Source organism: Clarias gariepinus, chromosome 18 (assembly GCF_024256425.1).
Source record: "Clarias gariepinus isolate MV-2021 ecotype Netherlands chromosome 18, CGAR_prim_01v2, whole genome shotgun sequence".
NCBI classification, from domain to species: domain Eukaryota; kingdom Metazoa; phylum Chordata; class Actinopteri; order Siluriformes; family Clariidae; genus Clarias; species Clarias gariepinus.
Window position 1 is genome coordinate 19,461,770 of NC_071117.1, and position 58,316 is coordinate 19,520,085.

The 58,316-nt window shown below is 37.3% G+C and overlaps 2 protein-coding genes across 2 annotated transcripts; one reads left to right on the forward strand and one right to left on the reverse strand.

The window, feature by feature from the left end:
- Positions 1 to 550: 550 nt before the first annotated feature.
- On the forward strand, positions 551 to 32,991 carry arhgap20 (Rho GTPase activating protein 20). The gene is made up of 15 exons (XM_053477440.1): positions 551 to 899; positions 5,491 to 5,576; positions 10,907 to 11,077; positions 12,808 to 12,957; positions 16,257 to 16,298; positions 16,410 to 16,494; positions 16,577 to 16,651; positions 16,982 to 17,048; positions 18,363 to 18,551; positions 18,699 to 18,880; positions 21,920 to 22,084; positions 23,954 to 24,066; positions 24,159 to 24,348; positions 29,850 to 29,955; positions 30,035 to 32,991. The coding sequence occupies exons 1-15, from the start codon at positions 798 to 800 to the stop codon at positions 31,726 to 31,728; spliced, it is 3,417 nt and encodes a 1,138-aa protein (XP_053333415.1). The 5' UTR covers positions 551 to 797; the 3' UTR covers positions 31,729 to 32,991.
- Positions 32,992 to 39,122: 6,131 nt separating this feature from the next.
- Positions 39,123 to 47,821, reverse strand: fdx1 (ferredoxin 1). Its single transcript, XM_053477589.1, has 4 exons — positions 47,270 to 47,821; positions 43,650 to 43,774; positions 43,312 to 43,441; positions 39,123 to 40,080 (listed from the first exon to the last, which is right to left on the reverse strand). The coding sequence occupies exons 1-4, from the start codon at positions 47,422 to 47,424 to the stop codon at positions 39,975 to 39,977; spliced, it is 516 nt and encodes a 171-aa protein (XP_053333564.1). The 5' UTR covers positions 47,425 to 47,821; the 3' UTR covers positions 39,123 to 39,974.
- Between the last annotated feature and the right edge of the window lie 10,495 nt (positions 47,822 to 58,316).

Consider the following 58,316-nt stretch of genomic DNA (forward strand, 5'->3'; position numbering starts at 1 on the left):
CATTGTATTTATTCCCATGTGTACGACCTCCAGTGGTAGGACCTCCAGACTGGAGGTCCTACCACTGGATGTCGTACACATGGGAATAAATACAATGGTCACCATTGGCCTCCCTGGTCCCTAGAAGTGTGTTTTATACACACTTATTCAGACATTACGTGCAATTTTGCAAACGCCAATCAGCCTAATCTGCATTTTTTGGGGGGACTGGGGAGGACACCAGATAATGCAAACTCCATGCACACAGATCCCCAAGTGGAAATTGAACCCCGACCCTGGACCCATTAAGGCCAAAAGTTGGATAAATTGTCCTAATTTGTAAATGTGTGTGTGAGTGAAAAGGTCCTCGTGATGGACAAGTGTAGCATTCAGGTTGTATCCCCAGAACATCAGCATGGTCATGACTACGAGCTGAAAGTGAGCGATCTTTTCCCCCAGCAGTGGAGTGTAATCCGTGGGGTTTAGGACCCGGGGGCGCGGCTCATGTGTACAGATCAAAGCGCTGAGCCGAGCCGAATAAAAACGTATTTCTCGATTCAGGCTGTTAGCTCGCGGCGCAGGGCGCGTGCCCCTTCCCGTGGATATTACCCGTTCTGGATTCTATACTCTATATCCCACGTTTAACGCTCTCCTGACTGACTGACGGACTGACTGACTGCATGATGCAGTCCGACTTGAGCTCATGTGTTCTGTGCGATCCGCGACGTGGACTCGCGTAACTTTGCGCACGACTTTGCAACTTCGTGCACAAGACTTTCCCTTGTCTTGGATCGGTCCGACCACCTGTAACCATCTGAATGGAAAGTATGTCACCGCAGCAGCACGTAAACATCAGCCAGAGCCGCTGTTCATCAGTCACAGAGGAGAGCAGAATGTCTGCGCATCTGGAGAACAAGCGGGTATGAAGCCGAAAAACCTCTGCTTTATTCCACATCGCAAACAAGGATGCTGATGCATGTCTGTCATTTATCCTGGATTATTTCTGGTCTGGTCCTGAGAATACTTTATATATATTATTTTTTATTAGTTTTATTGGTGTTATTATTTGCAGAACATTTATAGATCATAAGGATTGTGGACAGTGTTCTCAGGTCTGATTATGCACCTTCTAGTGCTCATTGCTGAACTACAATCTTGTACAGTATGTACTGTAAATAATTTTTATTATGGGTTGTTGAGAGGAGAAAAAAAAACTTTCTTTATATATATATTTTTTATTACAGTTTGTTCAAGATTGCTGATCTTGCTTCCTGCACAGGAAGGAGCTGTCAAGTTTATTTAGCACTTATATCCAATTAAGAGCATTATTATGAATTATTATAGCACATGGATATTATATTATGATGTACTTTGGTTGGTTATTGGCAGTTTTGCAAAATGTGCAAAATGTTTATTCAGTTGCGCAGAAATCCAGAAATAGTTTTTTTCCTGCTAATAAAATTCCCTCACATGCATCTAGTATTTATTTGAGTAAATACAGCATCATTTAATTGCGCAAAATGTGAAAATGTAATGGGTGGAATATTAGGAATAGAATAGAATAAAATAGAATAAGAACAGAATACAAAAATACTAAAATACTATTCACTTAATGAATAGAATGCTTGATAATACAATATAATGCTGTATAAAATTTCACGTACTCTACCAATACTAATTTGCCACTCTTTTAAATGTAATTTTACAAATTATTTTGTATCCTTTAAGTTTGTATAAGTAAGTCATAAAGAGGTGGAAAAGTCATGCTCCGTGGTCTCAGAGCTGGCGTCTGCACGGCGCTGAAGTTAGCAGTAATTCCATGTTTATGCGGAGTTATTTCAGGGAACCCTCTCCAGCCCGGGATGCCAGTGGTTAGACCATCCTGTTTGTCATCCTCGGTTGGTTTCGTGTGTTTGGATTTCCCTATGTGATTTGTCTCACTTCAAAATACCCTATGTGTAGATTTTTCTTTCTCTCTCTCTCTCTCTCTTTCTGTTTTTCTTGGTAGAGCAGAAGCGTTGCTTTTTAACTTTGGTCAAGTTGTATGGATTAGTTTGTCTGGCTCAAGAAGTACCTGTTCCTCTTTTTGTTTGACAGTTAAGGCAGCATGGTATGAGCAGACCAGAAATGTTGACGGAGGCACTTCAAAATGAACTTAAGAACCTATGTACTGTTTAATGTTGGTATTACATTAGCTTACTGTGTTGACTGTATACTCGTAGTTTCATTGGTTCAGTGTTTATAGCAATCATAAGTATGAGCACTTACAACAACCCTCATATTTTGCTGACTTTTGCCTTATTGTGAGTGTGTGTGTGTGTGTGTGTGTGGCTCAATTTTTTTTCTTCATTTATCATGCTCCTGGTCTTGCAACACTTTCTTAAGACTATATTTGAATTCCGCTTTACTTACATACTTATCCTATGACAGACCACAGAACAGTGTTGTGCCAGATGTGTTTTATTGTGACCAACCCTGCCTTAAGTGACATAGTGGACATACACAAAGGCATTTTTTTTTTAAGCTTGACATGTTAAAGCATGGACAGTGTATCACGTAAACTGCTGCAGGTTTCCTGTGGATAATGGAAATTGTTTGTTTCTTAAATTCAGATGCTGGAATGTGGTACACTTCCTGATATGTTCCAAGGACTTTAGTCCTGACTTTATCTCTTTTTTGAAGACACTATTGGAGGATTTTTTAAAAACCTTTGTTTTTTTTTATTTATTACATTTTAAATTATTATTATTATTATTATTTAGCCAAAGCACAATGTGTGCAGATCAGTTAAGGGTTGTTGCTGAGATTTGAGTAGCTCCTGATATCTACTGTATACAATAGTTTTAAAGTACTAAAGTTTGCAAGAAAGCAGTATCTTAACAATTTCTCACGCATTTTTATGGAGTGGAGCCGTAAAACTTAAAGAGCTGGTTTAATATGCTCATGGGGAGATTGTACTTGTTTTTTTTTTCTTGCAAAGTGCAAACAATAGAAAATTGTTTGGAAATGGTGTTCAAATAATTTTTTGTTGCTCTACAGCATATGAACACAAGGACAATATGCAATTTGTAATTACACAAATAATTACAATAAAAATGCAAAATGTAATTACACCAAATGATCAGGTTGTTTACAAGTAATAACTGTCACAGTTGTATCTTTTTCGGTACAGTTGCAAGTGAAAGAAAGATTGATTTATTTTTATTATATAGCAACACTGCAAAACCCTGGTGTCGGGAATCAAACTCAGAACCTGGAGGTGCGAGGTGACAGTGCTAACACTACGCCACGGTATAACCTACAGTATGGATGCATTTGCTTTCTGATATATAAGTTTGATATATTTGATTATCTGTATGCAGAATGCAGCTGATTTAATCAGTTTAGGGATTAATGAGGTTTTTTGATAAATATATGACTAAGCGGTAATATTTGTGGTAACTAAAGCAAACGAAACTAAAGGAGGGAATTGCACAACTTCTTTTGAAGTATATTTTTTCAGCCATGGTTGCTAAAGCTACAGTATTAGAGCGTGATCATTTAAACTGATTAGAGCTCTTGACTTTACCATAGACTGTTATCTTTTAATCATCATCATCAGCATCATCAGGAGCACGGCTGTCAGTATTTCCTCAGTGAATTGCAGCTTTCTTATCCTGAGTCCATTTGTAGGTATTTTCCGGAAACACTCTAATACGAGATCTGTGCAGGTTGATTCGAACTTTATTACAGGGGGTTACATTTGTTCTGTAAATGAAAAATATGCACATATTTAACACTATGTACATATATAGTAATGTGCACATTTCTTTTTAATAATATATGTGCATATTTTAGTTTGCTTATAAAAAAGAAACCAGACATTGGCAGTGACAATCATGTCATGCTCGCTTCACAGATTCATCCCTAATATATTATGATCATGAGTGAGAAATGCATGTAAAAGATCATCATAAAAATGATTTATTAGTTGTTTAATCTTTTCCTCCTAAATGCTTTTGGAGACTGGAGAAGAAACCGAATGTAGCTCGGCTAAGCATACGTTGTCCGATCTATTTCAGTCAATCAAATTAAATTAGTCAAAAAAAACATACAAGTGAATTTTTTAAGAAAGCCAGCAGACTTAAGACACTTATAAAATGAAAGCAGTAAAACAACATTGTGTGCCTTAAAGCATGGGTTTGGTTAATAGTTAATAGACCTCATTATGATCTTGGCCAAGGTATTATTATAGGTATTACATTTTAGCCCTAATATACCAACAAAGTGCCAGTTTAATGTCAACCATATTCAATGTCAAAAATATTTACATTGGGTGAATAATTTGGTGAATGGTGACTAATAGGTGCAATACCAATAAAAGAGTGTATTCCAGCAATCACACATCAATATACAGTAGCACAAATGCATCCAATATCTCAGTAAATAGCTGATAAATTGTTGGCATCGATGTCTCAGTGGTAGGTTACTCGCCTGCCTTGTGTAAAGCCTGGTTCGATCCCCAGCCACTGGATGCAGATCCGGTCCCAAGCCTGGATGAAAGTAGAAGGGCTGTATCAGGTAGGGCATCCGGTGTAAAACCTGAGCCAAGCTTGTGTACAGATCGGATGATCCACTATGGCGAACCCTTGCCGGGAGCAGCCGAAAGTCCAAAGTTCACTAGAAATCATACTAAAGATTAGATGGGATTCATCTTTGTTTTCTTTAATAAAAGAGGTTTTTTATATATATATATATATATATATATAATTTACAAATATTTAGAAATATACTAAAGTACTAAAGTAACACTGGTTATCAATTATTTACCTTGTATACAGTATAACTAGTGACAAGATCATGGGCATGCAATGCTCATTTAAGCCTGTTGGCAGCAAAGGCTTTTGCCAATGCAGCACAACTCGTCTAAAAAGGCAATGCCAGCCAGGATAGAAAGGTACCAGAACCCCCAGCGCAACACAGCTTGCCGTGTCTGGGGCTTAGCAGGCAAAGAGTTCAGGGTTGTTGATCCGGCCTCCAAATTCCCCAAATCTCAAGCCGACCAGGGATTCATGGAATGTGCCGGACAAACAAAACATCTGATCCACAGAGACTCCACCACAACCCACAGCACCCAAAGGAGCCAGCACTAACATCCTGGTGCCTGTCTCCAGAGGTCTTTTAGAGTCTTGCCGAGAGGGGCCCGGAGCTGCCCATGTTGCACAAGGGCAACCGACACAATATCCGGCAAAATGTTCATCGTTGTGATGTTATGGCTGATTAGTGTTTACTGTATGTGCTAGGCCTCTCAGAAACCCTTTAATGTTTTTTTTTAAGAATTTTTAAGGTCCATTTCATTGTTTATCAGCTGAATAAAGTCCAAAAAAAAAAAAACGCTACTACTGTATTGTCAGTGTAGGAAAGAGCCTACTCAGTTTTTGGCAAACTAATTACAAATATTGTAATTAGTTCGTTACAAATGATCAGTTTATGTGGACCTACTTTGTAACTGTCATTTTTCTGTTTTCCCAGAGGACAAAGGCCCTGTCTTGTCGCAGGCAGTCTGCTCCTTCCTTGGTCATCAGCAAAGCACTTACAAGATCCAGAACAATATCCAGGTATGGAATCTGTGTGGCTTATGCGAAGTTGGCAGCTTAAGTTCAAAGGCTATGTCAATATTTACACAAGGAAAGTCCCTCATGTAGAGAGAGTCGGACTGTGTTTGTGCTCAAGTTGATTTTCTGGGCAGCTCGTTCAGATTGCGAAAATCACTTGCTCATAGTTCATGCCTCTGATGGTGCTAGATTTTTCTTGGGAAGAGGTGTCAGATATGAGATTTACTGTTTTGTAACATAAAAGCCCCGATAAAATTAAATAAATAAATAAATAAATAAATAGAAAAGTATTTAAACTTATTAAATTATTAAATCTACTGCATTTCAAATATTCCTACTTGTAATTATATGAACAATCACTGCAAATTTAGTTCATTTTAACTATTTGTTTTTCCCCCGTTATTATTCTGCATCTTATAAAATAGGCCCTGATCTAGCACATCATACTATTACATGAAATCCAAATACGTGCATAGGATGATGATGTAATACATTATCTTTATACTGTATGATAGGCTTTATATGATAAGCTCAAATGTACACTGCCCAGACAAGAAGAGGTCAGCACCTGCATTTAACCAAGCAAATACTGTAGTTAAGAGCCTCCACCTCGATAATTACTGCACTGATAAAAAATATGTTTCAGTTGCAACAATTTGTTTAACCTTAACTGATAGAGTGAGCAGCTTCTCATTTCTTAAACGACCATGTCAGAAGACATATCCTGGGGTTGTGGCTGTCCAACTCATTATTAACACCTGGAAGGTTCGTGATGTATGATCACCTGAAATCAAATTGTAAAAAAATAATAAAATAAATAAATTAATTAATTAATTAATAATAATAATAATAATAATAATAATAACACAACAGTAGAAAACCTAGCTGTGTTAAATAGTAAAAGTAAAAGTCTCACTTTTCTACAGTGTGGGAAGAACTGAAGGGATTGGGACTAAACAGCTGTGTAGTAGGGAGGAGAATCAGCAGTCACCTCCCGATATGATATTATCACAATACCTCTGTGTAAATTTTATTTAAATTGCGATTCTATCAGTATCACGATTTTATGAATATCCTGATGTTACAATTTTCTCTGATTTTGTTACAATTTTAAACCTTTAAAAGGTGTACTGATGTATTTAATGTAGCTTGATCGTTATAACATGAGTTTTCTCACATAAAAAAAACAAGTGCAGAATTTAAACAATATAAACTAACTTCAAGCACAAGTTGCGACCATACAATTTGTATTATCGTATGAAAAAACTAACTTTTTGACTATAAAAGGAAATATTTTACCAAATTATGTCACTCAGAAGCTTCTGCGCTCAACACAGAATTGTTTCTTTGGCCGGTCACAGCCAATCAAACTGAAAAGCAGCCAGTTCTGGTCACTGGCCGATATCTGAATCACCACACAGAAGACTTGTTATTCGTTACAAAAAACGCTCATCAGTAAGGCTAATCTGAAAAAAGGCTTGAAGAATGAAAGAATGGACTGTGGAGCATTCGAAAAAGGTCATGTGATCAGATAAGTCCAGATTTACCCTGTTCCAGAGTGATGGGAGCATCAGGGTAAGAAGGGAGGCGCATGAAGTGCCCCATCGTGCCAAGTGCCTTCCGTACAAGTCTGTGGGGGCGGTGTTATGAGGTGGGGTTGCTTCTGTTGGTCAGAACTAGGTTCAGCAGCATTATCTGCCCAAAAAATGAGGTCAGCTGACGATCTGAATGGACTAAGTGACTGTACTGTACTGTTTTCCCATCACCGGATTTTTTTCCCATGATGGCACGGCATATTCCATGATGATTCATCGGGCTCAAATTGTGAAAAAGCGGTTCTGGGAGCATGAGACATCGTTTTCACATATGGATTGGCCACCACAGAGTCCAGACCTTAACTCCATTAAGAATATATGGGATGTGCTGGAGAAGACTTGGAGAGTCTTGGTGAATGCGACTCTGGCCAGAAAAAAAATGCTGCGAAATTGCATAATCTTATTTAAAGCAAAAGGCGATCCAACTAAATATTAGAATGTATTTTTTGGCTGAACAGTGTACATGTGTAAAAAATTTTAATGGGTTAGAATATGTGTTAAAGTTAAATAAGAATTCTAAGTGATTTATAATATAATATAATATAATATAATATAATATAATATAATATAATATAATATAATATAATATATAATTTGCGTATAGAGTATACAGTGTTTGTTTTTATCTCTTTGTTTTGCATGACCTGGCAGATCAGGTAAATTCCATGAACTCTAGCCCACCCATATCCCTGGTAAACTAGTTTTGCAGGAACCTATTTTTTTTTTTTATCAGGCTATTATATTTTTAATGCAGTAATACGATTATGTGGCATGGCGGTGCAATGGGTAACATTGCTACTTTACAGCTTTAAATTTGCATGTTCTCCCTGTGCATAGGTTTCCTTCCACCTTCTGTTAAACATCCCAATGGGTTGATTGGTTGTGCTAAATTGCACATTACGTCACTCTTAGTATTCCCAGGTTAGCCTCTAGGTTTGTTTAACCTACACAGCATAAAGTAATTACTGATGATGATTCATAATATAATTTTAAATCTTTGCATCAAGAATGCTACATGCATCCTTGAAGCAGGAATATGTTCAATGTTAAATACATTCATACTTTTACCGTTTTGACAGGCTTATATAAAAAAAACGAAGGGGAAAGTTTATTATTATTATTATTATTATTATTATTAATTATAATGATGATGATAATAATAATAATAATAATAATAATAATAATAATAATATTATTACTATTATTATTTTTCCCATTTGGGTTAGGTGGCTTTAAAGATACACAGATCATCCATAACATTTTTAACACCTACCAAATATTGGGTAGGTCACCTCTTTTGCCAACAAAACGGCAATTCAAACATCGAAGTCTTCTGACACAATTTCTACTAGCAGTAACCTTTCCAACAATTTGAGCTACAGTAGCTCTTCCGTTGGATTGGACTACAAGGCCAGCCTCCACTCCACATGTGTATCAATGAGCCATGGCTGCCCATGACCCCGTCTCCAGTTCACCGGTTTTCCCTTCTTTGGACCACTTTTGGTATGTCCTGACCACTGCAGACCAGAAACATCCCACTAAAGCTGAAGTCGACCCAGTCATCTAGCCATCACAATTTGGCCCTTGTCAAAGTAGCTACAATTACAATATCTCGTTACGGTGGCACTTCGAAGTGGGTGGGATATTTTAGGCAGCAAGAGAACATTTATTTCCTGAAATTGATGTGCTGGAAACAGATTTGAGTGACTTTAAAAAGGGCCAAATTGTAATAGCTGGAGGACTGGGTCAGAGTAACTCCGAAACTGTAGATCTTATGGAATCTTCCCAGTCTGTAGTGGTCAGGACCTACCGAAAGTAATCCAAGGAATTAAAAACGGTGAACTGGTGACAGGGTCACGGTTGGCCAAAGCTCACTGATGCACATAGAGAATGAAGGCTCTATAGTGTAGTCCGACCCAGTATGTACTACTTTAGCTCAAATGTCTGCAAAGGTTAATGCTGGTGACAATAGAAAAGTGTCAGAACACACAGTGCATCACTGTTTTGGTGGCAAAATAGTGGACCGACTCAATATTAGGTGAATAGTCATATTATTACAGCTGACCAGTGTATACTGTCATACGTCATAGTGATTAACATAAATGTGTGCAATTCTTTATATATATATACCATTTTATTTATTTATTTCATATAACATTACTTTTTTTTCTTTAATATTTGAGTATCCATTTGTCTTTTATATGGTTAAAAGTTAAAAGTATTTATGTACGACGATAAGGCTTAAATGGGTGTTAAATGGGGGAACACGTTACATGCCTGTGCTCTCATGTCCTAGAATGACTCGATCAGCATTTTCAGCAGTAGTTAAGCTCCTCAGAAGGATAATTCTAGAGGATGTAAGGGCTAAATATAGTCTTTTGGCCTTTATAACCTTGTCAATGCAGCACTGAATGTTTAGTCACTGTTTCTCACAAGCATGACCCTACGTATAAGCTCGGAGTAATGCTCTTAATGGTGATATTAGAGACTTTTTATTGTTGTTTGCTGATTTGCAAGGATATAGGGGAAATTATTACTGTATATATTTTTTTAATTTAGATTAATTATTAAAACAATTCATTTTTTTTTGCTTTTCTCACATACTATAGGTTTAATTCTAGCAACCTTTAGCTCTTCAGTGGTAATTTTCATGAAAGTCTACTCAATAAATTTTTTTAATTCAAAATATTTTTTTGGTAAAAAAAAAAAAAAAAAAAATTGATTTATTTATCTTTTTTTTTTTTGTTTTTTAGTGTGGCATGAGCATGATTACTGACCCCTAATTTAAAGTGACCAGGGGTGAAATCCAGATTTGTAAATGTGCTTACCAGACACAAACATCAGCTGTCTTCTGAAACCCTTATTTAGATTTTTTGCTTCCCGTAAATGAGTGAAGCATCTGTGCAATATTCCTCCAGTTCATGGTACTGAGTTCAGTGGAAGTAAGCTTCTATTTAGGTGGCTTTTTTTTTTTTTTTTAAATAATGAGTCATGTGTCAATATTACTCGTAGGTTGGTCCGGTTAGGACAAAACAAAGCAAGAAAGCAGAAATGTGGTCCTGTCTAGAATTCAGGGCAGGACACAAGTGCAGGTTGGCAGGGTTTTATTAGACTTTAGGAAGAAGACAAAAACATAAACCAAAATCATAGAAAAATGCAGGAAGGTGTCAGCCGCTCATCAAACAGCATGCGCTGGGAATATGAAGAGCGAGATGAGGAAACCAAAACCGGATCAAAAAGCAGGTAAAAAAAAAAAAAAAAGATCACGGTTTAGTTATGACTGATAGTCAACTTATATAGCATATAATGAGTGTAGCGTGGAAGTCCTTTATACTGTATATGGTGAGAGGGGGTAGTTGTGAAATGAGTCAGGTGTGCACAATCAGTATTCATGTGAAATTACAAATAAGAAGGTTTGTGATAGTGTGTTGCTGTATTCTGTATTATTAAAAAATTGCTCAAACCATGTTTCAACAGAAATGGATATGGTGGCATACACCTTCTGTAATAACAGATGCAATTAAAATAAATTATAATAATGTAATCCTGTGAATCCTTTCAACGTGATATCAATATGCACTTCCTTTCAATATGCAATTTAACATAACATTATTTAATTGAAACATACAGTTTATACTTCTGCTATAACTTTTTTACGGTTTGTTGCATATGTGAACCAAAATCTATTTTATTCTGTGGTTGAGTAACGAGTAGTTTCGATTTGTTCTTGTTCCTCAGGGATAACAGTCTTTCTCCAGTCAGCCCAGAGACCTGCCTATTGGTACAGTCGTATCTTAATCCTTCGAGGATGTTTATTGGTCATGTATACGCACAGCTGAAGACTGGTCTGCAGACCCAGGAGAGACACATGTTCCTTTTCACTGACATGCTGCTCATCAGCAAGGCCAAGTAAGACACGTATACAGGGAACATCCCAATATGACCAAAAGTCTTTTTTTTTTTTTCTGAGGGGTGAGAGCCATAAAATAAAATCTTATAAAAAAAAAAAAAATTAATAAAAAAAAAAAAAACGACCATGCCCCTAATGCTTAAACATTGTTATTGGTTAATTTTTCGGATTGATTGTGAGATTGTGGCAGAACTACACAGTATATGAAGAAAAATGCGCTGGAAATACAATATATCTACAGTAATTACAATCTTAATGCATTTGACTTTTTTTGCCCACATTGAACCGTTATTACACTGTACAGTGGGACAACTATAAGAAACTGAAACCATGACATTAAAATAAAAAATAACACGTAAAATAGGAGGAATAGTCCAAAAGGAATACAATTTTAGAAAAAATATCTTTAATTCAAACAGCTCACTTTGCATTAATGTTATAAATAAAACTTAAAAAGTTGCTATTCTTAGTTTTTATTGCTATCCATATCACAAGAAGTAGTCCACTAGAGCAAATGCATTAGCCGAAATACCCTCGTATTGGAGTTACCAATGAGTGCCTAATGCTGGGATGAATTGGGCCATTCCCCCCCTCCCTTTTTTTAATTGTGTCTCATAGGATCGTGTGGCCCACATCCTCCTTCCTTTTTCCGTAGTGCATCGCATAGCCAGAGGGCCCTCCTCAGTAATTACCACCCAAAGCGCCAGTTAACACAATCCGAGGCAAAGCTTGGCATCAAAGCCACTGAAGCCACTGTGAAGTCAGCTGTGGCGAGCTTATCCCTCCGAACGTTCTCGAAATGTCGACCTATCATTATCGCCAGTCTAATGTGGTCTTGACCTATATTTAATATCTCATGCTTAGTCATGTTCACAAGGGATGTTAAAAGGTTTTTTGATTTGACTGTGACCGTAATCACACACACTCTTTCAAGGTAATAAGAAGTTGACAAACAATATTTTAAATCAATTTAAATAATAAAAATAAATTAGTAAACTGTAACAAAGTCATTTTTTATTTATTATTTGTTATTTAACAACATAGTTTCAAACCAATAAGCGAATAATTACTGTAAAAACCAGATAAACCCCCCTTGGGCTTGGTGTTAGTCGCAGTCCATTTTCATTATCAGTCATATTTGCGTCTGTAGCTAAGCAAGGCGTTGCGTTTTGAATGCTGGCGCTGCCTTCTGACTCATATTCTTTGTTATACTAGTCCTGTAATTGCGAACTTGCAAGACTTCACACAAAAGCGACTCATATGAAAAGTTACAGGTGGTTAGGAAAAAAAAAGGCACTGATTTTCGGTAAGATTGGCTCGAATATTTATGTACGGTGTTATGAACTTGGGTGTGCATTAAACATGGAAACTAAAGTAAAAAAAAGATCCACTGAATATAACTGAGCATGTGCATAGGTCACAAGTGTTTATTCGCCACTGTACAGTATCTGAGTGTTAGTTTTGCCCAACAGCCACAGCTAATGTGGTTTCTTGCACATTATACATGCAGATTTTATCAGCCTGTCAGTAGGTGGTTCAGCTACTGTGTTTCGCCCCAAGTGCAGCTGAGTGTGTGAAAATGTGCGCGATGCTGAAAAGCTGTGACTCTGAGCATGATAAAGCAGAAATAAAAATAACCCCAAAACAATGAATGAATGAATGAATGAATATAAACAGTAGCATGTTGCTTTACATACTGTTTTAAACATAGTCGTGTTTTCACGAACAGATCCTCAACCAACTTTAAGATGAAGGCACAGACGCGCGTTTGCGAGATGTGGATCGCAAACTGCATGGAAGAAGTGTGTGAGGGGAGTACGTGCCTTGACAAAAGCTTTGTGATGGGTTGGCCGACTTGCAACTGCGTAGCCACTTTCAGGTATGGTGCACTATACAGTATTCTTTACTCTCTACAGCCTCTAATTCATCACGTATACTGTAATATGGACCGGACTTCAGCCCAGGGTTTCGTTTTAATTAGTGTATTCAGGAAATGATTAGTAATCAAGAATGTGCAACGCTTTAATGGTTTATTCATAGGAAGTGTGATTTTTGGGAACAGATGTGCTTAGAAGTTCAGGGAACCAGAATGAGGTAGTGGATTCTGTGGCTGGTCATGAGCGTAAACAATCATCGTCTGAAAAAACTTCACGGATATGGAAAAAAGAAACTGGACACCACAAATTACCAGCATTAGTGCGTTCATTCTCTTGGCTGATTGAACTGAATTCTTCTCTGTTTGTCTCCTTTGATGATGCATTGTGTCCCGTTACTATTTGCAAAGAAGCATCTCCCACTGACATACTTCACATTGCAGGTTTGATGCTCTTGGGATCATACTGTAAGTGCAGCCAATTTTTCTCCAAAATGTATGACTGGAATCATTTCCAAAAGGATTAGATCTGTTTAGTCTGTTTAGTATCTTGTCCCAGAGGGGAGTGGTGGCTCAGGCGGCTAACTCTCAAGGTTGTTGCCTTGGGGATCTGAGGATCCTGGTTCGAGCCCTGATGTCAGTGGGTTGCCACACCCTGTACTACCCAGTTACACCATGCAGTGCCGGGTTCCAAGCTTTCCCTGAGATTTGTGTCAGGGCAGGGATCCGGTGTAAAACCTGTGCCAAGATGTGTTCAGATTGAATGGTCTGCTGCGGCGACTCCATGACAGGAGCAGCCGAGGGAAAGTTGTTCCAAAATAGGCTTAAGTTAAATTTAGATGCTAAGCTTTGTGTCATTATTTATTTCACAAAAATGAAGTCAGAAAGAAAAAAGAAACCTGTGGGCAAGACTAAATAACCCACAGCTTGTAGCAGCAATAAGTCGAAGTAAGCATTTTCTCTATGACTTAACCTCACATTGTTTTGGTCCATTCTTCTTTACAAAATTGCTTCGGTTCATAATTGCCTTTAGAATACTCTGGTATACAGAGCGGTTCATGGTCGATTTATTGACTGCAAGGTGCCCAGGTCCTGTGGCTGCAAAAACAAGCCTAAATCATCCCACCTCTTCCGCTGTTTTTAACGGCGGGTATGTGGTGTTTCTGCAGAAATGCTGTTTAATGTTCAACAAGCATGGTGGTGGATATTAAGGCCAAGCAACTCCACTTTGGTCTCGTCTGTCCATAGGACATTGTTTCAGACGTCTTGTGGTTTGTTCAGATGCAGTTTTGTGAACCTCAGCCATGCTCCTGTGTCACTTCTTTTTAGACAGAAGTGACTTTCTCCTGGCAACCTTTCCAGGCAAACTGTACTTGTTCAGTCTTTTTCTAATTGTGCTGTTATGGACTTTAACATTTACCATGCTCTGTAAGGCCTGTAGGGTCTGATTTTTTTTTATTTTTTATTATTATTATTTCTCTGAGCATTGCAATTTTTGACCTTGGGGAAATTGTGCTAAGACGTCCATTTCTGGGAAGATTTAAATCTGTATTGAATACTTTCCGCTTGTGAATAATCTTTCTTACTGTAAAAGGTTCAACTCCAAATTGTTTAAAACTAATTTTATAATTCGTTGAAGATTGGTGTTCAGCAACAATTGCTTTATTAAGACCGTTGCTTATGTCTTTCCCTCTTGGCATTATGCTAACGCGCACCTGAATGCTCCAGACCAGCAAACTGCCAATACATGTGCTTTTATAGAGGTCTGCACAGCTGATAATAATCAATTAATCAAGGGCTTATAATTAGCAGCACTTGCTTGCAAATTACTCTCTTAAATCCAGTGAAAGCAGTGAGGGGATTCGTATTGGCTTTATTTTTTATTAAATAAATAAATAATGGCATGGTTTTAATGCCATGCTTGATTAGTTATTTCTTAAGGGTGTTCAAGTCAAACCAGGACTTTTAATTGTGCAGAATAACAGAACTTGGTTATGAGATTTTTTTTTCTATATATATAATCCCCTGCACTTTAATGGCCCGAGCATGTGGAAATGGCTAGGAGCGAGGTCAGGACTGTACAGGGGATGTGGCAACAACTTCCAGACGAATTCCTGTACAAGTGGTGTTTGTCAATAATTGTGTGTACAGTTCCCACAGACAGATGCATCTCTTCCCCAAACCGGGAACAAGTTATTTGTCAATTTTCAAGGATCAGGCGTTCCACGTTGAATGTGCACAGGGAAGAATGCAATGTGCTCCGAGCCACAACAGCCTGAATCGTTACTCATGGACATGTGGACTTCCTTATAAAGTTTGCACTATTCAAATATTTTACTGTGGCTTAGAGTCTCATCACAGTATCAGACTTTTATAAGAAATTTCATTACAAATCTCGGTTTGACTTGAACACCCCTTTATTTACATGTTTATAATGGATACGAGCACTGGAAGTATTAAATAGTGCTATGATTATATGCATTTAAACTATTTCTTGTACTACTGATTTAAGCATTTTGAATGTGCTGTAGGAATAAACAAAATTATATTGAATTGAATAAAGCCAGCAGGGTGACGTAGTGTTTAGTACTGTGGCCTAGCCCCTCCAGAGCCGAGGGTTCGATTCCTGCCCGGGTCGGGTCGGTGTGCATGTTCTCCCTATGCTTGGTGGGTTTTCTCCAGGTACCCCTGGACATGCAGGGTTGGCTTATTGGTTTTCCAAATTGCCCATAGTGTGTGAGTGATTGTGAGCGTGCTTGTGCCCTGGCCGGGGTATACCCCGCTTCAGGTCTCCATGTAGGGTCTCCATGTCTCCTGCTGGATAAGCAGTATAAAGAAAGAATGGGAGTGGGTGACAATTAAATAAAAGGGGTAAAATTATAAGCTATAAGGCTTATGAATTATTAGGATATATTTATTTTATTATGTTAAATAAAATAAATAAGTGTGCCTGCCAAATGCCATAAATGTATAAATGTTAAACATTTCTAATTTGCTTTACCAAGGAAACCCTTACATTTATGGCATTTAACAGACACCCTTATCCAGAGCGACTTACATTTTATATCATACAATACATCTAAATAGTTGAAGGTTAAGGTCCTTGCTCAAGGGCCTACAGTACCAATGGCAACTTGGAGGTTATGGGGTTTCAACCAGGAACCTTTCGAACCATAGTCTAGTGCCCTAACCACTGAGCTACCCTTGACTTCCATAATTTATTATAGGAATTATGACCATTTATAAAAACATGCAAGCACATTTTTTTGTTGTTGCTGAAAATATTTTTATTCTTCCCTTTATAGTTCAGTTGAACTGAAGGAAAGATGGCTTTCCCTTATAAAAAGGTACAACGCACACTTGATTACAAGCGTACACCTTCTCAGTTCAACCATTAACTTTTTTTTTTTTATACATTTCTGTTCTAATGATTGTATCAATGTTCTCATTCCCTACAGTCGAATAAAGGAGGAGAAGGAGAAAGATAATCCGAAAACAATTCCTCTTAAAGTGCACGCCAAGGACATGGGGAACTTTTCGTATGTAAGTTCTTTCACACTCAGACAAATATCATTTTAGTATTTGAGTGCATCGCAAATCACAGTCTGATGCTCTGTTTATTTAGAAAACAATTGCTGTGAGCAATTCCGACAGTGCCAATGAAGTGATCCGTCTCGCACTGCAGCAATTTGGGATCGTGGTAAGTTTCTTTACATACCATCTTTAGAGTCAAGCTCATGCATTTCCCTTGATTTCAATGATTTTATTTAAATATGTAAATAAAGTGATTTGTTCGTAATATTCTGGAATATACCCTATACTGTACGTAAAGCCATCCAGAGAAGTAAAAGCTATGTATGTTCTCTCAACACTCCTGTAACAGTATTTTATTTCATTATATTTAAAATTTGACAGTTTATTTAAAGACAACCCCAAAGACAAGACATGTCCTCATATGGTTCTTTTTATAGATTAGTGGTGGAATATGGTGCACAACCTTTCTCTGAATGTGCTTGTCTTTGGCATACAGGGTTCTGTGAAGGACTTCCAACTGTGGGTGAGTTCCAGAAAGGACAATGCTCCTTACCCTCTTATTGGTGAGTTTGCTATAATCTGCAAAAAAAAAAAACTTTAAACTTTGGAGCCAATTATAAGACAGATTGGCCCAGTCTTTAGCTTTCCATTTTCAGCTGACCAGTCATGGAGACACATTCTTCCATATACTTATGTTTGATGTAAACATTACTGTAAGTAATGCTCTTGGCATGTACAGTATATGTATGGTTTTATGCACTAAATGCTGACACATGCTTGAATGAATTCATTAATGCACGGATGAGCCAGTGTACAGATGTTCCTTTTTAAGTGCCTGGTAAGTGTAGATAAATTAACTACTGCATACATAAATATACTGTATATATTGTAGTATTTCCTTTATTATATCCATAAGGTAAATTGCATTGCTACATCAAGTTCAAATAACCAACCGCAAATATGATGACTGTACAAACAATTGTACAGTAAAATAACAGTGTGGATGGTTGAGTGAGTGCTGTTGTTGTCCTGCATCTTTTCTAAGTCATTGGATTGTTGTAATAGTGACATTTTGACAATGGCGCGATCTGTACTCACATGATCTAGTTAGACTGATATTGGTTTTTGAGCAATCATTTTAATGAAGGGCAAATTTCTTAACAGATACATGACTACAGTGGTACCTCAGTATATGAATTCCATCATTTTCAGAGTTCTTAAGGTGAAATTTTGCATTGCAAAAGGGCGAAAGGAAGGAAATAATGTAAATGCAGATAATTCATTCCAGCCACCCAAGAATATTACCAATATTTCCAATTTGCAAGACTGTAATCATAATTTTGAATATAAAAACCATCAAAACCCTTTAAAAAGACATGCAAATGAAGTAAGGTATGAAATAAATAGACGATAAATCTTACTTAACCTTAATTTATCATTCCCCTTGGCACAGGCTGCTTTAAAAACAAAACTGAAAGTGGCTCTGTTTTTTCCATTTTTGGAACCCATGGTGCTATGTCTTCACTAAATCTTGCAGAAAATGCAAACAATCCACAAAAAAAATACATAAACTTGTTTTTCTTGGCTTTCCGCTGGTGCAAAAAAGGTTTGAACCGCTCCCAGACGTACGTGCAACTTATCCGGCACTCGGTTCAGTCACCCGTATGCCGAAAATGCTTCCTATGCTTGCAGAATTTCAGTTCTTAAGGTGGAACGTTCGTATGCTGAGGTAACATTGCATCGAAAAAATGTAATGATATTTCCTAAGTTAGTGAGCAGAATGCCAGATTTTCCATCTGAAATTTCATATTAAAAAGTTAAAAAATACTTGAACACCAGGCTAACTGTACTTTGTTACTTCCTGCCAATGTTTACAGGTCATGAGTTTCCTTTCAGTATACAGATGAGCCATTTACGAGAGCCCTTGGATGAAAATGGTGAAAAAACTGATGAAGCCATTCTACCTGAAAGACAAATAGAGCTACTCTATGAGCAGTTACAGTCAGATAATCAGTGCCAGTTCATTCTGAGGCCAAGTCGGGTTGCTGTGGGCCACTCCTTTGTTGGTAAATGTCTCCTTAACTTTTTTTTAAAGCTAAAAACTCATAGAAAGCATGCTCAATAAATGCTTCATCACCACGGTGAACGTGTACATATATAAAAATACATGGAAAACGGCTTAATAACAAAAATTTTTCTTCTTATAACCCAAGTTGATCCAGACCAGAAGCCATTCAAAAGACGACGGTCACTCATCAACTGGGCTTTTTGGCGTGGCTCCTCCAATCAACTGGATGATCCTCCTTTATCACCCCATTTATCCACACCAGAGAAGCTCTTCGGCCTGCCCCTCAGCATGGTATGCAAGGATAACAGCCTTCCCAAACCCATCATGGTGAGTGCAAGAATCAGTCATAATGTTCAGCCACAGAAAAGTCATACTCATATATTTGGCCATCCAGCCAGATTTATAGGTTTAGAGTGTACCTGTTATTTACTAGTTGGATTGTAAAATGGAATCAATAGCAAGACAATTGCACTGTGGGTAAATATAAACCATTTTAAAACAGTTTATAATAATACAGTACTGTGCAAAAGTCTTGAGCAACTCTTTATTTCTTTATGTCCTATAAAATTTAATCGTGTGGCCTAAAAAAATGGAACAAAATGTTTTACTGCAACAAGCTGCAAAGTAGTTAAAGATACAATTAAAAAATTGGTTGTTTTTGTAACAAGCAGCGACATCATTTCCCCTCTCATCTGTTCCAACCACTCAGCATCAGCATCACCAGTATACTAATCACTGGCCTGATCATCTGTCAACATCTGCACCTGTTTCTCTCTGGTTCATGCCTCAAGTTAGATGTTTTTATGCTTGAATCATTTATATCTCATTGTGTGGCTTAACAAAAACAAAACACATTTTTCTGAAACTGGTCAGGTACAGGGACTGGACTCAAACAAAGAGAAAAAAAAATCTCTTAGGAAACCTGGAGAACTAGTCCTAAAGACTACATTAAAAACTACAAGAAAGTCTTTCTCTTTGAAAGCAAAGTATGAGGAAATGAGGGGGATCAAGACTTTTGCACGTGTCATATATAATACTGCCACTTTGTAATTTTCCTGTTTAAGAAACAAAAAAATATTTTATATGTAATTACATGGTTGATGAAAACACTTGCTGCATCTGATATTAATTATGTATTTGACTGTTTAAAGTTATAGTTCAATTATTTTTCAAATGCATTCAAATGCAAAATTATGTAAGACTTTCAAATTTCAATGCATTTTTTAATATTATTTCAACATACTAATAGGTTGTGTATGTTTACATGTGTGTAGACTTGGTTCATCATATAAAAAAAGAAAAAACTAATTCTAAGAAGTGTAGCACAGTAGCATTAACTGTGAGAAATGCTTTTATGCTGATGAGTAAAATTAGTAAACTTTCTTGAACTTTAAGCCAGTGTAGGTCAGTAGCCTTAGTGAAGTAACAAGGAAAACTAAATTATGAATTAGATTTCAGGTTGTGTAAGAGTACAAAGTTTTTTATAGTGCAACAGTTCTTTTGTCTTTGGGGCCAGGGGTAGCTCAGTGGTTAAGGCATTGGACTACGGTTCAGAAGATCCCAGGTTCAAACCCCACAACCACCAAGCAAGGCCCTTAACCCTCAGATATGTAATGAGATAAAAATGTAAGTCGCTCTGGATAAGAGCGTCTGCCAAATACCTAAATGTCTATGAGTAGGACTCACACTCACACTGTCATGTTACATTTGCAATCCTGAAGAATGACACATCATCGTTTTGAAATATTCAAATTGACATTTTGTGGAATGTATTGAGGAATGTGTTGTGTACATGATTTGAAAACCTCCAAGCAAATGCTGTCCCCTCAGTTTTAAACAGAGTCTATACCGCTTTATCCTGTATCCAAGGTCATGGGGGGCCTGGAGCCTATCCCAGAAGACTTAGGGCACGAGGCAGGATACACCCTGGACAGGGTGCCAATCCATCTCAGGGAAAACACACACACATACTCTAATGCTTATTCACATACTACTGCCAATTTTGGGAACGCCGATTAGCCTAATCTGCATGTCTCTGGACACCAAGGGGAATCGAACTCAGACCCTGGAGGTACAAGGTGACAGCAATAATAAAAGCCAATAAATGCCACCTTGGTTAACTCACCCAGTTTTTTATGATTCATGATTATAAAAACAAGTAGCAAAAACAGAACAAAGTCATATTAACAAGAAATCTCAAGAGGTAATGCTCTGTCCTGAAGCCTTTTAGACAGTCGTATATGTTTTTGCTTAATGACAATGCATATTTTCTCATTAGGCTTAGATTAATATTTGTGGAACGAGTTTGTAGTACTGATTTTTCTTTTCTAATGATACAAGTGATTTCATATTAGAACAACTGATTTATCGTTCAGGCGAATTAAAACCAGAACTACTGTTCAAACGATGCTACTACTGTACATAGGGATTAACACACAACAGGTTGTACTGTTATATATAAAATAATAATAATAATAATAATAATAATAATAATATTGTAAGGGTGCAATAATTAATAATATTATTTAAGTTATTAACAAACGCGTCACATTTTACTGGTTTACAGTTAGATGATTTAATGTTGTGGAACATCGGAAAGACAAGTTACTTGCTCCTATCACCTTCCTTATAACTTAATAAACCATTATTCCCTCAACATCCCCCCTTTACTCTGTCTCTGTCTCTCACACTCTCCCTCCAAAAAAAAAAAAAAAAGGAAAAGAAAAAAATTCCTGGGAAAACGGAAAGCATAAACTTCTCTGTCCAGAAGACTTTTTGGAGTTCTGAGCTGGAAAACTTCGACCGTTGCGAAGCACACAAAACTGAGACTCCTTTCATAAGTCTTGTTAAATAAATGCCTTTTTTAACGAAAAATTATGACTCAACAGTTATACGTTTTACTATGTTAAGGACCCACTTTTACAAATAAAATGTATCCTTAGCGATAATAAAGTCTCTGGAATAATAAAATTGATAACATATTGGTTGGTTTCTAAAAGATACAGAAAATGTACATTACTCTTTTGAACAATATATATTTTTATTTTTTTTAATTACAGCTATACACTATAACTGCACTTAACCTACCTTAAGCTTTCTCTAGTGGAAAGACATCTTTTACAAGTATCTTCGAGTTATACCTCTTCCTGAATGAGCGTTAAGAATGCTAGGAATGTTAGGAACGTTAAGGATACTTGAATGTGACCATTGATTTTGATTTAATGTATAGTGGCTTGAACGACACTTTTAAGGGCAAGTTAACAGGCATTCCTTTCCACATCTGGAATTTTCAGTACTGTAATGTAGTCCATAATGTATATCAGATTTTTTTTCTCTTTTTCGCTCTCTCTGTCTTGCGCTCTACAGGACATGCTAGTGTTTCTGTTCCAAGAGGGGCCATTCACAAGGGGAATTTTCCGGCGCTCTGCTGGGGCCAAAGCCTGCAGGGAGCTGAGAGATAAACTGGACACAGGAATCCAGGTTGTTCCGATGAGCCGACAGTCTATCTTTGTGATTGCTGCTGTATTGAAGGTGAGTTTTACGCAGTGTTGCGTAACATCTAGATCTTTTCAGACTGCTGGAACAGCCATACTCTCTTGATTCTTTGACGTCTGTGTACAGTATGTCGGTTTGTCAATGGCTTGCCATTGTGTATGCAAACAATCCGGTGACCTGGCAGGAGGGAGGGTCATGGGTGCCCAAGGAACACTGGTGTGCATGGGGAGCGAAGGCTGGCCCGTCTGGTCTGATCTGAAGAACTTTTTAAGTAGAACAAGTTACTAAAAATGTAAAAGGAGTCAAATGGAGACCTATTAGGCAAAATTCTCTTTAAAAAAAGAAGTGGTTTTGTTATTTTTCCTTTTTCTATTTTTGTATTGGCCAGGGTTTAAACAAGCCCATCAGATTTCCCCCCCTATTGTGACCTCATATAAGAAGAAGATCCCCTCCTCCATCTTGTTGCTCAGATCTGGTTAAATACAGCTCAGATAATGGATTTTTTTTTTATATCTTAATTTCCCCTTTGTTTCACTTTCTTACATTTCTCACTGTTTCAGTGTTTAGGTAAATGAGCTACTGTTAAAAATGCAATTAAGCAGGCGCATTAACACATACATTTTGAAACTTATGATACCTTGTTAAAGAGTAAAAATATGGGCCCTTAAATGCTGACTATGGTAGAAAGGTGTCAGAACCGGCAGGAGCAATGGAAGAAGGTGGCTCTGTCTGATAAATTCCTTGGGTAAGAGATGGCACCAGGATGCACAATAAGCTTTAGGCAACTAGTGATACAAAGGTGGACCCACACAATATTGGGCAGGTGGTTTTAAAATTGTGCTTGATTAGTGTTTGCGTATACAATAATTTTGTTATTATTATTTTTATGCCCTGCTGCTTTTATTTTATTTTTCTCTATAAAGTTAGTATTTGCATTGCTGCACATTAGCAGCAATGTCTGAGCCCTGAGACAGTGGCTCAGTGGATCTGTGTTCTTGGAATAGGCTGAAAAGTCATCCGTCATACAGCAGATGATTCATACTGTATGTTTTAGTGCAGCAATTTTGGCAGCGGAGTTATGAATCATATGTTATAGAGCTGTGAAGGCAGCTGTGAATCTAATGAAAAATACTGAACAGGTTAGATGTTTTGAGCATTAGTTCAAGCTGAGGAGTGGTCCATGATAGGATTGCATAATAAAAAATTAGACAGGGGCCCCATGGATTATTTAAAATATTCAATGTTTTGTAATATAGTTGATAAAATAAACTTTTGCAGAAATGTTATATTTAAGCTAATAATTGACTTTTGGTGTCAAAATGTTAGACAAATATTAAAATAATATAATAAAATGAGGGCAGTGGAGGCTTATATAGTATGTATAAGGTTTGTGGGTTACAGGGTTACAGATCGGAAGCTCGGGGGTTCAAGCCCCAGCAAGTTGCCACTTTTGGGCCCTTGAGAAAGGCCCTTAACTCTATTTGCTCCAGGGGCACCGTATCCTAGATGACCCTGTGCTCTGACCCCACGCTCTGACCCCAGCTTCCTGGGATATGGGCGAAAAATCATTTTACTGTACTGTAAGGTACATGTAACAAGTAATTGACTCTTACCTTATCTTTTAGAGCATTTGCTATTTAATAAATCAACCTGAAAATAACATGTTTTAGACTGTTTGTTCATTGGTTGAAATATCCAGACCACCAACAGAAAAATTTTGCCTGCAACCCGAAGTACATGTCATGGTTAAAATCCTGTGTTTGAATAGATTCAGAATCAAATTGATTTTTCATTGCACTCACACTAGTCATGGAACTGGACCAATACCACCTCACTCTGATTGGTTATATAATCAGATATAATCTAATGTTAGAGATGTACCACAATTTGTTCTTGTGCACGTAGGACTTCCTGCGCAGCATCCCAGGGAGCCTGCTGTGGTCAGACCTTTATGAGAAGTGGATGGCCACCATGGACTTGTCTGAAACAGAGGACAATCGATTAAAGGCCATTCAGGGGTAAATACTACTACACCTGATTTCTCAGTCAGAAATACAGCCTTTAAATGACAGTGCCTGTAAGCTTATACATTTTTTATCCTATTTTTCAGTTTGGTGATGTCGCTTCCATCTGAGAATATCCTGCTCCTAAAGCATGTTTTGGCAGTGCTCTACAACATTCAGCTCCATGCCGAAGACAACCAGATGAATGCGTTTAACTTGGCCATATGCATTTCTCCCAGCTTGCTCTGGTCCCAAGGTCCCAGCACCCCTGAGACTGAAGGAGAAGGTACCAAGAAGGTTTGTTTTACCCATTTATATAATTGTTGACCTAAGACTCCTTAGTAAGATCAGTTATAACATTAACACTGATTATCAATTATATACTGTGGCAGTAAACTGGTGACAGGATCATGGACAACCAAAACTCATTTATGCTTCGTCCGATCCCGCAAAAAAATCCAATTCAGTACAACCCACCAAAAACATCAATACAGTAGATAGGCACCGGAACACCCAGTGCACCACAGCTCACCGTGCGTGGGGTTTGGCAGACAAGGGCACAGTCCTGGCTTTCAACCTCCCCACATCCTAAATCAAAAACCTACAGAATGTTCCAGACAAACAGCTCTGATCCACAGAGACCCCACCCTGCAACCCATAGCACGCAATGTCCTGGTTCTTGACACCACAGCACACCCAAGAGGTCTTATGGACTCATGCTCAACACGAAGGGAAACTACACAATACAGGACATAATATTTGAGTTGGAATGTTAGGACATGGGTCTATTCCTGAAAATCAATGTGAATAACACAATAGATTTTTAAAAAAGAAGTTCAAGTTTTTAGTTTTTTATTGTATAATCATTTAGCTATTGGATTTTATATTGGATTCTACTGTATTTGCGGTTATAAAATCTAAAACAGTAGTCATGTCCATGGTCCTTTAATTCTGTCCAATGGGTAGACAATTAATGTTATATAAGGTGTCAATAGTCTCTTATATCTCTTATGTGAGGATAGCACAGTTTGTTTTTGTTTGGGAGATGTTTTTGAGTTCAATGGGAAATATTTCAAGCATTTCCTTTACAATCTTGAGGTCAGCGTTGCTCTCTCATTATCTCACTACGATGGAGCTTTCAGCTCATGCAGTTTGTTTGGATATGCTTGCGGCAGGCTGTGTGCTACCATACACGCCCCAAAAATGTAGATTTCAACATTCTCTAGCAACACTAATCTTGTCCGTGTTGGCTTCAAGGTTGCCAAAGTAAACCATCACAATCACAAACTAAACAGAATTTGTTTGTGTGGGTTTTATTGTAGTAGTAATGTTTTTCGTTTGAGGGGATAATGAGAACCTTGATATTTTACCCTGCAGTTCTTCTCTGTCCCTGTTGCTTTTGTGTACAGTTACAAGTGAGCGTTAAACATGTGTCCAGACGTTTATGAAATAAGTTTGTTCACTGATTTTGAGATAGAATGCTATTGTGTGTAATAACTAGGCGGCGATTTTGGGTCCATGGCCAGAAAACTCCTCAGACCCTAATCCCTTTGAGAACTTGTGGTCAATCAACCGGAGAGACGGGTGGACGAACAAAAACCCACAAATTCTGACAAACTCCAGGCATTTATTATGCAAGAATGGGCTTCCGTCAGTCAGGATATGGCCAAGAAGTTGACGGAGAGCATGCCAGGGCGAATTGCAGAGGTCTTGAAAAACAAGGGGCAACACTGCAAATATTGACTCTTTGTATAAATTTAACATAATTATCAATCAAAGCTGCAGACAGATATTGTACATATAATGGATTGGTTAGGTCTATTTCACTAGCACCTCTAATACACTACTGTATATTGCCAAAAGTATCCACTCATCCAACAGGTTTCCCATCTGGTTGAGGTCAGGACTCTTGTCAGGCTCATCCATGTCATTATGGACCTTGCTTTGTGCACTTGTGCACAGTCATGGTAAAACTGGTGTGGGATTGGTTGTCAGGAGTTGGGCTCGGCCCCTTAGTTTCAGTGAAAGGAACTCTTAATGCCTCAGCATACCAAGACATTTTAGACATTTCATGCTCCCAACTTTTTGGGAACAGTGCACAAAGCACGGTCCATAAAGACATGGATGAGCGAGTTTGGTGTGGAAGAACTTGACTGGCCTGACCTCAACCCGATAGAACACCTTTGGGATGAATTAGAGTAGAGACTGCGAGCCGGGCCTTCTTGTCCAACATCAGTGACCTCACAAATGTGCTTCTGGAACAGTGGTCAAAAATTCCCATAAACACACTCCTAAACCTTGTGGAGAGCCAGAAGCGTTGAAGCTGTTATAGCTGCAAAGGGGGCGGGGCCAACATCATAATAAACCCTATGGATTAAGAATTGGATGTCACTCAAGTTCATATGCATGTGAAGGCAGGCGAGTGGATACTTTTAGCAATGCATTGTACAGTTTAATGTTATATTTAGATATGACATTGTATAGCATAGTTTGTATATGACATATTAACAAAGGAGACATTTTGACAAGCAGTTACAGTTTTTAACATTGACACCTGGGTAGAAACCTGAAAAATCACAAATAAAACACCCTCTATTGCTCTCACAGCTTAAAATGTGTTTACTGTAAATTTTGTTTTAATGAATTGGAAAGTTGTAAATAAGGGATAAATAAACAAAGTTAGTCTCCCGCTTTGTTCTGCATTACTATTATTATGTAGAATTATAAGCTGGAATCCCAAACTGAATTACTTTATTGAGCTCCTTGATTGATTCTTGGGAGTTATTCATCTTTGTGTATCAAAATAAAACAATATTAATACATTTTGTCTCATTCAATCCAAGGGGAATATTTTACTGTTCCAAATGCATACTTCAGTCTGATTGTTATACGTACGTAAAGAGAGTGGAGTACTGGCAGAGGCGCACACTAGGGGAAGGTCCCCTGTGCATCAATGACATTTTAGTAATCCTAAATCCTTTAATTATGCATCACTTCACTCATTACATCCACCTTTTGCGAACATTAGCACAGTTACTGGACATAATTGTGCTGTAATGAAGTTCGTTAAAAGTCAGTCGAGTCATTATTAATCAGTGTTAAAAAAATACAAAAGAGAAACAACAGGTCTTTTATTTAAGTACATACTGTATGTTTTTGTTTATTTCTGTGCAAAGTATATTGACACATATACTTAAAAAGAATGATTGGGTAGAATTCTAGAGCACAAAGTCGGTTGTCTTTTCAGCCTAGTTTTGCACTCTTTTTTTAATTAGCAAATTTCAGTGTCAGCCTAAACCACATTTAATATAACATAATTAAGTGATTTATAAATATAATGATAGTTAATAATAATTATTAAAATAATTAAAAATAATTAAAACGAAAGATTGCAAAACTGTAAGCCAGCTTCTATTAGCAAGCTTGCGTGATGTAAAAAAAAACAAACTTTTGTGATATGATTGGGTGCAAGAATTCGGTCTATTTTTGGTTAGAAACCGAGAGCATAAAGGCCGACCTTAAATCATATTTCTAACATTTAAAAGCCGGTGATCCCATTTGCATATCTCCATTTTAGTGCCAATAGGATCATAACTAAAAACATAATAATAAGCAATAACACTTTTTGGATACTAAATCAGAAACTTTCTGTGCATGTGTGCAAATTGGGTAAATAACAAAAAACTTAAAAGTATTAAAAGCACATCCTTTCATGCAGGATCTATCGATTCAAGGTGTGCATATTTGTCATTTGTTTGTGCATGCTATCGTGCTTGTCACGTGTGGCGACCTCATGTGACATTCGACTTTCTTTAGTGCTACGTAAATTAGTAATCCATAGCGTTTTATTCTTTTTTGTCTTTATCACAGCAGCCTTGCATGCTCTCTCTCTTTTTCTCTCTCTCTCTCACACACTCGCACCCTTACACACACTTACAGTTTTGCATGTCTATATAAAATGAAACCATCCTCACCTAAGCAACAGCATATACTGTAAATGCACGGCCACTTGCAAAAAAAATAATAAAAAAAGGATGCGGCACGAGATTTGTGCCTTCCTGGATTTTTTATTTCCCCACTTCATTGCATGCTGTTTGTTCATTTCGTGTGTGTTTGTTCACTGGTAACATAACACACTTAACTGACTGTTTATAAAAATAAGTACAGTATATCTTACAAACTAATTGACGTAGATGGAGAAAATAAATGTTATGGTGTTCTAAAGTATTTTCTGGAAGGTTTTTTTTTTTTACAGTGCTAAGTTTGACATTTGTGGTGCCTCTCTATTTAGGAAAATTGTAAAAATATATATACTTTTAGTGGTTTATTACACTTTAAAAAAATGTATCTACTGGCATTTATTACATATACAACCATACTGTGACATTATGACCACCTGCCTAACATTAAGTAGACCCCCCCCCCCCCTTATACCACCATAACAGTGATGCCGTGTGTGTTCCGACACCTTTCTATTACAACCAACATCAACCTTTTTATCGGTTTGATCTACACTAGCGCTTCTATTGGATCGGACTACATGGGCCAGCCTTGTGCAACAGTGAGCCTGTTGCCAATTCACCAGTTTTTCTTCCTTGGATAACTTTTGGTATGCCTTGACCACTGTAGACTGCCACAGTCTACAGTGGGGGGGCAGGGGTAGCTCAGTGGTTAAGGCATTGGACTACGGTTCGGAAGATCCCAGGTTCAAACCTCACAACCACCAAGTTACCACTGTTGGACCCTTGAGCAAGGCCCCTAACCCTCAACTGCTCATATGTGTAATAAGATAAAAATGTAAGTCGCTCTGGATAAGAGCGTCTGCCAAATGTCTAAATGTAAATGTAGACTGGGAACTTCCCATAAGAGTTGCAGTTTTGGACTTGGCCTACCCAGTCTACTAGTCATCACACTTTGGCCCTTGTCAAAGTCAAGTCATTACTGTTTTGCCGGTAAAGGGGGACCCACTCAATATCAGACAAGTGGTTATAGTGTTATGGCTGTTCTGATATCTGTTCTTGAAGGTTGGGATTTAAGGATTGCATTGATATGTGACATATGAAAATGCTTAAAAAACTACAGCATGTAAACCACAGCATGTAAAAATGCTAATACACACTCTGGTGGAAATCTTCTCCTTAAGGGTTGAAGTGAGAAATGAGTCAGTGTTGGGTTTTACCTTTTGTAAGATGTATGCAATTAAAGGACAAGTTTTTTTCTTATGTATTTTTTACGTCCCTCTAGGGGCTCCATGCAAATAAACACGCTCCTTATTTTGTTACTTACATTTCTTTGGCTACCAGGTGCTAAAGGATTAAATGTGAAAAAATAGGATTTACAGTATCAGATGAATCGTGATTTAGCCACTTTTGTTTGCTACTCTCTGATTGTATTAAGGCCGTGTATTGTATATTCTCTGATTTCTCTGTATATTGAGGTGACAGTGCAGGAAAGTGAATGCAGGACAAGAAAAAGTAGGTTAGATCTAGTTATAGAAGATGAGATGTCATTTTCCTTTATTACTGGCACATAATTGTAATATTTTTTAGTGGAGATTTCAAAAAGGTACTTTAAATTATATTCATCACTAGATTTATGGCTTGGTGGATTACCTTAAATCACCCTTGCTTTGAATTTGTGTGAAAAATGTGTGTGCCCTTATTCCATCCATGGTGTATTTCTGGCTCTTGTTCAATTCTTCCTGATCATTTCCAGATCTACTGGCACCATGACCAGGGGCAAAGCAGTCATGAAAGATGAATGAATATTTCATTTAATCCATTCAATCCCTGTTTCAGGTCTGTGACTTGGCACGGGTAATGATTGAAAATTGCATGGCAATAATGGGAGAAGATGTGATGACATTATTTGATGGTTTTCCTCAGAGCTGCAGTCATGGATCAGGTAAAGAAACCTCATTCTCATGATATCTGCTCTGTGCAAACTGATTCTCTCCAACTAAACTCTTCCCCTTCCCACACAGATGTGTCCTCTTATCAGATGACTGACTCATCCTATGACAGCCTTGAGAACGAGTTGAATGATGACTCCGGACCACTTTTTCAAACCATGCAGAGACCACGAACCAAGACAGACAGTCGCAGTTATGACTCAGTGTTTACACTTAGTGACTGTGATCTGGATCCAACTGAAACCGACCCAGACCCGACCACAAACAAACACCTTTTACTCCCTTCACTAGCCTCCCCAGTAAAAACATCCCAGGTGGTGAGTCCGTCCACTCCTCACCTGCATTCTCCTTGCAAGGAATCTTATTTTCCTAAGGGTGTTCGACAGCTGAGACGTTCTTCTGAGCCTGCCATTTGGAATTCATCCTCATCCCTAACCAAATATCTACAATGTAGGGAACAAAGGAAGGGTAGTTACGAATGCGTGAGAAGCCAAGGCGTAAGTGATGTAGACCTTGAAGTTGACTTAAACACTTTGAGGCTGGAGAAGCAGTGTGATCGTAGTCCAACGGTTCAGAATGAGAGAAATTTCTCCCAACGATCAAAAGATCGACCAAAACCTCCACCTCTGCATTTAGATACCAGCTGCACAAATCTGTCCTCCCCTGGGGCTTCACCAGTACATTCTTCAGTGAGCTCTCTAGAGAGTGCTTCCTCTCAGCACTCTGCTGACTACAGCAAACATTGCTCTCACATAATGGGGAGCTTCAAGGCTTCAGTAAGATCTTCTACAAAGTTCCATGGCATTGTGTCTGAAATTTTGCCTGGTTCAGCCATAAATTTGGCTAAGGATTATCCACCTAAAGAGAAATTAGACTGGAGCCAGTTTAGGAGCAGTCATGGGTTACATCCAAATACCTGGCTTAAGAAAGATCACAGACTTTCTTTATCCAAAGACAAAGGAGGCCTGGATGACAAGGACACTTGTGATTTATTACTTCCTTCTGAGGATTGCTCCAAATCAAGAAATGACAAAGAGGGGAGAGCTCAGGAATCAGATATCCTTCCTGCTCGAAAAGGATCTACCAGCCCTCTCTGCTCTGAAGAACCCATGCTTGAAACACAACCGTGCAGGTCATTAAATTCCCCTGCCTTGGAAAGCACTTTAACAGTGAAAGAACTAAGAGATATTCACAACCAGACGTGTTCCCTGAGTAAGCAAAGCCCAGTACAGAAGTACTCTCAGAAAAGCACATTAGGAGGGAATACCAGCAGTTTGCCACAGGCTGTGTTCTATGGCCAAAGTGTTTGCCGCTTGGCTTTGAACAGAAAGAAATCTTACTCTCTCGTCCCTGTCGAGGGGAAGTCTCTTGTACGTCCTTCCTTTCAGCGCCGAGCATCTGAACCTGGAGAGACTTGTGTGGGACTGGATAGGGAGACAGCAAAGAGTCTGGAGCATATCCACAGGCAGGCCGTAGGAAGACAAGACACATATTCCACCAAGCAGCCTCATGGACCTAAAGTGTCTGACGTGGAGCAAGATGATAAGTATAGTAAACCCGAGTTTGGTTTGTCTCCTGCTGCCACAAAGGCTGTGAGGAACTACTTCTTTTGGCAAGGAGGTGAAGATACCCAGACTAATCTAAAGAAGAGTCAGGAAGTGGCACTGGCTGTTGTCCATGGCAAGCGGGAGTGGAGAAGGAGGTGCAGTGACACACAGCTAGAAGACTTTGAAAAAATGCTTTTTTCAGAGGAGTCTTACGTCTAAGTTCCTGGGTTCTAATACAGTATTTCCCATTTAGTTAAATTATAGCTATCCCTGGTCCAAAAACCTGATTATCTATATTTCTTTAATGATAAATATATTTTATATGTTAGATAATTAGGAAGAGATATAAACTGTGCAGGGTATTTTAGTACTAGATTAAGATGACACAGCCCTAAATACTACTCCAGAATACTTGTTGCCTTTAAAAAAGATGGGTATAAATGGTCATAAACAGTCATCTACTGTATGGCTTCCTGTTTCGTTGGGGTTTAAACATGAGGTGATAATGGGGGCCAAATGCAAAATGAAATTAGACAATAGTGTGTAAGCTGGTCTTCATAAAACAGGCAATGGCTATTAAAATGGCTGCATGCCCGAAATATCCACATTGGAGTGATGATTAGATTTAATGAACCTGGCTGGAAGAGATTGCATGGATGTTTTGCTCTAAGCAGAGTGAGGTTAGAGATCCAAAAATGGATCACAGTTGGAGATTTGCAGGAGACAGCTGTATTTTGGAGTCACCAAGTCTCCAAATCTACAATTAGACACCACCTCCATGCCAACTAACCATTGGGAAGGCATGCCAAAAGAAAAACTTTTCTTTCATCTGACCACAAAAGTGCGTGCCTGGAGTTTTCTGAATGTTGCATTGGAACGCTGATTGGAGCTGTTTTTGATCCTGATACATCATCATGAAGTACAAGGAGATTGTAAATGAAGATCTGACTTCTTTTCCCAGAAACCTATGTACAAGTAGGTCACGCTTGGATCAGAAACATACCTCAAAATACACACAAAACTAACTCAACGACCAAAGATTAAAGAGTTTGACCGGGCCATCCCAGTTCCTGACCCACAGCCATTTGAAAACGTGTGTTATGAGCTAGAATCTTCAAGTATGTAGAGATTCTGTATTTTGAATTGTGTTCATAGTGCTTGCTGTGTATTTACCTCTGTCTACAGGAGATGTCATAGTGACACAAGTCCAAGTATGCAATGCACAGAAAAGGATTTGGGGTGATAATGACCTTTTATTACCCATATTTAAAGGCTGTCAATGATTCTGGAATAATTGTCTTATTAAGTCTTTAAATAGTGAATATGGCATGTTGTGCATGCTTACAGTTTTTGGTCATTCAGTAAATTCAATTTTTCACATTATTTTAATGGGGCTTAGTGAGAAGCAAAGCAACTGTAATTGTATGCTGTGCTTTATTTATTTTTGATTGTTATATTATTAAATTCAAGAAATACAGTGAAGTGCAATGAAAACAGATTTATGTTATCTTATTATCTTACCAATTACCTAACTTTTAATTTAAAAGTTGTGGTAAGGACCATATACAGTAGATTGTGTGAAGACGGACAATAGAATAATCTATGTGGTAGAAAGACTTTAACTGATACTACAGTGGGGCAAAAAAGTCAGCCACCAATTGTGCAAGTTCTCTCACTTTAAAAGATGAGAGAGGCCTGTAATTCTCATCATAGGTATATCTCTGAGAAACAAAATAAGAAAAAAAAATCTAATGTAGAATTTATTAAATAATTTATTTGCAAATTATGGTGGAAAATAAGTATTTGGTCAATAACAAAATTTTATCCCTATACTTTGTTATATACACTTTGTTGGCAATGACAGAGGTCAAACGTTCTCTGTAAGGTTTTTACACACTGTTGCTGGTATTTTGGCTCATTCCTCCATGCAGATCTCCTCTAGAGCAGTGATGTTTTGGGGCTGTCGCTGGGAAACACGGATTTTTAACTACCTCCCTAGGTTTTCTATTGGGTTGAGATCTGGAGACTGGCGAGGCCACTCCAGGACCTTAAAATGCTTCTTAGGAAGCCACTCCTTCATTGCCCGTGTGTTTGGGATCATTGTCATGCTGAATGACCCGGCCACGTTTCATCTTCAATGCCCTTGCTGATGGAAGGAGGTTTTAATTTTTTTCTTTACACGGATCAGTCGTTCAGGTCCCTTTGCAGAAAAACAGCCCCAAAGCATGATGTTTCCACACCCATGCTTCACAGTAGGTATAGTGTTCTTTGGATGTAGCTCAGCATTCTTCCTCCTCCAAACACGAAGTTCAATTTTGATTTCATCTGACCATATGACATTCTCTCAATCCTCTTCTGGATCATTTAAATTCACTCTAGCAAACTTCAGACAGGCCTGTACATTTGAGTCCCTGGTGTTGCATTGTGTTACGTTGGTCCCAGCTCTCTGCAGGTCATTCACTAGGTCCCCCGTGTGGTTCTGGGGTTTTTGCTTACAATTCTTGTGATCTTTTTGACCCCATGGGGTGAGATCTTGCGTTGAGCCCCAGATCAAGGGGGATTATCAGTGATCTTGTATGTCTTTCATTTTCTAGTAATTGCTCCCCGTTGATTACTTCACACCAAGCTGCTTACCTATTGCAGATTCAGTCTTCCCAGCCTGGTGCAGGTCTACAATTTAATCCTGGGGTCCTTTGACAGCTCTTTGGTCTTGGCCATAGTGGAGTTTGGAGTGTGACTGTTTGAGGTTGTGGACAGGTGTCTTTTATACTGATAACAGATGCCATTAATACAGGTAACGAGTGGAGGACGGAGGAGCCTCTTAAAGAAGAAGTTACAGGTCTTTGAGAGCCAGAAATCTTGCTTGTTTGTAGGTGACCAAATACCTATTTTCCACCATAATTTGCAAATAAATTCTTTAAAAATCCTACAATGTGATTTTCTGGATTTTTTCCCCTTTTTTGTCTCTGATAGTTGAGGTATACCTATGATGAAAATTACAGGCCTCTCTCATCTTTTTAAGTGGGAGCACAATTGGTAGCTAAATACTTTTTTGCCCCACTGTATGTAAAGTTCTTTAAATGGAATTATTAAATCAGTTAATTAGGTTACATTACAATCAGCTCAGTAATTTTGATGTAATGTATTTATAAAGTATTAAAATGTTTATAATCAGACTGAATATTAATAATATTAAAATAAGTTATATGCTTGCTTCTGAAAAGCACAAATCCTTGTAAACGAATACAGTGCAGAAATGTAATTTGTTGTGAATATTGTGTAAGAGGTTTTTCTTCTTGGCCACATAAATGTTGACACCTGAGCTTCTGCTTTGGTAGGTGTAAATATTCGGTATGAATTGTATTGCTTTTTATTTGTGTTAATAAGAATTCTTGCTTATTTAAGATTTATGATGAAGACAATTTACTCTTGTGTCAGCTTCTTTATATGAATTTGCTCCTGGATAGGTTTTCTTTAACATATAAATGTCAATTTATGTGCAGTAAGAGAAAAGCACATCTGGAAGTCTTATTTCGATGCTGTAGACACAATGTATATCTTTAAAAATCTAATGTCTTAGGTATATTATCTTTTCTATTAAGACATATATTAAAACATACACTGCCTGGCAAAAAAAAAAGTCACTCACTCTAATATTTCTTTTGATTACACTAAACAATATGGTGGCCAGTTCATGCTTAAAAATTATTCCTCATGCTCCCAGAACCACTCTTTCCCATTGAAAGGCCTGGAATATACCTGTCCCGTGAAGGAAGAAAAACTCCATAGATGTAATAATCTGGCCATTCGGTACATTTAGGTCGTCAGCTGACTTAATTTTATTGCCACATAATGATGCTGAGTCTAGACCTGACCAACTGAAGCAACCCCAGATCGTACAACTGCCTCCAGAGGCTTGTACAGTGGACACTATGCATGATGGAATTTAATTTAAAGCCCTTTTCTTTATCCATTGGTCCAAAGTGCTTTTAAGCCCTCTACCAAATTGAAGCCTTTTTCTGATTTCTTATCTCTATTAAACCAGATTCACTATCTGGTTTTGACTGTTGATTATTATTATTATTTTTTTTAACCATGAAACTTCACCAAATGTTTAAGTGATCTCCATCCGTGACTTTTTTCCGACCACATTTCTTCTACGAAGTTGACATTTCAGCACTCTCCTTGCAGGTATATATGTATTGAGGGTTCTTAACCCAGTTCCAGTGATTTCAGATCTCCTTAGTTGTTTCCTTTTCTTGATGCAGCCAAATAATTTGACCTTTCCTAAATTGTGACCTTTTTTTTTTGGCCAGGCCAGTGTATGTTATTTCCAGTGACATTGCTGCACATTCTTTATATTCTTATTTCCTTATGGTAGGAGTGCTCTCTTTGCAGTTTAACTGTGAAATAAAATCCAGTGACCCCAATCATACAGATTTATTTGATCATAATCCAAGTACTCATATAATAGATCAGTTGTTTAAATATTTACAATAATACTGTGGCTTTTTTTTTTTTTTAAAGCCTTTTATTCCTGAAAGAACACAGTTCAATTTGACATCATTTATAGCTGAAATCATTTTAGATTTTTTGTGGTTTGATTAAACCTATTTAATGCAAATGACTAGTCAAACCAACTATATAATAAATAGCTCTGAACTGTGCTTTCAGCTAACGTCAGCCAAAGTTGCTGTCTAAATCCAACCACTGATCAACCACATTTTATTAAATTGCATTCTAGGTCATTATACTGTAGGTTATACAGTCATCTTCCACAATGCTGCTGTTTACTCTGTTACATCAGACCTATTTTTTTCTCCAGTTATCTGTATATTTTGTCAGACAGACAGACACCACTGATCAGATCCCAGTAAGAACCGCTCACGATTTTCAGGATGGCGATTATAGAGAATATGGTAGCAGATAAAAAAAACAAAAAAAAACGTACCCCTGTGTATGTTTGTTTGTGTCATTCAAATTAGGACTTAAGTCTTTTGATGCATTTTTGTACATCCCTGTGTTGCTGCTGTCTTAAACTATTTGCTATTCCAAAATTGGTTGTGTTGTGGTTTGTATATTTTTTATTTCTTATCTTCTGCTAGTTCCTGGAGGACCCCTTAGCACCTCCAGGGCCCGGCTTCGATTCCCACATTTCTGTGTGCGCATCTTACTGGGTTTCCTCCCACAATGCAAAGACATGCAGATAGGGCTAATTGCTGTTCCCAAAAATCCCATAGTGCGTGTATGTGTGCGCACTGCGATGGATTGGCACACTGTCCAGGGTGTACCCCGTCTGGGAAAGGCTCCAGACCTTGTACACTATACAGAATAAAACAGTATAGACGGATGAGTGAGAGCTTCTCAGTTACCACATCAGTAGTTTTGCCTCATATACTTGTATTCCCTTACACATTTCTAATATGGAAATAGATTTTTAATAGTAAAGAACTATATAAAAGTACAACGTAATATCTGTTTAAAAAGACATCCAAACTGCTTTTCTAGACAGATGCTAAGGTTAAAGATTTTTTCCCCTTTGAAAAGGATAGAACTGTTCTTCGAAGGAAGCACTTTAACAAACCCTCTTGAATACTTGATATTCTGCCAAATTCCATCTTACCTAACTAACCTGCTGCTGAACCTTTGAACCGGCCAGACGAGTACAAACACCCACCATGAAGCTTTGTCAAAATATTTGTAGTGATGCAGTAGATGTTTTTTCTCAGCAACCCTTGAACATTTTCCACTTGAACATTTCACACCGTGAAGGCAGTCAGCCTGCATACCGAGCTGTCGGAGCCATCGATCTTGTTTTCATGTTCGACGAAGCTCTCGATTCATCATGGGGTAGTCCCTTTATCTAAAGTGACTCATAAGCAAAGCATAATACAAACCAATCATACAGATGTTGAGGTTTAAGGGTCTTACCCAAGGGTGGCTATCATATCCTGAAAGCTCTTAACATTCATTTCACGAACTCTGGAACTATTTTTCACTTAATACATTTCACAATACAAGTGTCAATTAAAACATATGCGAGTATAAAAAAACACTCAAACATTAATGAAAGAAGTGTGGAACAATATTATACAACCCATGAGGACAAGCTCCCTCTATTTGCATGTCAGTCAAAACTTTGATCTTCCTGCTTGGTAGCCGAACTTCAAAACAGCTAACGTCAGCCAAAGTTGCTGTCTAGATCTAACCACTGATCAAACAAATCCCCAGTGGTGCATTCAGACATGCAAAACATACGCATTTTATTAAGTTGCATTCTAGGTCATTATACTGTAAGTTATATGGTCATCTTCCACAACGCTGCTGTTTACTCTGTTACATCAGGCCTGTTTTTTTCTCCAGTTATTTGTATATTTGGCCAGACAGACAGACCCTACTATGAGGGCAGGAAATGTTTTATTGTAATACCAGCAATGCCCCTTTTCAAGCGGTCAGGGATTTCCAGCTTCCAGCTGTTCTAAACGTCCAGCAGAGTTCACCTGCCTGTGTTAACTTATTAAAATCTAAGCTCGTCTTCAAAGCTGACATTTTCCCGTCTCACTCAGCCATTTCCTCTTTTATGCAAGTCTCAGTGTGCGGCAAGTGACCTATACTGACAGTGGGAGAGGATGAACACAGTGACCATTCTGCTCCATCTCCACTGAGGCCATCTTTGGGACTTTTCATCTTCTAAGAGTTAGAAGGCTCACATTTAATAGAGCAATCGAATGTGATCAAATATGGTTATATGGACAGGAATACAGTGGTGTGAAAAAGTGTTTGTTCCCTTATTGATTTCTTATTTTTTTGCAAGTTTGTTACACTTTAATGTTTCAGATTATCAAACAAATTTAAATATTATTTAAATATAACACAAGTAAACACATCATGCAGTTTTGTAAATGAAGGTTTTTATTATTAAGGAACATAAAATTCAAAACTACATAGTCCTGTGTGAAAAAGTGTTTCCATTCATCTGTTCTTGCTCGAAAACCCTGTGGCTGAATTACAGCAATTCTGAAAAGATGAGTGGCCCAAAATTTCTCTACAGCGCTGTAACTTGATTGCAGTTGTTGCTGCTAAGGGGGGCCCAACCAGTTATTAGGTTTAGGGGGCAAACACTTTTTCACACACAGTTTAAATTTTGTTTTCCCTTAATAATAAAAACCTTCATTTAAAAAATGCATGATGTGTTTACTTGTTTCAATTTGTTTGATTATGTGAAACAAAGTGTGACAAACATGCAAAAAATATAAGAAATTAGTAAGGGGGCAAACACTTTCACACCACTGTATAATGTCCATGTTATGGGCTTTTCAAACTTTAAAGGTCATAAACTGCCAACACCTTTTAAAAATCTCCCTATACATATATTAATTATCTATATAATTAATTAACATTATCTGGTTTAATTGGTTCCAAAATGATTTTCTGAAAGTGGAATAAATATACCATTTATAACACAAACTACACATAAAATATTTATTTTTCATTAAAGCATAGTTTAAAACTTCATATATAATTATTTCATTTTTTGAATTAGTCAGTGTCTGTCATTATGTTTGGGATAAAGAGGTACTAACTGTTTCATACACACACAAACAAAATTAATGTACTGTATGTGTTTAATTCTTGTCCAAAGTACTAGTGAGAAAATCCATTGCATGCCTTGGCAAAACCACTAACTAGAAATCTCTAAACCACAGTGGAATGTAAGTGAAAAAGATACTACCAAAAAAAAAAAAAAGCAACAGCAAATTCAGAAGCACAGTAGCATTAATTTAAAAATGATTATCATAAGAAAAATAATTACATATCCTCCAAGTAATCAAGCAAAATTGCTTTCTTCTGATGCGTTTTAGCGTACACATACTTTTTCACATTCATTCACATTAATTTCACATTGATGTCTTGACAAATTGACAGTTGAGCTAATTAACATAATATAAATGCCCAAACAAAGCATAAATAAAAGCACCTTAGTGTAAACATGCTCGAGTCCTCCATTTTTCACAGTATCTATGAATGATGCATGCTGCAGCTAATCATTTGTTCTGCTGATTCTGGTTTTATGTTGTTTTTAATTTAGTTTGGTTTTCTGATTTGCTGTTCCTTTTTTTTATTTGTTTTGCACTTACAACTCACCATAATAATATGTCTTGGGTTTTTTTTTATCTTAAAAAAAGTTTTTGCATTTTTGTTTTCAATTCTGTCTTAACTATTTTATTACTATACGAAACCTTCACAAAAATTTACAGCTTATTCTTAAAGATGTATTGATAAATTGATCACAACCTCCATGTAGCTCTATAATCCCAATGCTACAGACATAAAGGGTCTAGACAAAAGTATGATTTCTTACATCAGGACACTTTCCTCAATTAATCCAATCACATTTTCCCTTTTCCCATGATCAATTTACATTGGTTTATGGTAGGCAGACAGGCACGAGGTGGTTAAAGAGACTAGGCAGAGCCGTCTGACTGTCTAATGTCTGCCACGCTCTCGGGAACACGCACTGTCATGCCGTCCAGAGATTTTGTTAGGCAGATCTGGCAACCCAGACGAGACCTGTAGATAAAAACATAAGAACAAATTAAGAAAATTTTATTTTTTGATCTTTGAATAATGTTTGATCTTTTCAATTATTACTTGCAGTTTAAACAACTGATAAAGTAACTTATTACAGAAAAGTAAGTGAAACTATCATAGTTTACACAAGTGAACAAAAGGTAACTGTGTACTCAAACACCATCAGGTGGTAATATTCTGGTGATGACTTCACATTCAGTATAAGACCTTGTCAGGAAAATTATAAAGCTGGAAACTGCACATATACAGATATAATTGCATGGTAAACAAGGGAAAATGTTGTACATTTTAAGCTGTATTTGCCTAATACTAAGACCCACTATGGTCACATGATTTGTATTATTTAAATTATAAAACTGAATTATATATTATAATTATTTAATAAAAAAAACCATAATACTCTATACAAGCATATAAAAATGGTCTTGTTCATCTTCTCTAAGAAAAGTTAATTTTTCATAAGACATCCCTTTAGCTATTTATACAACAGTTAGCTCCAGACCACTAATTTGCTGGTGCAGCATTTCAAGAGTGCTTATATTTAGTATAACCGCACTGGCATTGTTTATATCGGGCCACTCGCCTGTGATGGCCATGTACAATTCCATTTCCTAGTTAGAAACAATTACTACATTGCTGAGGATGAGTTAACAACATCCTCAGCAAACAACTTTTTAGGTATGCAACTTAAACAAAAAGAAAAGACACCCAAGCACTTTATTGGAAATGTACAAATTATTTTGAGCTAGCTCGCCAATGTGCAACAAAGTAAGCATGGCTTCTTTAGGTCTGCATTTCTGCAAGCCGAGGGGGGGGCAAAAAAAGGCTGTATTATGTCCAAAATGTGAGTTATTCTATTTAAATTTCTTGGTTATAGAACTGTTTTATTATTATCACATTTGAGCGATTACAACATATGTGCAACGATTACCAGCCACACCAATATTCGGTATAACCCTCTTTTAAAGAGGGCTTATACTATATAAAGAGAGAGTAGGAGCTAATCAGTGCAAAATCATTACTGATCACAGATTTAAATGTCAACACGGGTTAACAACAAATAACGGCATAAACAAAATCCTCACTTTCATCTGCTGGCATTTACCTCTAATCCTACTGTTTTACCGTGACCATGTTTTGACATTACAGATCAGCTCAAATTTAGTCCGCTCATAATTACTCAAAGCCTGGGAGTGAGTCTTGTTAATTGTTTTCCTGTTTTTGGGTAGGCCCTTCCTGATATTTAGATTTGCTCTTACGTTTAATACAAAACAGAATGGCGCATTCAGACTTGACCTGACTTTTATATGAACCCTTAAATATTTTATAAATGTTAACTGCTATGCATTCAAGAGTCTGAAGTTAATAAAGTGCACCTCACTCACTCTCTACACCACTTATCCTGTACAGGGTCGAGGGAAGTATTGAGCCTATCCCAAGGGACACAGGGCACTAGGAAGGGTCCACCCCGGACAGGGTGCCAGGCCATCACAAAGCACAAGCACACACACAACTCTGAAACACCAGTTAGTCTAATCTGAGACGTGTGCATTTACGCATTTGTCCTCTCCTCATTAAAATTTTGGTTATTTATATAAAAAATGGGCTTTCTAATCTTATGGTAGTCAGGGTGCTACCAGACAGAAGTGTAACAATGTGACTGAGACACACACTTACAACAAAAACAGTGACAATACAATTTGTTTAACATTTTGTACAGAACATTTGTTTCGTTCAACACCAGAGCTTTTTCATTTTTTTAATCAATTTCTAGTCAAGAACAGTGACAATCCTACATCATTGTGCACTCAAGCATCCATTACATACTGTAATACAATGCAGCTCTTATTTGCTGTGACAAAAGACCTCATGAATTCTGGCTCTTTTCAAATTATACCTTTCCTTCTCCAGTTCGTGAGGGTGTGACACACGCTTTCACTGTGATTAACCCCTGTGAGCATTGTAAGGACATTTGAACTTATCAGTAATCTCCAGATTACAAGGAGAACCCATGACTGATACTTCACTGAGGTCAGTATGTTGCTCCTGTCCCACTGCCCTAATGGTGCTCCTGCTTCATGACCACTGCCTTCACTTATAGTAATTCTTATAATATTCTCATCATAATATTTTTTTACAATAATGTTTGACTAACCATGCTACTTAGTCAACATTGTCTAACCCACCTAATGCCAATGGCATACACCAGAATACCCAATGCCAAAAACTGCTCTTATGCCTATGGGCATGTCCAACCAGAACATCACATTTTCTCACATTTCCTTCACCTTTCCTTCCCCTCATGAAGTGGTCCATTCTTGTAGGCTTTGATGACCTTCCAGGGATCTACCAGATTTTACCAGGAGTGAGCATGGTTATATGGTAAGCAAGTAGACCCCATATGAACTTGGGCACATCTTTGATTATATTGAACGTCCAGCTGCCTAACACACAGTATGACTGCAAAACAATTCCTGCTTTCCCTTTCACCCAAATGAGGATGTGAGATTGAGTTAAGTCGAAACTGTTGAGCTGTTAACCTGTTGAGTCGAATTCCTCTCAAGGTTTCTTCCTATTGCCATCTCAGGGAGTTTTCCCCTTGCCACCGTCACCCTCAGCTTGCTCATCAGGTACTCTCTGATCATTTCGATTCATACATTTGTTTCCCCCCTCACACATTTTTAGAATTTTCTTTTGATTTTATAAAGTTCCTATGCGACAATGACCATTGTTAAAAGCGGTATACAAACAAAATATGGCCCTGTTGCTGAGCTTGACTTTATCTCCTCCTGGCTCAGAATTGTTAAACTTTAAGCCTGACTTGTGTGGAACTATTAGGATGCTTCTCTGTGCACAAGTCCTTCCCTATGTAAAAGTGTTTTCACTGGACACGTCACTTTTTTCTCTTCAGGTTCAAGCTGCTACTGCATTTGTGGTTTGGTCGATCATTTGATGACACAGAAGCGGTTTCCAGTCATAACTTTGTTTTGAGAAGTTTTGGAGACATAAATCCTGACAAGGCAAAAGAACAAGCCTGTGACAAGCAAATGCTTTTTCAAACTTTACAGTTGGGTTCATTGAGGCTTCCTATGATTTACATGACATTGTTTAGACCATCTAAAATAACATCTAGGCCTTAAAATAACATTATTCTGTGACAAAGGAGAAGTGTGTCATGGATGTTTGTGGCCATGCATAAAGGAAACTTACGTATCTGTAAGGCCGTAGGCAAGATCCAGCATATCCATTTCCTCATCACTAATTGGGCCAAGCTGTTTATATGCCTCCTCTTCAAAGATAAGATGGCACGTGGAACAAGCTAGAGTTCCCTCACATGCTCCTGGTGGGAATAACATAATATAATTAGACTTCCTCTATTTTTCTAGTTCCTCAGTGATGTGCTTTGGGGGGCTTTATCTCTATCCCCATTTTAAGGACCATTTATTTTAGATATATTCATACATGTATTTCTTTTAATTTATTTATTATTATTACGTACACAGAATCACTTCCTAGAAAACAAACGACCAAACAAATGTTACGCTCACCATATCCATCGATATCAAGGTCTTGTTGAACAACAACATCTAATAGTGTGTCACCAGGGGAAGCCTTGACGGTGATCTTTTCTCCATCACGATTGATGAAATTAACCGTCACCTTGTTTTCTGACCTAGCAAGAGAAACAACAGTCATGTAACAGTCACTAATGTCAAAATTGAAAGTTTTTCTATACAGGTTCCACAGAGAGCAATGATTGAATTGATGCTGCCCTCTTGTGGCTCAGACAGCATAACATACTGAGTATATGAAATTAAACCATTTACCGCCTCAAATCAGTAACTAGCAATTTTTAACTGTGCACCTCTCAGGGTGAATTTTAAGATAAGCTTCCTTCAGGAAACATTGCGAACAAATTGCAAAATAGATAAGGAGAATGTAAAATGCCCTAAGAATGGACAGCCATGTTTGATTAGTTTGATTCACGCATGAGCAAGTTCTAAACAGTGCATACACAAGATTAATATCAATCATACAGTCGATATATTTTCTCAAGTGTCCTTTCCCACACACACACCCTGGTCAAAAAAAAAAAAAAGAGAGGGAGGAATAAAAAAAAAAGTTGCCATTTTAGAAAGGTCAAATTATTGGGCTGCGCCAAGCAAAGAAAACAACCAAGGTTATTTGAAAATGCTGGAACTAGTTTACTAACCCCTTATCAAAATCTGGAAGGTTAATGCTAAACTGTCAACTTTTTTTCAATTTGGCAAAGCAACGTTATGTGGCAATAAAATGAAGTCAGGTGATGAACTTAATGAAGATGGTGTTACATCTATGGAGTTTTTCTTCCCTGATAGGACCGGCATGTTCCAGCACTCAACTTGTAAAAGAGTGGTTTTGGGAGCATGAGGAATCATTTTCACACATGAACTGGTCGCCACATTGTGTGCTGTCATCAAAGCTAAATGGTGAGTGTGGATGTATTACAATGTGTATGTATTAGAAGTGTATGTATTAAAGTTAACTTTTTCGGTCTATGTTTATTTAAGGTTTTCTGAATTACCCAGAATGCTATTTGACTGCCAGGTGATCAAGACACCAGCAGTGAGAATCCATCTGTACCTAAAAAGAAATTATATGATCAACATAAGGTTTAAGAACTCCATTAAGATTGCCAACATTGCTATTGTTTGTTATGTCATATACTGGTATCTAGCATAACTCAGTGTGTAACTGCACTGTATTACATTTACAGCATTTGGCAGATACCCTTATCCTTACCTGCATCCTTGACTTATATTTATTTGATTACAAATGTAAGTTGAGGGTAAAGGGCCTTGCTCTAGGACCCAACAGTGGTAACCTGAGTGGTTTGAACCTTTGACCTTCCGATCAGTAGTCCAACGCATTAACCACTGCCTGTATTCAAAAACCTTTAGCCTAATGTGTCTAATGCAAGTCTAATGCGACAACTTTTATATGGAATGTCTAACTAATAATCCATTGAACATCACAAGAAAATGGGTTAATAGATTTAATAAATAAGCTCTTTTTTTTTAAGACATTAAAGTAAAACCTAACTGGTTTATAAATTCTATGAGAATTACTCTTCCTTCAAACACTACTGTATCTGAGATCGCAGTATTACCATAGATATTTAAATAAAAAAAATATTTCATGTCACTTCAAGTACAATTCTGCTTAAAGGGGGTGTCATTTACATAATTTACCCCAAAGCAACACTGTACCAGTTATATCATAGCGGCCTAATCCTCACAGGAACTTTTTAGTACTATTGTTTAAGGGCAAATGGATTTGCATGAGAATTTGGGTCATTTAACGAAAAAGGAGGAAAAACACGTTTTTGCTGATGCCAAAATCCTCAAATATAAACATAACTGACATTACTTGTACATGTTCAGAAAATATATTATGTGCTTTGAATCATGAAATACCTTTTCCTATTAACTATTAAATATAAAAAAAATTGGTTGCTACAATTGAGTTCATTGAGTTCAAGGAAATGTCTTGTCACTATGATCATAAATAGAAGTGGGACCATGTACTTTTCATCTAAAGCTATTTTTTCATAAAATAAATCTGATTCACAATAAAGTGCCTTATCTTACAAAATAAGTTAAACACTAAAATTATAAAAACAATAATTGATTATAATTAATAATATGGAATAAATATCTGTAACCCCGAACTGTCATTGGTGTTACTGTCACTAGATTAAGAGCACTGGACAACTGCAAAAGATATGTTAGATGCCTCATTTGTTTAGAAATGTCACCATTTATTTTGCATTTTTTTGCAAATCTTTTAAGTCCATCATTGGTGTGACTCATTTTACAATTATAACTGTCCAAAATAGGACATACAACTGATTAAATTTAATAACTAACTGACATAATAGAAAAACCAAGTGATCTTACACAAGCAAGCCATTTTGTAATTAGTTATTATTTTTCTCTAGATTGTCATTGTCACTCAACAGAGCCAATTAACATAATAGTTTTCTGTAAATACAAGTAATCTGCATGAGATACAGAAACAACCGCAATGCACCTATAATGCGTCCAAATACTCACAAAACAGAAACAAACATGTGACAAAGCATGGATAACTCCAAAGAAAGGGAAGTACACCATGAAAACTGAACCCTTGAAGATGTATGGACAGATTAAGAAATGTTTATTCTTCCTGCGGGAAGTTTAAAACCAGTTTGTCTCATATGGTACGAAACCGTGAGGCTAATATGAAGCAGGCATGGCGATCGCCACCATGAGATAGAACACAGGTTTACTTTAGTTAGGGAGTGTATTTAAAAAAAAGTACAAGTTAGTGTTAAGGCGTGAGATACTCAACCTCACTAAATGTTTTTGTATTAATAAGAGAGGTAGACAGTTCTGTCGTAAAAGAAAGACAGACATACATGTACGTGGGCTTCAACCTGAAATAATATAAATATCACTGATTACATTTAGGCTGATCAGCTTATTTTTAGCTTTAACCTTTTAACCATTTCTACAAACACTTTACCAAGTACTAATGCTAGTTCAATGTATATTTAAAAAAGACATAAAAATGCTCTATTTTTGTGGATTCATAATGTTGAAAAGTACTGTACACTACAACACTAGAAAGAGTTTTATAGATAGATAGATAGATAGATAGATAGATAGATAGATAGATAGATACTTTATTGATCCTGGAGGAAATCCTATGTTTAATAGCCAGAACTGTTTGAGTGAAACAACACGAAGTAACTTTTTTTTTTTCAGTGTTATCTACTAATAACACGTCTCCCGTCACGTTGCAGCACCAAACGTTTCTCTAGTCGTCATGAACAAAACATGAAATAAACCCAAACCTTTTAATCGACTAACTCGACCTGTTTAGCAACCGCTGCTACCAAACAAAAGCTATAACTAATAAAGCTACTTCTCTTGCTAGCTCAGTAGTAAGAGGCAAAGTCAAAGGTCATGTCCCAAATACACGACTGTTCCCTACCTGAGTAAACTCCACCACGCACTGTAGTAGACTACATCGCATTGGCCCTACGTAGTGTCCTAGAACACTAAAGAGGGGTACTTGACATCCTGTCTATGAAAAAAAATAACGTTAGCTAGTTTTGTGTGGAAATAGGTTTAAAATGGTTTACCTGAGAGGCTGCACGTTACTGCAGGAGGTTATGCCTCGTTTACAAATGAAGCTCAGCGACGATAAAGATTTCGCTGAATTATTGGCACCCCTTGAAAGTTTCCAGGAGCTCCGTGAAAGCCCGACTAATCTCCGTGCTGCGGTTAAAAAAGACATCGTTTTAACACTAACCTGTAACAAAGTGATCTGGCGACTAACGAAAACCCGTAAAGGTACACTTTGTTCGGATTAAAGGCTGGAGAAAATCTGATAAAAAAAAAAAAGTCTGTCAAGACTCGGGTATGATTGTGTGTGTGTGTTAGTCTGTTAGCACTGCTAGCTAATATTAAAGCTCAGAGTACAACTCGAATTGCTCAACCGCACGGTTCAAACGTGTTGGTTGCATAACACCTAATAATATCGGATACTTAACTCTTTCCAAATTTAAAACAAAGATTTTAAAAAGGTTACAGCACGATTTTAGCACACGGATCGTTAAGTCAAAGATTGTCAGACGCTAATACATTTTAGACATGAAATATTTTAACTTATGTATTTCCTGAAGGACATAACAGACACCTATATTCAGCCAATCAGATTCGGATATATAGAGTTATGGGCGGAGATTGTGGCGCATCAAACTGACGTCATGCTTGTCGGTTCATTCAAAACTCCCATCCAATGAACGTGCGTGCACACGCTACCTCCCGGTGTGACTGCAGTGCTGCAAGACATCAATTGCCCAATAGATTAGATTGTGTATATCTCTCACCTACTCATCGTTTATAACGCTTTATCCTGTATACTGGATCACAGGGGGCCTGGAGCGTATTCCATGAGGCTTAGGGCACGAGGCTAGGTACAATCTGGATGGGGTGCCAATTCTTTACAATTGGGCACACACTCACAAACTAGGGTAATTTGGGAACGGCAATTAGCATGCCATTGGACTGTGGGAGGAAACCAGAGAAAATTTACCAAACATGCGGAGAACATGCAAACCCTTTGCACAGAAGAGGTGCAAGGAGACAGTGTTAACCACTAAGCCACCGTGCCACCAGATTGTGTAATTTTTATAAGTAAAAATGTACTAGAGAGAGCAGACTGGTTAAATACACAAATGTATACGAATTAAATGATCAGTAAAATAATTTAAACCCTACATAAGGAATAATCCATGTTAATAAAAGTAAGGTTTTATTTGTACATTGGTCAGAACCCGCTTTTTCAATGATACATTTATGTTTCATACATTGGAGGCCCCGAAAGCAGTCTCCAAAAAAATTCTGTCTGTATGTCTGTCCAGGGTGGCACAGTGGCCTTGTGGTTAGTACTGTCACCTTGCAAATGTGCATGGAGTTTGCAGGTTCTCCTGGGTGGGTGGGTTTCCTCTGGGTTCTCCGGTTTTCTCCCACAGTCCATATTGGGCTAATTGGCGTTTCCACATTGCCCGTAGCGTGTGAATGTTGACCGGAGGTCCTAACAAGATTGGAACAAATACCCATCATTGGCCTCCATGTTCTTTAGTTGGACTACATAGGTTCCTAGATGAATTGATGGATGTCTGTCCAGCCATGTTATGTCACAGCATCATGTAAACCTGGCTGGACAGAAGTTAATCAAACTTTTGCAATATTTAGGATATCTACCTGAAGTTTTAACCCACATCATAAGTGAAATAAAAATATTGAGTAGAAATGTACTTTTGTACACTTAAAGTACATGGCTGTTTATGTATTAATTAATTAAATTAAAACAGATTTTTTGATGTATTATATGTATATTACAGCAATTTCCTGCGCTACAAGTACATGTGTAATATGCAGTGCCATTAATATATTATTATATTCTTATTGCAGCACTAGCATGCTGTTATACTTCTGGCCAATTCCAGATAATAAAAAATGTAAATTTTGTGGTCAAGGGTTCACCACAGTAGACACTCCAAACCACACACAACTTGACACAGGTTTTACTTGACATGCCCTTCCTGACATAACCCTCCCATTTTCCCACAGATAATATCACCACAGTTTGAATAAAAAGATATTTCATGTCACTCCAGGTACAATTCTGCTTAAAGGGGGTGTCATTTACATGATTTTCCCCCAAAGCAATAATGTACACCAATTATATCATAGCGCCCTAATTCTCACAGAAACTTTTCAGTACAACCGCTATATCTAAGGGCAAACAGATTTGCACAAGATTTTGACTCTTTCCACAAAAAAGGTGGAAATTGTTGTCACTTAGTTCTGCTGATGCCAAAATCATTAAAAAAAAACATAACTGACACATTACTTGTATATGTTCAGAAAATATAGTATGTGCTTTTAATCATGAAATACATTTTCATAATTTAATGTTTAATATTTAATTGTAGCTTTTTTTTTGTTGCTACAATTTAGTTCATTCCGTTTAAATAAATGTCTTGTCACTATGAACATACATGGAAAAGGGACCATGTACTTCCATCTAAAGTTTTTTTTTTTTTCATGGAATCAATCTGATTCACAAAAAAAGTCAATATCTCACAAAATAAGTTAAACACCAAAATCATGAAACAATAATTGATAATAATTAATAATATGAAATAAATATCAGTAACTCCAAACTATGTAGTTGGTGTTACTGTTACACAAAAGGAGTTTTATTTTGTAATAATTGACAATTTTAAATTGTTCCTGCATCAGGAATCTGTGATAGATTCACATAAAATTGTAATAGATTAAAATAAGAGAATCTGTGTGAATCTATGCGGTGTAATAGATTCAAAAGAATAGACAACTCGTGCTAAAAGACTCATGAGAAGAACCGCTTAATTCTGTTTCCTGCATTATGCACTGCATAGTGTCTATGAGAGGCACGTAACAAAAAAACAAACAATTCGAACCAGATGATATAAGAGGTGAGCTGCTCTTTTTGTTTATCATAATATGTACTTAGCTGCATTATAATATTTTCATTACTGAAACTATAGCCAACCGTTCAATTGTTTTCTGTCTACTGCACTGCATAGCATATATGGAGTCACATGACAAAAGAACGACTGATTCAGACCAAAAGACCTAATGGTAACTACTCATTTCTGCTTCCTGTACATAACCTACGAAGGTTTTGAGATGCTTTGCGCATGTGCACCCAGTAGAAAATGAACAAATCACTCATTCTTTTGAATTTTTTTTAGGTTTGATATTGGATATAGTTGCACAGCATACAATTTATTTGCCACATACTGTACCTTAGTAACCCCAGTTTACAAAGTGAAGCAATGGGTGCATTGCTTAATGCATTTTCCTTCTTACCCTGATGTGACCATGGGTCTGGAATAGGGTCAATCTGGATACATCAAAACACATGACCTTTTTTATTGCTCCGAAGTCCAGTCTTATGCTCCTTAGCAAACTAAAGCCCTTTGTTCTCATTAGACTAACTAACAAGTGGGGTTTCTTATGGCCACACAGCTGTTTGGTCCTAATCCTATAAGCACTTGTCGATTTGTGTGTGTGGAAATACTCTTACACTTTTGGTGTGTGTGGAAATGCTTCCTTTTTTTTCTTACTCACTCACTCACTTACTGTCTATACCACTTAATTCTGCATACAGGGTTCTGTGGAGCCCGGAGCCTATCCCAGAAGACTTAGTGCACAAGCCAGAGTACACCCTGGACGGGTTCCAATCTGTTGCAGGGCACACATGTACACACACTAACTCACGCTACAGATTTTTTTGGGGGGATTTGGGAATGGCAATCAGCCAAATATGCATGTCTTTGGACTGTTGGAAGAAGCTGGAGTATACAAAGGAAACCCACCAAGCACGGAGCGAGCATGCAAATGTCTTTCACACGGAGGCGGGAATCGAACCTAACTGGGAATCGGACGCAGACCCTGGAGGTGCAAGTCGACAGAGCTTACCACTAAGCCACCATGCTGTCTATTTTTGCCCGTTCCTTAACTCAATTTCAGTAATTTTAAATCTCCTCAGTTGTTTTCTTTGCTTAATGCGGGGGAATAGTTTGACCATGCTTAACCCAAACCTTTTTTTTTGTATTAATTTTTTTTTTTGTAGTTTAATTAGGTACATAGCTAGTGTTAAAGGTAAACTGATTATTTCTAAAAAAAGGTTACCTTTTTGGGGGTTATTATCAGGACAAAAGATGATGATTTTGATGAGGTAGTCAGTGAATGTCATTTAGTCTCTGACCAGGAGAGTAAAATATTCTGGTCACTCACTCACTCACTCATTCGCTATTTACTGTCTAGTCGTCACCAAATCGCCCCACTGTCTGATTAACTTAGATAGACCCTGAGTGGATGGTCTCCACTTGCTGCACTTAAAATTAAAATGCAACAGAATTTGACATTTAAAAATACAACAAAATACAGCGTGCATTCGAGTCATACTGGGACTTTTGAATGTGCAGATTAACAGAACGCAGTCATGATCCCCTGTAATCCCCTGCTAGGCTAATAATTTGTTTAAATAATGTTTTTTTAAATAATAACTTATTCAAACTATTCCTGGAAATGAGCCTAAAAAGGCAAACATAGAGACAGTGGAAACAAACAGTCAAAAAATTTCCAAAAGCAGAAGTACTGTATATGTTGATAAACATTTAATAAAAAAAAAAATACTATTTGTAATACAGCTGATAACGTTTTTATAACAGTTGTAAATTTTACAAGGGTATTATGTAAACATACTGCAATAACCTTTAGTAATATTTCATATATTTACATATTTATGTATTTTGTATTTCAAATTTAATTATATTTTTCAATTTAATTACATTTTCAAGTTTTAACCATTAAGCAAAACAGAAAATCCACTGTCTTCTGAGTAAATGTTGCCCACTAAAACAATTATAATAGCTGTCAGCTAAGCAAAGTCCATGCATGTAAAAGCTCCAACACGAGCTGAAATAAAGATGTGCAATGCGGTATGCCAATGGGGTCCTTAAAATTGTAGCTTTAAGCCATTCGGTGTCATCTAGTTACTGCCGGCAGCCTGGTGACCTGGCTTACAGGTCTGGTGTATGTTTTGTGTTTACAGTATCCTATACCTTGGCTGACAAATCTTAGCCTTTGCTTTACCTGCAAGCCAAAGCGTCAGAGCCAATGTGGGTTGGCTAATAAAACAACAGTTCCAACCTGAAATGGAGCTCACTAGCACATTTCCCTTGGACAGCCAGGTGCATGTGCATCATGTTATCTGAGAAAGAGGTGGCACCAGAATGTACTATGGAAGCTTCAAGGTAACAATGCAGTTTAAAGCTCTGGAGTTTTGCTGGGAAACCATGTGTGTCTTTGGCACATACTGTACAAAATATCTAAACACTGTTGCAGACAATGGAAATATGATTTCCTTTGCTATTGCCCACAAATGTAAATTTCCAGGATCTACAGTAAATCATAGTATGGAAGCAGTACAGTACATATTTGTTTTAAGGGAAATGCGTGTGCATGGGTCTTGTAGTGGGTAAAAAAGTTTGAGATATGTGTGGATCTTGCTTGTGGGGTGGAGCCATGGACATCAGCAGCTGTTCCGAGATGGGAAGAAACAGGAAATGGAAAAGACCAAGCACTGTGGGGGTTTCCCTCAGGCATTTCCCCAGAATAGTCCAGACCCGGAGACATGCTATCAACCAATCAAAAATAATTAATGGTCATTTACTCTAGCCAGGTGTCACATTATCCTATTATACTTTCTATATTATTAAATGAAGAGTAAAGCAGCACACTCAAGCAAAACTATTCATTTGCTGGTGCCAAATAGCCACAGTATAAACATTTTCCATAAAGCATTACAGTCTTTTGGCCATGGCTTTATTGCAGAATAAGACATTAAACCATCTCACGGTCCCCTTCTATTAGCCAGGCTTCCATACACAGTGTTGATGGTCACCTGGTAATTCCAAAATACTAACAGGCTTTATAACACCCATCTAACATCTCCACCAACTGCCTACAAATATCAATTTAGAATTGAAAAAAATCTGTTTCATCTTCTATTTAAAGTTCAGATTACAGCAGTGTTCAAACATATTAAGACTTCCAGTCTGTCCCACCAGGGGGCGTTATCTGATGAACAATGATCTAACACAACACTAATATAAGGCTTTTGTGTCAAAATCTGTTTATTGTACAGTAAGTGAAAAGTATGACAATGAATAGAAAGAGTACATAATCATGCATACTATTGATTATTGTGTTTCATTAGGTTTAAACGGGTTGTGGAATCAGAATCAGACCAAAGTGTTCATCTTTAATATTAGGATATATAAAAAAAAATTGGCATTAGTACATGGAGCAATGTGCACAAACTGACCACTACATGATAATATATACTAGGGACATTCAAGGTTAACTGGGACTTTTGATTGCGCAAAATAACAGGGCACACTTATAAGAAATATATTACCTTATTATAATAATTCACTTACAGTATCCCAACATTTCACTAGTGCTTGGATACTATGAAGGTAGAATTTTCTTTAATGATCCAAACATGTGGAAATCACTGACACGAGGTCAGGACTATACAGGGGATGTGGCAATAATAAATAACTTGCAGCTAAGTTCCTTTAATGTGCGAGTCACGCAGTGGGCAACATGAGTTCATGCATTGTTCTGCAAGACCAAAGTGCCTTTGGTGATCAAATCAGGATGTTTTTTTTTTTTTTTTCCTGAGAGCATTTCACCCGCTGAATGTTTACGAGAATGACTTCTTTAAAATGCTTGCGCCGTTTAAATGTTTTACTAAAGCTAAGTCTCATTAGAATATTATGCTTCAAGTCTTCCAGAAATGTCAATCAGTTTTATACCTTCACAAGAAATTTTATCACAAGTCCCAGATTGACTTGAACAGGCATTAACAATAACTTGAAATATAAAGTTCTATACAAAATAAACACAAAACGAAACACATTGCACTAACACTGAATGCTCTTGAAGGCCACACAGGTGGATGACTGCATAATTTGTTTCTTAGTAGGAAAGTAAGACCCCTTTATAATATTTAGAAAAGTCAAGAACACTTTACACTTTACTCTGTTTGTAAGTCGCTCTGGATAAGAGCGTCTGCCAAATGCCTAAATATAAATGTACAGGCACCCTTACCCAGAGCAACTTACATTTTTATCTTATTATACATCTGAAGGTTAAGGGCCTTGCTCAAGGGCCCAACATGGTAGTCATGGGGTTTGAACCTGGGACTTTCTAAACTATAGTCCAATGTCTTAACCACTGAGCTACCCCTGACCACACACTTGATGTAAATCATTTAAGCAACTCATACCAAATAAATGTAGTGTCCTTAAAATGCAAAATAAGTAATTTGCTCTCAACGCAGTTCAGCTGCATTTCATTTACTAAAGACAAAACTATGGTGGAAAAACTCACAAACAAGCATCAACTAAAGGTGATTGCAGTAAAGGCCTGGCAGACCAGCCAGACCTTAGCATTTGGTGAAGTCTTGGTTCCAGACTATAGGAAGTTATTGCACAGTTTTTGACCTAAGGTATTAAAATCGTAATTAAAATGTGTTAATTAATGTCTTAAATCCTTTAAAGTATGTGAAAATTGAGATACATAAATAAATAAACATGTAATTCCTAAACAGTTCATGCAACATTTTTGTTAAATACCTTGAACTGGGAGCTCCATGCAGGGTTCCAGGGGACTACCTTATGCAGCTGGTTAAGAAAATGCCAACTGTGCGAAGCAGAGATGGATCCTTTGATTAATCTAAAATAAAAATTTATTTGCACTATTCTATCTGCAACAAATGTGGAAAAACCTTTCAATGAGTAGGTTTGAACCATACTATATATATATATATATATATATATATATATATATATATATATATATATATATATATATATAAAACATTTTTAGATGTACATTGAATTCTACTAGGAATGACTAAATGTCAAATGTCTAAAATTCTTTTTAAAAAAAAAACCCATTAATTACTGTAAAAGTGTTGCCTGACATTAAATTATAATGTGGCAGAAATATAAAAGTTGTGTCATTTATGAGCTAAAACAACTCTTGACTCTTGATTTAATTATCTCAACAATAAAGCCTTTTGTGTCTGTCATATGACTTTATTTGCAGAATGAGGCTAAATGAACATTGCATTGTTGGCTGTTTTGAAAGTCATGTGTCTCTTATAACCCAGTAGTTTAGTCATCAAAATTTGGCCCTTATCGAAGTCACACAGATCCTTGCACTTGCAAATTCTATTAACACGTGAGCGTTAAGAACTGTTTACTTGCGGCTGACTACACCTGGCAGTGCTTTACAGACAGACAGACAGACAGACAGATAGATAGATAGATAGATAGATAGATAGATAGATAGATCTGTCATATGACTTTGTCCACTGAATGAGACTTCCTAAATCTTCCTAAAACATTGCATTTGTTTGCTGTTTTGACTGAATTCATGTGTCTATTTTACCTTTGAACGCATGCATAAACATTGTTTTTGGGTAAAATGTAGGTTACAGCACAAAAAGGCACAAAATTCTCGACAGTGGGTCTTCTTGTCTCTCATTTATGAGTATTTGATCTTCAAAACAATTTCATCAATACTACAGTACATTGTTTTAACCAGTTGAGTTTGATAAAAAATATATAATTTAATTAAATAAGCAAAACATTGTTTAAATTAAAGGTTAAAAAAGAGACATAATCAATGTTTTAACATCATTTAATGTTAAAACAGATGTTGAATTACTTCCAGTTTCTCAGACATGCTTACAATAAACAACCAGAACCATTTTGCATGCAAGCATTTTTTTTTCAAAAACCATAACATTTTAGACTTCCGTTAATTTTATTCAAACTAAGACCATATGTGATTTTTTCTAAATTTGTGGTGCATGAATACAGAGGATAATGATTTCTTTAAGGCTATTGTTGTTATATGTGGAAATCCCCTTATATTATATAATTTATAGCAACATTAAATGCTATAAAATGTTTAAAGCTTCATTGTTGTATTATTCTGCTCATAAAGCATTTCAGTTAACCTCTAGCACAGGGTGTGTAGTGGCACCAACCTCTGATGTTTGTAAATCATAACTCATTTCTGATTTATGTTGCCATTAAACTTGAGTTTATTTTTTCTAGTTGTAAAGACCAAAATAAATCATTATTGCTGTCACTTTTTACTGTTCTCTCATATTTTAGGCAGTGTACAGTGGTGTGAAAAACTATTTGCCCCCTTCCTGATTTCTTATTCTTTTGCATGTTTGTCACACTTAAATGTTTCTGCTCATCAAAAACCGTTAACTATTAGTCAAAGATAACATAATTGAACACAAAATGCAGTTTTTAAATAAAGGTTTACATTATTAAGGGAGAAAAAAAAAACTCCAAATCTACATGGCCCTGTGTGAAAAAGTGATTGCCCCCCTTGTTAAAAAATAACTTAACTGTGGTTTATCACACCTGAGTTCAATTTCTGTAGTCACCCCCAGGCCTGATTACTGCCACACCTGTTTCAATCAAGAAATCACTTAAATAGGAGCTACCTGACACAGAGAAGTAGACCAAAAGCACCTCAAAAGCTAGACATCATGCCAAGATCTAAAGAAATTCAGGAACAAAGGAGAACAAAAGTAATTGAGATCTATCAGTCTGGTAAAGGGTATAAAGCCATTTCTAAAGCTTTGGGACCATTATCCACAAATGGCAAAAACATGGAACAGTGGTGAACCTTCCCAGGAGTGGCCGGCCGACCAAAATTACCCCAAGAGCGCAGAGACAACTCATCCGAGAGGCCACAAAGGACCCCAGAACAACATCTAAAGAACTGCAGGCCTCACTTGCCTCAATTAAGGTCAGTGTTCACGACTCCACCATAAGAAAGAGACTGGGCAGAAACGACCTGCATGGCAGATTTTCAAGGCGCAAACCACTTTTAAGCAAAAAGAACATTAAGGCTCGTCTCAATTTTGCTAAAAAACATCTCAATGATTGCCAAGACTTTGGGGAAAATACCTTGTGGATTGACGAGGCAAAAGTTGAACTTTTTGGAAGGTGCGTGTCCCGTTACATCTGGCGTAAAAGTAACACAGCATTTCAGAAAAAGAACATCATACCAACAGTAAAATATGGTGGTGGTAGTGTGATGGTCTGGGGTTGTTTTGCTGCTTCAGGACCTGGAAGGCTTGCTGTGATAGATGGAACCATGAATTCTACTGTCTACCAAAAAATCCTGAAGAAAAATGTCCAGCCATCTGTTCGTCAACTCAAGCTGAAGCGATCTTGGGTGCTGCAGCAGGACAATGACCCAAAACACACCAGCAAATCCACCTCTGAATGGCTGAAGAAAAACAAAATGAAGACTTTGGAGTGGCCTAGTCAAAGTCCTGACCTGAATCCTATTGAGATGTTGTGGCATGACCTTAAAAAGGCGGTTCATGCTAGAAAACCCTCAAATAAGGCTGAATTACAACAATTCTGCAAAGATAAGTGGGCCAAAATTCCTCCAGAGCGCTGTAAAAGACTCGTTGCAAGTTATCGCAAACACTTGATTGCAGTTTTTGCTGCTAAGGGTGGCCCAACCAGTTAGGTTCAGGGGACAATTACTTTTTCACACAGAGCCATGTAGGTTTGGATTTTTTTTCTCCCTAAATAATAAAAACCATAATTTAAAAACTGCATTTTGTGTTTACTTGTGTTATCTTTGACTAATAGTTAAATGTGTTTGATGATCAGAAACATTTTGTGTGACAAACATGCAAAAGAATAAGAAATCAGGAAGGGGGCAAATAGTTTTTCACACCACTGTATAGTATATTAGTTAAGACTTTGAGAGCACTCCCAACCTGATAACATTGGACTTTGTGGGAGACAAGAAGGTCTACTGCCCAGCCATTATATGGCACCACTGGAGCAGACAGGGTTACAAACAGCAGCAACCTGACGGAACTTGGGCTCGAACTGCTGACATCCCGATTAGTTATTCAGAACCTTAAAACACTGAGCCGCCACCACCCCAACTGCACAAATGAGCAGCTGCATCAGGCAGTTTTTAAATTAATGAGAATGT

Excerpts from the sequence above, each read along its gene's own strand:
- arhgap20 (XM_053477440.1), top strand. The coding sequence starts at position 798 with ATGGAAAGTATGTCACCGCAGCAGCACGTAAACATCAGCCAGAGCCGC. Across the intron at positions 11,078-12,807 it reads CTGCTCATCAGCAAGGCCAA|ATCCTCAACCAACTTTAAGA; the intron begins GTAAGACACGTA and ends TTTCACGAACAG. Across the intron at positions 16,299-16,409 it reads TGGCTTTCCCTTATAAAAAG|TCGAATAAAGGAGGAGAAGG; the intron begins GTACAACGCACA and ends CATTCCCTACAG.
- fdx1 (XM_053477589.1), bottom strand. The coding sequence starts at position 47,424 with ATGTCTTTTTTAACCGCAGCACGGAGATTAGTCGGGCTTTCACGGAGC. Across the intron at positions 43,775-47,269 it reads AGTAACGTGCAGCCTCTCAG|GTCAGAAAACAAGGTGACGG; the intron begins GTAAACCATTTT and ends TTCTCTTGCTAG. Across the intron at positions 40,081-43,311 it reads GCCTACGGCCTTACAGATAC|GTCTCGTCTGGGTTGCCAGA; the intron begins GTAAGTTTCCTT and ends TTTTATCTACAG.